Source organism: Neophocaena asiaeorientalis, unplaced genomic scaffold (genome assembly GCF_003031525.2).
Source record: "Neophocaena asiaeorientalis asiaeorientalis breed wild unplaced genomic scaffold, Neophocaena_asiaeorientalis_V1.1 scaffold14, whole genome shotgun sequence".
Classification (NCBI taxonomy): Eukaryota; Metazoa; Chordata; class Mammalia; order Artiodactyla; family Phocoenidae; genus Neophocaena; species Neophocaena asiaeorientalis.
In genome coordinates, this window is record NW_020175192.1 from 13,679,634 (window position 1) to 13,751,722 (window position 72,089).

General features: G+C 43.2%; 1 protein-coding gene across 1 annotated transcript; it reads left to right on the plus strand.

The window, feature by feature from the left end:
- The first annotated feature begins 21,208 nt into the window (after positions 1 to 21,208).
- On the plus strand, positions 21,209 to 42,081 carry TRMT9B (tRNA methyltransferase 9B (putative)). Its single transcript, XM_024765083.1, has 4 exons — positions 21,209 to 21,364; positions 27,901 to 28,055; positions 35,345 to 35,518; positions 41,054 to 42,081. Exons 2-4 carry the CDS (start codon positions 27,902 to 27,904, stop codon positions 42,079 to 42,081), a joined length of 1,356 nt encoding a protein of 451 aa, XP_024620851.1. The 5' UTR covers positions 21,209 to 21,364; position 27,901.
- The last annotated feature ends 30,008 nt before the right edge of the window (positions 42,082 to 72,089 follow it).

A 72,089-nucleotide genomic window follows, 5' to 3' on the forward strand; every position in this document is an offset into this window, starting at 1 on the left:
TCCGCCCTTATATCCTGCAACCATTTCCCTTCGAGCCTTCCTCAGCATCCTGAATCCTTCGCTTGAGCAGCACGTTAGCTGTTTGAGGCCTCTTGGCTGCTGGACGACCAGTGGCTTCAGAAAGACTACATTCTGGTCCACGTGCTAACGGTCAGTCCCAGAGGTGCCGGCAAAATGACCATCCTGTGGAATTCAACTGTAGTGTTTCTCCAGGGTGGTGTGGGCAGGAGAACCCAAGAGACCTTTGTGATAGAGTGTGTCACACGGCAACCAGGCTGCAGTGGGTTGAGAGGAGAATGAAGGACGAGGAAGCCAGGGGGCTCGTGGACCCCTCTTGAAAAGGAAAGAGGAGTGTAAAGCTTGAGGGCAGAAGTAGGGTCTGGGAATGGCATGCTTTGTGTGTGGTTTTCTGTTTCTGTTTAAGCTCTGTGTCTCTGCCGGCTGAGGAGAGGAGGCCACGGGGCCAGAGCCTAACGCTGGGATGGAAAGAAGAGGCTATTGTCCCAGGAAAGATGGGGTCAATGGAGGAGAGGGGCTAGCCTTGACAGGAGTCTGATGATTCAGAAACAAAAGGGATGTACAAGACTGTGGGGTAGTAAGAGGGAAACTGAAGAAATCTACGTTTTCTTAATGCAGTAGGAGCAGAGTCAGCCTGATATGGCACCCTTTTGTCAATATCTCAGGCTTTCTGGGGAAATTGAGTTAGGTTCCCAATGTAAACAATAAAAGTGAAAGCTTTGTTTTTATATCTATTTGCCCATATTGGACTTTAGTTTTCTCATGCATGAGCTGTGCAACTTCTCATTTTCTAACAATTTAGGAGGCCATCAAACAAAGATCTGGTGATCGAAGTATACTATTGACTGGCCTTTCTAAGGAGAAAACTACTTCTAAAAACTCAAGTCAGTATTGTCCTATTTTTGTTATTTAAAAACTATTTATCAAAAACATTGTATTTCATCCTTATTTTTTAATATTTCACATTTCCACATCATTGGAATTGGGGTACATCTTACAGTTGATGACACAGCATCACCCTTCTTGGTAAAATAAGTGCGCCTATCACAAAATAGATGGTGTCTTCGTCAGCATGGGTGCCATGACCAAGTACTGTAGACTGGGTGGCTTAAACAACAGAAATTTGTTTTCTCACAAGTTCTGGAAGCTAGAAGTTCCAGTACAAGGTTTTAGCCTGTCTGGTCTCTGCTGAGAGCCCTCTTCTTCCTGGCTTACAGATGGCCACCTTCTCAATGTGTCCTCACATGACCTTTCCTCTGTGTGCACATGCAGAGAGAGAGCCCTCTGGTGTCTCTTATAAGGACATTAATCCTGTCAGATCAGGACCCTACCCTTATGACTTCATTTAATCTTAATTACCTCCTTATAGGCCCATTTCCAAATATAGCCACACTGAGGGTTAGAGCTTCAACATATGAATTCTGGGGGAGATGCAAACACTCAGTCCATGAAGATGGCTTCCTGGATTCCATTAAGTGTTGTATAATCATCACCAAGAAATATTTCCATCTTGCCATAGGTGCTTTATGTTAAATCTTTTGTCTTATTTAAGTTTTTTTTTGGATTTTATACAGCAGGTTCTTATTAGTTACCTATTTTATGTGTATTAGTATATATATGTCAATCCTAATTGCCTTATTTAATTTTTAATTTAGAATCAAACTGTATTTAACTTTTTTTTAAAGTAGATTATGACGAAACTCTGTGAAGGTTAAAAAATGGTATTTATAGTTTTAAATTAGACATGATAGACTGTATCCTTACAGGCTTATTGCTGAAGAAACAAACAGTGTCATAAAATAGAGTATGAAAACTGAAAAAGTTAAACTTTCCAGAACAGTCTGGTTTATTCTGGGCACAGACTTAATCACTCTTGCTGCTAGGAGGACTACAATTTGCTACCACAGGAAAGCTTAAAATGTCAAACATATTCTTATAAAATACAATGCAAGCTGCCTGCAAATTAGACCACTTCTTTTTTTTTTCACCTGGCATAATTCCTCCTTCTATGCAGCTTTCATAACTGTGGCACTTACTTTGAATTGAAAGCCTCAGGTGTGTGAGGTAAACGTTCAAACCCTGCTACTTGCACTGGTTGGTTTTCGGAGGTGTGGACTGCTACAGACAATGAAGAGAATTACGAGATCTGAGCTATCAGGAAGGAGCTCAGTAGAAATGAAACAGGCTCAGCACTGATGCGAGCACACGGCAGGGAGCTGAGGTCAGGGAGCTCTGCCTGAAAAACCAAAGGCTGACAATCAGAGGGCCAGCACCCGAGGATGTAGCAGGAGGCCACAGGTCCAGTAAGCCTTTTCCAGCCTCCAGATCATGACCCAGAACCAACACAGCCTGAGAGCCATCAGTACAGATGTCACCAAACTGGTTCATCCAAAGCTGACCCCTCTAATGACCCGAATGTCTTTTTCTCCATTTTTTAGGTAGGCTTCCAACAGATTTAGTTGTCTGATCTCTTTTAAGCCCCAAGCCAACGAAGAGCAGCAAATTACAAGGGAGAAGAGAGAGACAGAGTGAAAAGTGACTGCCCACGGCAGGGTAGGGCAGAGAAACAGTCAAGATGCATTCAAAACCTAGTGCCACTTAGCGTAAATGCAGACACTCTGTTAGGCTCTGGAGAGCATCGCTGCTCTATAATACTTTGTCATAATTAACTCCTATGTTATCAATTTTAAAAAATGTGTTACATAGGCTCTTTAGAAAGACATAAGGGAATTCCCTGGCGGTGCAGTGGTTAGGACTCTTTGCTTTCACTGCTGAGGGCGCAGGTTCAATCCCTGGTTGGGAAACTAAAATCCTGCAAGTCGTGAGGTGTGGCCAAAAAAAAAAAAAAAAAGCCACAGTACCTTGGTAATGAAAAGGGTCAACCTCAGCTATTTCTAATGTTCAATTATGTGACCTAGGTTTTTATTAAAATCGGTCTAAATTTTGAGTTCAGTATCTGTCTATTTAGCACAGGGCTTCCCAGACTAGTACAGGAGCTGGATGGCACATGCTAATACCACCCACCCTCCCAGAGTAGGAGCAAGATGCGGCGGGAGACCGGAAAGCACTCTGGCTTCTAGAACAAGCCATCAGTTGGAAATGAGTGGAGCCTGTCTGCCCGGGAGTTGGCCCCTGGGGAGGTGCATGGGGCGGGGGGAGGGTGGGGGAATAACGGCCTCATTCCTCCAGATCAGAGGAGCAAAAAATAGAGGTTACAACATCATCTTGTTTACATTTTTCATTGTCCCTTTCAAGTTTTACATTATGAAATTATAATCCAAAGGCGTTAGCATCATCGTCAGTACAAGCACCAATGGTTAATACTCCTGAGGTAAGGGCAGTATAAGTAACAAAATCCAGGTAGCATGAAAATAAACTTTTTCACAGTACTCAGAAAATTGGATTGAGAAGCAGAAATCTTCTGTAGATTTTGTGTGCAAACACTGCTTAACTGTAGGGCACAAGGTAAATCAACTCCTGTATTTGTTTTCTCTCTGAAATGATCATCTAAAGATACGTACAGGGCCCCGAAATCTTCCACCAGTTAAATTAATCACTAGTGTGTTGGGCAAAAGCACAAGTGAAAAACCATCCAAGGCTTTAGGAACAAGCGTGTTCCATGGGGGGATGGGACAGTGCAGGAGTTTAGGGCTTCAAAGCCATGTTCTTTGCTCCTGTCCCACCCTATCGCTTCCACACAAAGACTGAACCTCAGCAGAACACAGGGAAGTCAGAGGGACGATGACAAGTGTTTGGTTACCTCGGAGGTTTTTCTTGTAGTAGAGCTGACGTTAAAATGACTTTCTCTGTTGGCATTTGACCAACTCAAGCCCAGATCATTTCAATTATTTCTTAAGTTTTTACCCCTAACACACTATACCTAAGTGTATGTATCCTTTCTAATTAAAGCAGCTATTTAAAATTGGTAATTTCTAGGGAAGGCAACTTCTGAATTAAAATTTTTTCTTGTTAAGAATGGAAGCTGTCATTCCCACGGTAGAATAACAATCACTAATCAACTTAGAAAGCCAGACCAGTACTAAATACATTTTTAGAACATTGTCTTTATACTGTGATTATCCATATGAAAGCAATAACTGGGACTAAGCTATTAACAAATTATGAATTTCTTCTGAAGCACTGTTACAAGTTTAGTTTACCACCGTCACTGCACAGGCTGAAAGGACTTTGTGATACGGTTTCTAAAAAGGGACACAACACCATAGATGAATTTCTATTTTATTTATTTTTTTGCGGTACGCAGGCCTCTCACTGTTGTGGCCTCTCCCATTGCGGAGCACAGGCTCCGGACGCGCAGGCTCAGTGGCCATGGCTCACGGGCCCAGCCGCTCCGCGGCATGTGGGATCTTCCCGGACCGGGGCACGAACCCGTGTCCCCTGCACCGGCAGGCGGACTCTCAACCACTGCGCCACCAGGGAAGCCCTGAATTTCTATTTTAAATGAGATGCTACCCAGATCACAAAAGACATACATGCTAAGGGACTATAAAGGTCTGCAGAATTATGTGCCCTTCCTGGGACGTGGCCTGTTCGATAAGGATGAGGTCAGAAAGGGAACAAAGCGGGCAGACCTTCCTGATTTTTGTTCCTTTAATCTAGAAAGCCATGGATTTGCTCTTTGGAATTGCTGGAAAAGAATTTTCCTTTCATAAACAAACATTGATCCTTTAGCAATTTCTGATTTATCTGTCATAAGGAGCTACCATAGCTCTTTTAATTAATTACCAGAGTCTCTTCATGTTCTCTAATCTGAGGTCTGAATGTTTACAGAATGCAGTCAGGGTAAGAGGAATCCTAGTGATGTTGTGAGGTTCAAGCTGGAGTCCACGTGGACTGGGTGTTCAGCTCCCCCCGACCCCACCCCGGGCGGGACGGCCCTCGGGATGAGGTGCACAGGCAGCCCAGGGGCTTCGACTCTGAGTCGCTCACAGGAGGCACCAGCAGGGCACCTCCACCTCTCCCAGTAGGTTTTATGCAATTTAACGTCGGTTAATTACGAGAAGAGCTCAGGCGTGATGAACAGAAAAGATGCCCTGTATTAACTACCCTGGCCTGGCCCGAGCAGCGTCACAGAGAGAAGCAACTGATCTGCAGCCCTTCAGAAGTCGTCATAGAGGCATCTCCTCCTCACACACTTAGGAAAACCAGAGTCCCTCCCTCTCGTGGTTACACCCCGGCTTCCATCCTGGGCTCTGAGACAGAGCTGCCTACTTCTGTGCCCACACAGGCTTGTAAGTCTACTTTCCTGTTTTGTGTCATTTATATATAAACACACACACACACACACACACACACACACATACAGAGAGAGAGAGAGAGAGAGAGAGAAAGAGAGAAAGAGAGAAAGAGAGAAAGAGAGAGAGAGAGAATTCCTTGAGATCCTAGGCTCCCTCGCTGATAGTAAGCATCCCTTTCTAGCCCCTTCCTGGGGCCCCTCCAATACTACTTAGTTTTTTCCAGGTAAGAAAACCATATTTTCTTACTTATATATATTTTGTACACACACATTGTATTTTACCTATGTGAACAAAATTGTATGAAAACAGCAAATTTACTCTGTTCACTTTTGTAGACATGTGCTATCGTTAAACAGACCAGTCTGTTCTTTCACTGTCCTTGAACTTTTGACTCTGTGATGTCTTTTACGTAAGCCTGTTTTTCCTCTGTTCGCACTATTTCTAAAGTAGCACTGGACCGACTTTTATACTATATTGTATTCTCCATCACACAGAATAGTACAGAGAGAATGGTTATAGCAGTTGTACTCCACTTTGCATTGTACCATTATTCCAGTTCCTTCTTTTTTTGTTTCATTGTTTTTATTTTTTTTATTGGAGTATAATTGCTTTACAATGTTGTGTTAGTTTCTGCTGTACAATGAAGTGAATCAGCTATACGTATACATATATCCCCTCCCTCTTGGACCTCCCTCCCCCCTCCCCATTCCACCCATCTAGGCTATCACAGAGCACTGACCTGAGCTCCCTGTGCTATACAGCAGGTCCCCACTAGCTATCTATTTTACACACGGTAGTGTATTTATGTCAAACCTAATCTCCCAGTTCATCCCACCTTCCCTTCCCACCTTGTGTCCACACACGTCCGTTCTTTACATCTGAGTTTCTATTCCTGCCCTGCAAACAGGTTCATCTGTACCATCTCTCTAGATTCCACATATATGTGTTAATATACAATATTTGTTTTTCTCTTTCTGACTTACTTCACTCTGTATGACAGTCTCTTGGTCCATCCACATCTCTACAAATGACCCAATTTCATTCCATTTTATGGCTGAGTAACATTCCATTGTATATATGTACCACATCTTCTTTATCCATTCATCTGTCGATGGACATTTAGGTTGCTTCCATGTCCTGGCTATTGTAAATAGTGCTGCAATGAACATTGGGGTACATGTGACTTTTTGAATTATGGTTTTCTCAGGGTGTATGCCCAGTAGTGGGATTGCTGGGTCATATGGTAGCTCTATTTTTAGTTTTGTAAGGAACCTCCATACTGTTCTCCATAGTGGCTGTATCCATTTACATTCCCACCAACAGTGCAAGAATGTTCCCTTTTCTCCACTCCCTCTCCAGCATTTGTTCTTTGTAGATTTTCTGATGATGCCCATTCTAACTGGTGTGAGGTGATACCTCATTGTAGTTTTGATTTGCATTTTTTCTAATAATATAGTGATGTTGAGCAGCTTTTCATGTGTCTGTTAGCAGTCTGTAAGTCTTCTTTGGTGAAATGTCTATTTAGGTCTTCTGCCCATTTTTTGATTGGGTTGTTTGTTTTTTTTGATACTGAGCTGTATGAGCTGTTTGTATCTTTTGGAGATTAATTCTTCGTCTGTTGCTTCATTTGCAAATATTTTCTCCCATTCTGAGGGTTGTCTTTTTGTTTTGTTTATGGTTTCCTTTGCTGTGCAAAAGCTTTTAAGTTTAATTAGCTTCCATTTGCTTATTTTTGTTTTTATTTTCATCACTCTAGGAGGTGGGTCATAAAAGATCTTGCTGTCATTTATGTTAAAAAGTGTTTTTCCTATGCTTTCCTCTAAGAGTTTTATAGTGTCCACTCTTACATTTAGGTCTTTAATCCATTTTGAGTTTATTTTTGTGTATGGTGTTAGAGAGTGTTTTAATTTCATTCTTTTACATGTAGCTGTCCAGTTTTCCCAGCACCACTTATTGAAGAGGCTGTCTTTTCTCCATTGTATGTTCTTGCCTCCTTTGTCATAGATTAGATGACCATATGTGCGTGGGTTTACCTCTGGGCTTTCTATCCTGTACCATTGATCTATATTTCTGTTTTTGTGACAGTACCATACTGTCTTGATTATGTAGCTTTTTAGTATAGTCTGGAGTTGGGGAGCCTGATTCCTCCAGTCCAGTTCCCTCCATGGACCATTATTCCAGTTCATTCCGTGGACCATTTTACCAGTTCCTTCCGTGGACTATTATTCCAGTTCTTTCTGAGGACTATTATTCCAGTTCATTCTCATGGCTCCGTGGGTGCAGGGCTTTTTGCTGTGAGCCTGTGCTGCATTGGTCAGATCTCGGGCTGATGTCTTCTGGGCTGTCTGACATGTTTAGATGTCAGGGAAAGAGAAGAGTTCACTGCCCTGACCTGGTCTTCTTTGAGCTTTGCAATGTATTCCAATGTGTTAGATGTTTCATGCAGCTGTCAATATTAACACTGCTCCCCAGATTAGGGTCTTAAAAATATCCAGCCAAGTTTAAAAAGTATTAGCTACAGAAAATTATAATTTCATTTGGACCTGGAAATAGGAATTGGCACCAAAGCTTTTTATTTGACTGTCAGTCACTTCACACTTTCCCAGGCTCAGTCTGGGGGGAGTGATAGTTTTGGGGACTGTGATAAAAAGACATTCGAGTCTGGGATAGACTGTCGATGCTTGAAAGTCATCTTGTGCTCTTGGGATGTTAAAGCACATTTCTATTTGAAGAATCAGAGTCTTAAAAGAGGAAGGGCACTTTAGAAATGATCTCTACTTCTTTATATCTAAGTTGAAGTCACATATACCAAGAAAAGCTAAGAGACTTGCCCAAGGTCACATGGCCAGTGACAACCTGGGCCTATGTCATCTCCCAATACAGTATTTTTTCATCACATCAAAATGCCCCGAGTTCTCCTTTTGAAGTTTTATTTGTGAAGCTTAACGTATTGGTGTTTTGATTTTTAAACTGTGTATTTTATTGATTGCATAAATGTAAAGGAAGAACACACTTGTGTTTGTCTTCCCTACTCTCACACTGCTTCACTTCTGGTCCCCAGATGTGGAGGTTTCCCATATGTCTGAGAGTTCTGCCACATCAGCCGAGTGTCCTACAATTTAACTCAATCCTGACATCATCCACCTGGAGATAGACTTGGACACCACAAGTCAAGGGCTCAGTCCCACAAGATTGCTACACACACACACACACACACACACACACACACACACACACACACATCAGATGCCAATGGTAAGTCCAGGTTGTCACCTGTGCTCTGACTGACTGGTTAATAAATCGGGGGTTCCCATGACTCCCTACTCAGATTAGATTAATTTGTTAGAGAAGCTCACAGAACTCAGGAAAATATTTTACTTACTAGGTTACTGGCTTGTTTTTAAAAGGTATAACTCAGGAACAGCCAGATGGAAGAGATGCATAGGGCAAGGTCTGGACCTTTCAAGGCCCCAAGCTTCTGCCCCCTTGGAGTCTGAGGTATGACACCCTGGTGGCACAGTGGTTGAGAGTCCGCCTGCCGATGCAGGGGACACGGGTTCGTGCCCCGGTCCCAGAAGATCCCACATGCCGCGGAGCGGCTGGGCCCGTGAGCCATGGCCGCTGAGCCTGCGCATCCGGAGCCTGTGCTCTGCAGTGGGAGAGGCCACAGCAGTGACAGGCCCTCATACCACAAACATATCCTGACATGTGGATATGTTCTTGTCCACCAACATGGAAGCTCTTCAAATCCTATCCTTTTGGGTTTTTAATGAAGGAATGATTGATTAAATCCTTGGCCCTTGGTGTTTGAACTCTCTGGAGATCTGGGGGATAGGCCTGTAGGTCCAACCCTCCAATCATGTGATTGGTTCCCCTGGCAACCAGCCCCTTCCTCAGGGGCTTTCCAAAGGTCACCTCAACAGAAACTCAGGTGTGGTTGAAAGGGGCTGGTTATTTATTAATAACAGAAGACACTCATTTCGCCTTTATGCTCTTGGAGCTGTTTCAGGAACTGAGAAAAAACTAAATATTATAACAAAAGATGCCCCTGTGGCTCTCATATAGGAAATGATAAGGGTTTTAGGAGCTCTGTGCCAGGAACAGTGGAGGAAGACCAAATATATATTTCTTATTATAAATTGCAATATCACACTGACTGACTACTTATGGATAACATGCCCTAATGAACAAGAAAAATATGAAGAAACCCCCACTGACTAAAATTATTAAACAAGAAAATGGGGGGAAAAGCACAAAATGGATATTGCTAAGAATTTAAGAAAGAGAGCTTTGCAAACTTCAGCTACATATTTTCCCCTTGGATATATTTGCATGTGGTTATAACTTTTATATATTGTAAGCACATTTTCATGACTAGAATTATTTTGGTTTTTTATGTTTAAATTAAATATTTCCTATTCATTTACCCAATTAAGATGATACGGGTGCCTGCTGTACGCCAGGTTGTGTTCACAGTGCTGGGTGTATAGGTCAGTGAACCAAAAACACCTGGTTCCATGGTGTCTACAAACCAGTTAAAACAGACAGGCAATAAACAACTAGAGCAGGTTGTTGAAATGAAACAGTTTCTTGTTTTCATTTCTTGCACGGAAGTGCAGGAATACAGTAGTATTAGTCAACATCCCATCAGGAAAACAGAAACCCCACTAGTTATGTTAACAGAGGGAATTTAATATAAGGAATTGGTTAAACAGGCATTAGAGGACTGAAAGTCATAGAGGGAACAAGTAACATAGGAATTGTCATCCTGTGCTGGGGGATCCAAGAGAAGAGAATGGGCTTTTCAGAACCTAGAAGCTTAGAGGAGGGGCCCCTGGAGCTGGGAACCAGCTCTCAGAAACTCAGAGAGGACCCATGGAGTTAGGACCCAGACTCTGGGAAGGGGGTGCTGGCTAGCTAGTGCTGTTACCTTGAGAGCTCAGACAGGGGGCCCTGAGGGGCTGGGAACAGATCTCTTGGCAAGAGTGCTGCCTGGCTTGGAGGTATCTCTCAGGCGTGGGCAAAGAGCTGGTGCTGGGAGAGTGGAAAAGAACTGGGAACTGATTGCTCCCGGAAGCAAATGGTGCTGTGGGGTGCAGGACTGTTGCCAGGTTACACTGGCAGGAACAGGAAGCAACCAGAAAGGGGCTGGTCCCTCCTCCTTCCTCTCACCTACCGGACTCGCTCTGGTGTGGTGTGCCCTGTGTGCAGAGCCACTTGGCAAGGAAGAAATATTGTCTGCAGAGCCCCATGCCCACAACGCAAGTTGTGGAGAAAGGGGGTGCAGGGACCACACTTCACAACAGGCAGGGTCCCAAAGACGTTAGGGGGCAGTTACTGTCATGGGCTGAAACTACTTGCTACGACACCCAAGCAGGACTTGCAGGAGAAAGGGCAGAAATCTGTTAAAATTTACCATTTTAACCATTTTTAAGTGCACAGAGCAGTGGCATTAAGTACGTTCACATTGTTGAGCAACCAACTTCAAGAATTATTTTCCTCTTCCTAAGCTGAAACTTCGTAAACAGTAACTCCCCCGCTCCTCCCTCAAATTCCCCAGCACCCCCCAACCTTGACCACCACTCCACTCTCTGTTTCTGTGAATTTGACTACTCTAGAAAGCTCACAGAAGTGGACCAGCCAATATTTGTCCTTTTGTGTCTTACATCACTTGACATAATGTCTTCAAGGTTCATCCATGTTGTAGTGCATGTCAGACTTTCATTCCTTTTAAGGCTGGATGATGTGAAATCTGGTTTTGTGACCCTTAGGCCAACATCCATGTTGAAGGACTTGAACACTGGGGAGATGACTGATTTAGAGAGATTGTTTCTGGCGTGCTGTGGATAATCCCTTTCCCTGCTAACACACACACACACACACACACACACACACGCACACACGGCATCTTGGGGGAAGAGAGGGAAATGTTTGTTCCATCCTCGAGTCAAGTGGCAGGGCCCCTAGGAAATGTGACAAGGGATGGTGAAGCACGCTGGGGTAGCAGCTGGGAGCAATATTCACCCCAGGTCTGAAGGGGAAAGGGAAAAAGACTAGTTACTTGGCAAGAACTTTGATCTCTGGAAAGAGCAGCCCAGCAGAAGTTGTGGCCATCAGGAGAGAAACAAGGCCACTGTTAAACCCAGGCCCTTGTGGGAGGGAGCTGGCATAATAAATAAGTTCACCTCTGTCTCCTCCCAAATCCTGCTTCTGCCCTTCATTGGCCCAAACCATATGGAAGCCTGAAGGCAAAGCAGAGCCTCCTGGAGATGGTGCTAGGAGATGGTGTTGCTAACAGAAGCCTGGTAGGCAAAGCAAGAAAATACAAATCCAGATTGAATGTTTACCCCATCTCATTCCCCTCTAGTTGCTCCACCTCCATGATGAAAAGTGGCCCCAGACAATCAACCTGCTATCAGGCAAACAGCTAGTTCCCTTGGAGCTTTGTATCCCATCGTGGGCTCAGGGTTTACGACCTGTGCTGGTCGACTGAGCACTCGGTCACGGGGGCAGCAGGATCAGCCTGGAAAAAGGATCATATTATTGAGCACATATATAGCCTCCATCCTTGTCAACATGGCAGCCCAAGGAGTTCATGCACCCAAAGAGTCAAAGCTCTTGAGGAGTGGAGAAGGAGGTTGTGCTGGCCATCTTATATTCTTTTTTTTTTTTTTTAAGATGTTGGGGGTAGGAGTTTATTTATTTATTTATGGCTGTGTCAGGTCTTCGTTTCTGTGCAAGGGCTTTCTCTAGTTGTGGCAAGTGGGGGCCACTCTTCATCGCGGTGTGCGGGCCTCTCACTATCGCGGCCTCTCTTGTTGCAGAGCACAGGCTCCAGACGTGCAGGCTCAGTAGCTGTGGCTCACGGGCCTAGTTGCTCCGCAGCATGTGGGATCCTCCCAGACCAGGGCTCGAACCTGTGTCGCCTGCATTAGCAGGCAGATTCTCAACCACTGCGCCACCAGGGAAGCCCGGCTATCTTATAGTCTTGAGTTAAAGATTCTCACACGGTGGAGCCATTCTGAGAGGTCCATCCACTCGATTCTTCCCCAAACTGTGTTTCTCTGTTACTAACATGCCAATCCGGCAGCCACTACATGGCGTGAAGCACGTCATCTTGCCAGACCTTAGCGGATCTTTGGCCAAGCAACGTATGGCATCTCAATTCTGGCTGGGCCACCACTGAGTCCAGACTCTGAGGTACCTGATGGGCAAGCTCCTTGGAGCCCCTCCCTTTGGGCAGGTTGGCACAGTGAATCCAGAACCTTTGGTAAGGGTGCCCATATTGGTAAATCTGGTACAATCTAAAATTATATTTCCCTCTTTTTGGCAGCCTCCCTCAGAATCCACACGTGTGGACATTTACCCCAGCTCTTTGTTTTCTACCTTCAACGTCTGTAATTCTCCTGGTGTGTAAGCCTTCGGCGTTTGACTTCGTCTCCCTGGGCCGTGCAGGAAAGTGACTGGGTACAGACCTGGGGACAGTGAGAGGTGGAGGGAATGTAGGTGAGGAGGGGGCCAACCTATGTCCCTCTTACTGGAAACCCTCTCTGGTGGGGGAACTGTAGGGCCTACAAGGAAATAAGGAGGTGCTGGATCCATTAATTCTCAGTCCTGTTTTCAGGGCCCAGTCTATCCCCCCAAGAAATGTCCTAACTTTCTCATAAAATACTTGGTGACTCTGTGAATGCAAGTAATTCGGCAACCCACAAGCTCTAACTTGGAGTTTAATTTTCAGCTGCTTTAGCTTCAAGAGATAAGAGAATCAGGCTTAAGAATGAAGTAATTTGAGTTTGTTTTACGCTTTCTTAAGCTCTCTGAGTGTCTTATCTCCCTTCTGGAATTCCGTATCTTCTTCTGTACTGTTCTCAGGGATGCAGAGTAGGTCCCCATAGCCTTGCCTCTTTAGGCGCCTCATTCCTATGACCACAGGTGACTAACTGATTTAGCCTTTTGCTACTATAAGCCATTAGATGCCCGATTCCCTTTCTGAAACATTAATGGTGGTTTTCAGAATCTTTGTATCTCTCTGAACGGACTGGACTGTAACAACTACTGATATTTTAAAAAAATTAGTCGAGGGCTTCCCTGTTGGCACAGTGGTTAAGAATCCACCTGCCGATGCAGGGGACATGGGTTCGAGCCCTGGTCTGGGAAGATCCCACACGTCACGGAGCAACTAAGCCCGTGCGCCACAACTACTGAGCCTACGCTCTAGAGCCCATGAGTCACAAATACTGAAGCCCGCGTGCCACACTACTGAAGTCCAAGCCCACAACAAAGACAAGCCACCGCAATGAGAAGCCCGTGCACCGCAACGAAGAGTTGCCCCCGCTCGCTGCAACTAAAGAGGGCCCTGCACAGCAACGAAGACCCAATACAGTCAAAAATAAATAAATTAATTTTTAAAAATTAGTTGAAGTTTTTAATTGCAAGCAGCAGAAATTAATCCTAGACGTCTTAAGTAGAGAAGAAAACTTTCTGGAATACACTGGGGACTGCACAAAATCAAGAGAGTCTAGGCTGGAAAATGGGCACAAACCAAGACCATCTGAAAAAGACATTGCCAAGTTCCCACTGGAGCCTCCAGGGGAGGGTCTGTCCTTGCCTCCTCCAGCCTCTGGAGGATCCAGGAGTTCCTTGGCTTGTAAGCATAGCTCCGACTTCTAGCCTCCAGAATTGTGAGAAAGTAGGTTTCTGTTGTTTAAGCCACCCAGTCTGTGGTACTTTGTTATGACAGCCCTGCCAAACTAATACACCATCCCACCAGGTGAGGGAAGCGGGAAAACCTCCCTGCTTCAGTGGCCATGGAGAAAGGCAAGGTCCTGCATCTCACCAGTACTGCACACTAGAGGCTGTCCCTAATCACAAATACAGCTGGATGTGAGGCAGTCCAAAGACACAAGGCAGTGGCCACCAAAATGCTAGTACTGATGTGTTTCTGTATACCACAGAGTAGACACAAGGGAGCACAAGGCAGTGAATCCTAGTTGGGGTCAGGAAATATGACCCAAGCTGAACCTTCAAAAAGAACTGTGTCTGGCAGGTGGGCTAGAGAAGAAAGGTAATTCCAGGCAGAGGGAAGAGATGAGCAAAAAGCACGAAGACCTCAAATGTCTAAACCGTTCAGAGAATCACAAGTCACAAAGGTGACACCAGGTAAGGAGCTCATGCCTGAGTGTGAATCAGCTAAGTTGCTAAGCTGATGGCCTTTTTGGGGACCGGCACTGTAGGGCACAGGGCATGGAGCTGGGGGGTGGGACATCACAAGGGACAGTGCTGGGGGTGGGCTGGGGTCAGACTGTGGAGGGCTTTATGACCTGTTGAGATATTTGGACTTTCTCTTTAAGTCCGAAGAGGGGGAGCAAGACATGACTGTGACAGTGCTGTAGAGGATGAACTTCAGGACACAGAGCTGTGAAGGCAGGGAGATTGGTGGGTTGGGAAACCACTGTATTAATCTGCTCTCCTAAACCCAGTTCTTTTTTTTTTTTTTGGCTGCGCCACACGACTTACAGGATCTTAGTTCCCCAACCAGGGATTGAACCCGTGCCCCGGCAGTGAAAGTGCCGAGTTCTAACCACCGAACTGCCAGGGAATTCCCAGTTGTCTATTCCAGTGTTGGTTTGTGACAGTGTTTTCATCAATCTGTAGTAAAATGATAACTTTTTAAAAGGTAGAGTAAATTTTTCATAAAGCTGAATTTTATTTAATTTTAAAGGACTTCTTCAGTTCAAAATTATGACCTCCCAACATCTGTGGGGATAAACTGTTTATTCATCGATGCAATCATGGTGTCAGTGAATAACAGGTCTTTTAAAAAAATATAGGTGTGTGCCAGCCTTCAAGTGAAGAAGCAGCTGGTCTCTCTGGTTCTCCAAATGTCCCTTTGAGATTTTCCGGGTCCGTGAAATCCACAAGAGTGTGAACTCCTGGATTACTAGGGGAGGGCTTAAGCTCAGGCTGAGGCAGTGGGGAAGGAGACGGGGAGATGCATAAGGGGAATAAGACGGAGGTGGAATCTAAAGGACAACATACTTGACAGTCCAGATTTTACTGTACTTTGCACATAGACTCTCTTCCTGAACGTCAAATATACAATCAGATTTCTTTTCTTTTGGGTCAATTGTATTATAAACATATTTTATAAAATACACCAATACATAATTCACTCTCACATTTCTCCCCTTAATTCCATTCTTAGAATAACCATCACATGATTTATAGTTTTACGGTTGACTACATGGGCTTCCCGCAAAAGCTCCTTCTTTTTTTTTTTTTTTAAAAGCTCCTTCTTGAACAATCATTTGACAAGAAGATTCTAAAATGACCATGAGATCCCTTGTCGTGCCACCTGCCGAAAGCTTCTTCCCTCAGAGGACAGGGGATGGCTATTGTGCTGCGTCTCTTCTGGCTTCGCCTTTCGTGATGTCAGAACCATCTTCTTCCCAGCTCCTGTTCTGGGAGCCTATTGCCCTGACTTTAACACAGACTGAGCTGGTTTCATCAAACTGTCACGAGCAGCAGATGCCCGGGCGGGGGGAGAGCTGGGGGTTATATTCTCATGTGTCTTAAATCTCATATTTGACTTTGTTCTTCTCTGGCATTCTCTAACCTACACAATTAAGATGAACTGTGATAGAGTCACAATGGATACAGCCCAGCCAGTGCCCGCGGAGAAGCAGCCTTGGAATAACAGATCTCATGATCAGGACTGTGCTTCCTCATTTCCTACTTTTTTGTATTCTCCACCCGGAACCACCCCCCGCCCCTCACACAGACACACATTCCTCGCCTAGATGTTACCACCTTCATTTCCTTTATTTAGATTCTGGAGATACTATTCTACCCTGATGTGAAGTCAATTTAGACACACAGTCTTCGAACATTTTCAAGAAAACCAAGTATTCTTTCGGACTATTTGATCTTTCCCCTAAAAGAACCCCCCTCATTTTGTCCACATTCTTTCCACATATATTTACTCCAGGGTAACCTTTCAGTCCCTGTTGGGATTACAGAGAGGGTCCTATTCTCCCAGTGCTACATATTTTGTTATTTGAAAGCCCTGAGTTTGTTCTGCTCATAGGATTTCAATTAGAAATGCCAGCTGCCCTGCTCCTACCATTTCTACTATAATCTCTGGTGTATCATTAAGTGGCTCAGTGTAGCACAGGCAATACTAATTAGAACAGCACCCTGGTTTACATGCCTCGTTATTTAGAGGGAGTAATACTCAGAGTTAAAGGATCACTCCAGATTATATTTATTTTATTTTTATGGCTGTGACTGGTCTTAGCGGCAGCACGCAGGATCTTCATTGAGGCGTGGGGGATCTTTTGTTGCGGCGTGTGGGCTTCTCTCTAGTTGTGGCGTGTGGGTTTTTCTCTCTCTAGTTGAGGTGCACAAGCTCAGTAGTTGTGGCGTGTGAGCTCAGTAGTTGTGGCGTGCAGGCTTAGTTGCCCTGCGGCATGTGGGATCTTAGTTCCCCGACCAGTGATGGAACCCATGTCCCCTGCATCAGAAGGTGGATTCTTTACCACTGGACCATCAGGTAAGTCCCCGCCCCAAATTATAAACGCTGACACTGCTTGCTACCTTTGCTGCTCTATCAATAAATCATATGCTTGCTCCCTATGGTGTCATTCAACCGTTAGTCGGTGTCACTCTCGTATTCACCTGTAGCTTCTGGAGAGAGCACCACCCATCTCTGTTCTCAGAGCTACCAAAAGCAACAGTTGCCTAGTAGTTTCTCAGTCGGTATGTCTTGGATTAAGTCTAATTACTCTAGAACCCTAATAGCACATGGCGAACCTCTCCTCTAACATGTATTGGGGCTGACTATTGGTGACTCATGGTCTCCTAACCTAATTTTTTTTCTTGCTCTGCACAATCTCTTGATTTAATTCACTCCCTTTCTGTGGTGGGCTGGGTTTTAAATTATAAATGATAACTGCCTCCGGGTGAAAAAGAGTTTTTAATAAACACCTTATTACCTCTTCACTGGACCAGCCCAACAACTTTAATTTTTTAATTGTGCAGAGATTTTTCCATGTAAATAGAAATGATCGTTAACTGGTTCCTTGCCTTTGCCTCTTGGGTCCATCCCCTGGACCAGGCTGGTGCTCAGGAGATTCTGTTTTTTAAGCTACTTGAGTCAGACCAAACTGTATTTGGTTGTGTCTGAACACTATATGCCTTCTCTCTTTGGGAATAAATGGTAAAAGTTAAAAAAAAATGTCACTGCCAAGTCCTAGGATAATGATGATTTTTAAATGATTTCTAGTCCAGCCTGCTCCCCTGAGCTTCATATCCATCTTACTTGGTTGTCCTTCAGATACCACAAAAACAATACGTCCAAACCTGAACCCTCCCTCGGATGTATTCCCTCTGACAGTGAACTGTAGCACCATCTAAAGGGCCTTCTTTTTTATTCTTCTCTGCCTTTCTTCACATATTTTTACCACAGACACCGACTGAGTGCTGTGTAAATTGCAATACTCAACAAGGATGCAGTGATCATTAGATCCACTGTCCCTATCTGGAAAATGTTGCCGTCAATTACAGAACATAAGGAATATATACCAACAGCCCGGGCCATACTATAAAATATAATGTGTTACTGATCACTGTGGCAATTCCGTTACAACACCTAGTCCTTCTTATAGCCTCTTTCCTGTAGATGCATACATCTTAAGGAACCTTCTCTGGCTGTATTCACATGCATTCCAAAGGAAGCGTCTGTCACAGTTTATATATGGTCATTACCAAAGTTTCCTTTTGTTTGCCTTTCATTCTCACTCTCTCTCTCCCTTTATTTTAGGATGGAGGTGGTAGATCTTACAGGATCAGCCTTATCAGTATCACTGCTTCCTCTTCAGTGTGTTCTTTGCCTTAACTTTTCACCAAGTCCTATTAATGTGATGCTCTCTCCTTAATATCTCTTGGATTTTCCCCCTCCTAAGCATCCTTGATATCATTCTTTGTCTAAAGTATTTAACTAGGTTCTTTCTCTGTGAACCTGTCCAGGAAATACTAGTCTACACTCTTGCCATAGATTTCTGGAAACCAGATCAGATTTTGTCATTTCTCTCATTGACATAATTCTATGGCTCGCCATTATGTCCAGGATAAAATTTAACTCCTTAGAAAGCTAAACTAGGTCCTATGTGGTCTGACTCCTACATACTCTTACAGCATCACCTGTCCTTCCTCCCTCCCTCCCTTCCTCCCTCCCTCCCTGTCGACTGTCTAGGTAAGAGTGTGAACTCTGGAATCTAACCTTCTGGTTTCAAATCCTGGCTCTGCTATGTGACCTTGGAAAGTCACTTATGTTCTCAGTTTTCTTGTCTATAAAATGGGGACAAGACAGTTCCTGTTTCATGTAGTTATTGGGTAGATTGAATGAGTTAATATATGTTAAATGCTTATAACAGGCCCTGGATGGTAGTAAATAATATATGTTGTGTGTACATGTATGTGTGTCTTGCTATTATTGTTAAGTTACTTGAAGTTCATCAAAGATTATAATTAGTCTCATTTCTTTTTTTTTTGTATATGGTGCTTCCTATGGCTAGAATCATCCACTCCCACTTTACCTGACTTACCCCTACTGTCTTCGGAGCTCCAACTTGGTTGTCAGTCTCTCAAGGGAGCATTCACGTGCGCCCCCCCGCCCCCCGCCAGGCTGGATGAGTTGCCTCTCCTACGTGCTCCTATAGCACCTGTGCACACCTGGATCATAATATTCATCATACCAGATGTGGGCTCTTGGCATTTGTGGTCTTAAATACCTGTGATGGCCCAAAGGTCCATGAGGTAGTAATTTGTAATAGGTTTATTTTATCTGTTAATCTTTCTATCAATCGATCAGTCTATCTATAGATCGATAGACAAAATAAGGCAAGGCATAAGTAGCTTGGGGATTCAGAAGCTCAGAAGCTCTCGGGATGTATCCATACCGATAGTACAGGTTCTACCATATTTTAATTTTCTATTTCTTTGTATGTTTCCCGTATTAAATTTTGGATTCCTAAATTGGGGGACTTAAAAAAACCTTTATCCCTAGTGCCTTATATTTATATAACAGAGGTTTAAATAATATTTACTGAGTGAATGTGTATTTTTAATTTAATAGATTTTTACCCCAAAACTGACTTTGCCCCTGAGCCACAGTTTGAGGTGCTGACCCTCTTCCCAGGAAAATATACACACATGGTTAACCTCAAAATTTCAGAAGGTTTGAGTCACCTTTGCCCTCAAGGACAGTTTCCCATTTATTTAAGGAGAAAGGGAGGAGGAATGCATTTTTTAATACTAAATACTCTAGAGATGTATGGCTGATAAAGTAAAAGGACTCATTTGAATTCAATTTTTTAAAAGATAGATACTACCCTATTTTGTCTTTGCCCAGCAACTTCTTGGAAAAGTTAACATGATTCGTTTTCAAGAGAGGCAAATTTGGATCATAATTTAGAAAACTTATAGAAAGTCAATTATCTTTATAGGTGTTTGGGGGCTATGATTTGGGGATATAGAAGGAAAGTTCCCCACCCCTGCTTTCACCAGAGTAGCTCACACATGCCCGCTGCACTCTGAAATTCTTTTCATTCGCTATACTTTGTGACTAAGGCTTGGAACACTCTGTCCTCAGTGGCATATCTGAGAGGGTGAATGCATTTGGGTACTAATGCCTGAAGGAAAGGTGCTTAGACAGCCAGGGTGGCTGGTGACAAAGCAGCCCCTAGGTCAGGGCAGGAAGGGTGAATCCCAGGGGACAGCCTTTAGCTTTGCCACTAGCATGGAGGCTCAGACGACAACATCATCTTCTTTATGATTAAGGCAGGTTCTAAAATTGCAAAAGGAAAGATGAGATCTTTTGGCTAGTAGCTCTTTCAAGACTCTTCCTAAATGTTCCTCCTAAAAAGCCAAGCTTTGTGGCTCTCAAAGACTGTATACCTGCATATGACTGAGAGATGTCTCACAGGTGTGAGAGATAACACGTTCAAATGTATATGCATATTCTGAAGACCAGACAGAAGCTTTCCAAAGCACACCCAAATCAGTGCTTCTTAAAGAGGGACAAAGAGTGGGGTGGATGGGGAGCTCGGGGGAGTTCGGGGACCATCCTGAGAATCACTGTAATAAAGGGGTACAGTTCGTGGCACTGAGGTGCACACACGAAGGATGTGAAGACTGAGGAAAATGGTTGAGAACTATGATCAAGATTAAAGTCCACGGGCCTCATTTACAGGTAAGGAATCAGGGCCCCAGGTGTTACAGGATGGGCTTTTCCTACCGCACCAGACATCTCTTCAGACCTCATTTTACATCCTAAGACCTCTCCATTACAAAGTGCTTTCTGTCATACAAGGTCCTTTTTTTTTTTTTTTTTAAAAAAAGTAACTCAGAGTCTCTTGATGAGCTTCATGACAGACCTGCTCTATTATGAAAAAAGAAAAAAGTAAATGCGAACAACGAAGAGTAACTAGGAATACTTGTCAAAGGGACGTGGAAATAGCTGATGATATGATCAAATATTGAACAGTTAAATTGTACTGGAATGACTTAATAACATTTAGTCATATCTCTTAAACAGTTACATTTAATTAAACCACTGCATTCAAAGTTGACTCTCAGTGCTTGTAACTTTTGAGGAACAAGATGAAATCATCCAATTTAATTTTGGGAGCAAGTACTGTATGTTCTACAGAAAGCTGAGGAACTGATTCAGAAACCACTCTTATAGTTCTGGCATGTTTCATATATTAACAGTTCTTTCTAATCCCTTCTTCTCTGGGTAATTTATGCATCTGTCGAGGTCAACGTGGGCTGTAGCTGGTTCAATATTTTTATTATGTAAAATGAACTTTCGTATTTGTTTTTTGCCTAATAGATCCTGTATTCCCTTCAAAGGCTCATACAGAGTGGTTTGTCGTGTGGAGGGCCTCGCCGTTTGATTCCACTCCTACTACTTTGCATTTACATTACACATGGAGAAAATTATACAACAACTATCACTCTCTGAGGGTGGAAACTGCCATGAATCACAAAGACAAGAAGTAATTTTCTGTAATCACAAGATGACTCAGGTTAGTAGCTTTCAGCTATCCCAGCAATTCACATCATATGAGCGCATTCGGGAAACCTAATTAGTCCCAATTCCTTTCATTTAAAATGTATGACAATGTGATATAAGGTAAGCTGGAGCTTATTGTGTTTTATTAGAGAACAAAATGTGTTTCTAGGACTTAAGCATATTGTGAAATGATAGTTTCTATCATTCAAAAGGTTGCGGTATGGGCTTCCCTGGTGGCGCAGTGGTTGAGAGTCCGCCTGCCGATGCAGGGGACACGGGTTCGTGCCCCGGTCCGGGAAGATCCCACATGCCGCGAAGCGGCTAGGCCCATGAGCCATGGCCGCCGAGCCTGTGCATCCAGAGCCTGGGCTCCGCAACGGGAGAGGCCACGACAGTGAGAGGCCCGCGTACCGCAAAAAAAAAAAAGGTTGCGGTATAATTTGTACTTGAAAATAATATGTAGGTGTTACATTTGAAGTATCATATATTAAAAGGTTTAAAAAAAACCTATGTGTTTTATAATGAAGGCTTTTTATAATGTAAGTAAAGTCTTTGAACTTTGCAGACCAATTTGTATTTTCACTTTAGAATTATAGTTTGAATCTATCTTTGAGATTTAAAGCAGTTCTATTCTCTTTTTTTAACTATTGTGTCTTCTGTGGCATTTATAACAAGAGAACAGTTTACAGTTATTTATATTTGTTTTTAGTTATAAAAATGTGACTATTGTGTGTCTAGGGTGTATCTCTGAAACAGGCCTCTGCAAGGGAAGGAAATTATGAAACACGAAACACAACCGGGAAAGCTCAGCCTTAGCCCTGCTTCCTGAGTGCCTCTTGACTCCTACCAGGGGATTAATGATTTATGACCGAATATCTGAGGACCAGTTTATCTGGAGGAAAGCACTGTTGTCTTGCATAGGGAGCTAAGGAAACAGCTCACTGATTCATTAGTTCTACAGTTAATTATTGAGTGAAGGCACTATGATATATATAAAAGAAAGATCAAATTTCAGTTCTGCCCTCCAGGAGCTTCTAATCTAGTTGGGAACATATACAAAGTTGAGAGTTCAAGACAGTATCAGGAGAAATGCTCTAAGAGTGATAGTGACCATAAATATGCAGTATATAGAAATACGGAGAGAAATTATTACCTTTATGGATAGCTATCCTTAAAGTCTTTATGGAGGAGAAAGAGGCTGAGCTAGACTTTGAAGGTAAGATTTTGGAAGGGAAGCATTTCAGATGAGAAAGAACAGCCTGCTGGCTTCAGCAAAGACCTGAACGACGAGCTATAAACAAGCCCCACTCAGGGAAAGGTGAGTAGAGGTCTTTGGGTAGAGCTGAGAATTTGAGCTGTGGCAGTTATAGGACATGGCTGGAAAGCTAGACTGGGACCAGGTCATGGAGGTTTTTGAATGCCAGATGGAGGAGTGAAAGCTTCATCTCATAGAGGTCTCCTGAAGGGTCTTCAACAGAGAGGGGAGATTATCAAATGCACATTATAGGAAAATTATCCAGCATCGGCATGAACTAGAGGTTCTGAACTGCTTTTCCTGGGTTCATGGAGGGAAATGACAAGTTACAGCCATCCGGCTAAGAATAGCACATATGCAACGTGGTCTTTGCAGTTGCCTTTTACTATAGGAGTGTATGGTGTCTCCACCAAGTGAATAGTGATTGAAAAGGAGTATTGCAACCTCCCAGCATTATGGATATATTAGAGGTGACGGGTGTGAGAAGTGGGAGGAAGGCAAGGGGGACAGAGAGACCAACTAGAAAGCTGTAAGAACAGCTCAGATACTAGGTTGTGGCAGCACAGAAAAGAAAGACAGACAGGTGGCAAAGACGGCAGCACTATGACAACAGCTCTGATCTTCTCTTAGTCTAGCATTGGTTCCAATAGGACATTGCATCCCACCATGTTCTGTTGCCAGAGGGCTCCAACAAGAATCCTCTCATCTATGTGTGGCAAGTCCTCTTGGGACTCTGGTGGCCACAGTGCATCTCTTCCACTGTGACACCCCCTGACGTCCATGTGGTGATCGTGAAGATGAATTCAAGTCTGAAATAAAGTGCTTTGCCTGCAAACATCAAAACAAGCAAGAGGAGGGATTTGTTGGGAGTATACTAAGTAGCTGATAGAACAGAAGAGCTGCAGACCAAACCTCAGGAAACATAAGACTTAGGAGAAACTGGAGGATATTTCCTTTAGCGATCTGACTTCAACTACCTCTTGTCAGTTTCCCAGGGGAGAGAGAATGATTGTCCTAGATTAGGTCATGTGTCCAACCCTGTCCTACGTGACTGGCAGGCTCCAGCATCACTCGAAGTCCAAAGAGAGGTGCAGTTCCTCAAAGGAAGAGTGGGTAAGCAGAAATTTTTAAAAGTATTTAATCTCTGAAATGTCTGGGATTGTAAATAATGGTCATAAATGCTTGGGCTCAGGCTTGGGGAGAGATTACGTATTCCCTCGAATCTTAGATCTCCAAAATTATTTTTCACTACTACCTTTGACAGATTCTCTTCTTTTTCAAACTAATGTCTTACTGTTAAATACACACACACACACACGTTGACAGAAACCACTTCCAGCAATACCTTGATGCCTTCACGCTTTCAGGTCCACAGATATTAGTGTCCTTTCTCCCTGCCTCTCTCCTTTCCTTCCTTGGCTCACAATATTAAATTAAGTTTTAAAAAGTGGGATATAGAACCGTATTCTGTTTTCTCCCAATTTTGTTCTATCTACAGTAAAAAGTATTAGTATTTATAAAGAAAAGACAGGACAAACTCACATAGTAACAAGTTATCTTCTAACAGAATATGATTGATAGTTTTTACTTTTTCATTATCTAGATAGATAATCAAGATCCTTTATGATGAGCTGTTTGTTCCCTTGTTTTTGGCTTAAAACACGCACACTGTCCATCCATAAAGAGGAGTCACTCAGGGACCTGGGCTGTTGCTTCCAGGATCACAGAGACACACACTGGCTCGTAGAGCTTCTGCCCAGAAGTGATTCACATCTTTTCTGATCACATGTAATGGTCAAAGCAAGTCCCATGGCTTTGCCTGAATCAAGCTGGGTAGACAAGTGTTATCCTAGTTACATGCCCAGAACAGGAAAACCAAACATCTGTGACCTGTTACTGACCACCCTGTTGCTAGAAGCAAGAATGCTGATGTTTCTCTCTTTGCTCCTCTCTCCATGGAAAACACACCAAGCCACTGACCTCTCCTATTAACTTCCTAGCACGTTCTCTCCTCTTTTCTGCTTTCCAAGGAACCACTTTCCATTGCACTTAAAAGAAAGTCCAAAATAGTTCAAGTTTTTGGTGCATTACGTTCTGACTTCTCTGTCCCTTTCAAATTACTTTCTCTTCTTTCGTGACTCACCAACAAGGCATCAGCTCCAAGGCCTGGAATTTGTCAGCACACAGATTAAGAAGCCTGGCTAAACCAAACCCTACCTGCCTAGCTCCAGCTTGAACCCTACGTTACTACTTTAGTACTAGTCTTACTAGCTTAGTCATATTACCGGATTCACAAGGAATTTGCATATGTGTATACTGCAGGAAATTTAAATCCACAGACTGTTGAAAATGTCATATTAGATGGCCCCAATTCTACAAATCAATTTCATGGTCAGCTATATACTCTGCAGAATATAATCTTAAGTGTAAAATAAACAAAATGGATTTATATTATTCACACACTTTATAATAGCTCTTTGAGGCTACCTGTTTATAGTAGAAGGAGGGCAACTTGGGGGGAAGACTTAGAGAAAGGTCTCCGTGGGGTGCTGTTCAGATACTACAGATTCTGAGCTTGTAGTTGGAGCCCGATGGAGGGGAATCGAGTTTATGTTGATTGCCACTTAACACTGGCAAGTGCAACAAAGTATTAAAATTTATTTGTTTTACGGTTCTCAAGACTGTATTGCCTGATTGATTCCTTGAGGGGGGAAAGTTTTAAACAGACTTAGGTCTACTGAGATTTTGATTAAAGAGAAAAGCGCTCAGTGTTTGGGTTTTTCTCATGTGTAGGCAGTTATAGCCAGCCATATGTTTACTTTGTAAATTCTAGTTGAGGATGCAATATAAGCTGTTTCAGTTTGGGTGGAAGTTTTGTCAGACATCACAAATGAGATTTGTACTCCGTCAGGAGTTTGCCAGATTTTTTGCAGGGACTGTGGGCAGGTCCGTAGTAATTAGGGATAACCTACTGCTACTTTGTTTTAAGAGTAAATCCTGAAAAGCTCTTCCTCACAGTTGAGGGAATGATGGAGTTACAATATTATCATTTGGTGATAGTATTACTCAGCCATAAAAAAAGAATGAAATTCTGCCATTTGCAGCAACGTGGATGGACCTAGAGAATATTATGCTTAGTGACATAAGTCAGAAAGAGAAAGACAAACACCATATGATTTCACTTACATGTGGAATCTAAAAACTAAAACGAATGAATGTATGCAACAAAACAGAATCAGACTCACAGATATAGAGAGCAAACTAGTGGTTACCAGTGGGGGGAAGGGGAGGGGCAAAAGAGGGTTATGGAATTAAGAGATATAAGCTACTACGTATAAAATAGACAAGCAACAAGTTTACATTGTACAGCACAGGGAAATACAGTCATTACTTTGTAATAACTTTAAATGGAGTATAATCTATAAAAATATTGAATCACTATGTTGTACACCTGACGCTAACACAATGTTTTAAATCAACTATACTTCAATTGGAAAGAGGCATCAATGGATTGTATGCTAAAAGTGGAGTGAGATGATGAGAAATAGGATATTTACATGGTCTCGAAGTATCTCTCATATTTCTTAAATAGAAAGCCGGGGAGGGGTGGCGGAGGGGCAGGCACTTTACAGTGGAGTAACTAATCAGATGTCATCTTACCCAAGTGCTTCCTACTTCCTAGACTGGCAGTAGTGAGGGGGTGGGCGTATGGAGGGAACACAGAGGCTGTGCAAGGACGATACCTTCTCTTACCATATTCCCATCTACAAGCTTGTGGGTGTAGGGTCCCCTCTCTTCCCACACTCCCCAGGTTACTCTCTTGTACCAAAGCCAATGTTACCCTCTGTACTCAGAGTCCATTCTGGTTGTTTGTTTGCTTGTTTGTTCATTTTCTGAAGATATGCTGTGTGCTAACTACTGAGGATTCAGCGTTAAGATAAGTCCTCGTTACCTAGGATCTTCCAGCCAGTGCTAGAGAAAAATATCTAACAGACTGTTACAGCCCTTGGTAATCTGTAGAGGATGCATGGGATGCAACAGGAGTACAAGGGGCAGGACTGAGCTAGCTGGTATGCACGAGTAGGGTCAAATGGGTTCTTCAGAGATTAAAAATACTTTCATATTGGTTGGTAAAAAGCCACATTCTGAGCCCTTCCCTGGGATACTACTCCTCACTCACATGCCACAATAATTGAAAGATCAAACCCCAAATAAGCAGAGGCCTCTAAGAGCTGCTCTTGTACTTTGCCCACTCCTTTCTGATTGCCCTTATCCTGCATAGAAGTCAGGGAAGTCTTCCTGGAGGAGGCGATGCCTATGCCAAGGATGAACAGGAGTTCACCTGGTAATGCACAGCACCCGTCCAGCCCCTGGATGACACGGGCTGTGTCATGCCTGAGAAGCCACGATCACTGAGTATTACAGGTGCATCTGATGCTGGGGAAGGGCAGTGAGAAATGGCTTCAAGAGGAAAATGGAGGCCAGATCAAAAAGAGCCTTGTATGCCCCCTGAAATACCTGAACTTGATCAGACAAGCTATAAAATGCCTTTGAAGAAGTCTAAGATAGGAAGCAACACAGTAAGACTTATGTTGTAGAAAAACAATTGTGGCATAATTGAAGGAAAGGGATTGAAGGGCAAACAAACAGACAAACAAAACTGTTTACAGCCTGTTGAAGCAATTCAGGCAAGAAATGAGGACCTTTTCTAAAACAGAATCAGTAGGATATAGAGAAATGGCTGGAATCCAAAAAAATTAAAAAGGTAGAATCAATCGGGCTTTGTGATTGGATTGGAGTGCTGAGCGACATGCTATGAAAATTTTAAATCTATTTAGCATCCGATAGAACGATTTTATCCAAAGTGAACCTTTCTCTGAAAGAACTGATCTTTCAGAGAAACATACTATAATTAGCTCATTCCCAAATGACTGTTTTCTGAAGATGTGCAGGTAAGAAGGATGCATTTGCTAGCCTTTTGACAACTCTGGTGAGGTTCCAGTGAAGGCTGTGTTCTTTGCAGCTTATAAGAAAGTATAAAATCAGAGACTTCCCTGGTGGTCCATTGATTAAGGCTCCATGCTTCCAGTGCAGGGGCTGTGGTTCTGATCCCTGGTCAGGGAACTAAGATCCCACATGCCACATGGCATGGCCAGAAAAAAAAAAAAAAAAGTATAAAAGCAACACAATCTTGGCAGTTTTAAGTTCCCAATTTTAGGAAATCTGCATCCCCATCAGCCATCTCTGGTGCCTACTCTGAACTGCATTCCTTGGCGTGGCCCTGTTTTCCCCAGGATGGATCATGCAGCTGCCCAGCTGGAGAAGCAGCACGTGCACGATGTGTATGAGAGCACCGCTCCTTACTTCAGCGACTTGCAGAGCAAAGCCTGGCCTCGTGTCCGCCAGTTCCTCCAGGACCAGAAGCCTGGCAGCCTCATCGCTGACATAGGTAACCCGGGGCGGTGCCACGTAATCTGAAATATATTCCATCATGCCTTTCCTTTTCAGATTCATTTTTCATTTCTGTTCTAACCAGAAGTCTGAAACTGTGTCCTTGGCATGTCAGCACCTGGAATATTCACTTAATAGCAGAAATTCATACAGTCAAGCCAGAAAGTAGAAAAGCCCCTCAAATCTACATATAGACAGTGGCAATTTTTTCAGAGCCTTCGTGCACGTCCTCCCACAAAAATCAACCTGACGTTGCTTGAATAAATCAGGATTGAAATGGCCGCTTGTGAAATTGACCATTTTAAATTCAGAGTGGACTTCCCTGGTGGCGCAGTGGTTAAGAATCCGCCTGCCAGTGCAGGGGACACGGGTTCGAGCCCTGGTCCGGGAAGTCCCACATGCCGCGGAGCAACTAAGCCCGTGCACCACAGCTACTGAGCCTGCGCGCTACAGCTCGCAAGCCACAACTACTGAGCCCACGTGCCACAACTACTGAGCCCACGTGCCACAACTACTGAAGCCCGTGCGCCTAGAGCCCGTGCTCTGCAACAAGAGAAGCCACCGCGATGCGAAGCCCGCGCACCGCAACGAAGAGTAGCCCCTGCTCGTCGCAACTAGAGAAAGCCCTCACGCAGCAACGAAGACCCAACACAGCCAAAAAATAAATTAATTTAAAAAATACTTTAAAAAACACTGAATGATTTAAAAAAATAATAAACTTAGAGACATTCACATTCGTGAATACAGTGTTTTGGCGGCTTACGCTGAGTAGCTCTCACACCTTCTACAGAAGAGCCAGAATTGTGAGATTATAGAAGAGGTCCTGTAACCTCTTATGAATCTCATGGATCCTTTCCCTTAACTATTCCTTAGGGGTCTTATTATTAGAGCATATCTTTAATTAGATCATATCTTCATAATCAAGCAAATAATGATTTGCTTGGAGGACTTTGGCTCAGTATCTTTTGGAATCTAGAAGTGGTAAATCACAGCCCAGGAGATCTAAGATTAAGTTTTAAGACATGGTAGGATTCCTATTTGAAGCATGCCCACTTAAAACTGCTTTCTAGCAATTACATGCATACGGCACCATAAGAATCGTAAGTCTACAGTTACGAGTTCCGTCTAATTTGACATTCACTCTAAATTTTGGTAAGAGAAACAGATGTGCCCAGGGCTTATGGCTTGTTAAAGATGGTGCGAGCAGTGTAGAATTTGGGGAAGGGGTACATGTCACGTAGAAGTGGAGAGTCTTTAAAAACATCTCTATCATGTCAACTTAAAAAAAAAATCTGGTTTCATAAAATGCAGTGAGTTTGGAACTCTTACCACTCATAATATAAGCAAAGTACCAGAATCTTAAATCAGTTGGGAGGAAAAGGTTTGGGGACAACAGAATATATATGCTACTTTCTCATACCTTACACCAAAAATTCCAAATGGAGCAAAGATTTAAGTATAAGAAAATGAATTCATTAAAGGACTAGATGATGACTATATAATTTTTAAAAAAATTCTCAAAAGCAAAAGGCCTCTCAATGTGTGACACAAAAGAAGGGAGAAGTCATAAAATAAAATACAGTTGATTGTCATTATCCACAGTAGTTAGGTTCTATAAAGTTTCCGTGAACCCTGAATTAGTGAATACTGAGTTATTGCCCTAGGGGAAATACTGGATTAGGTTCCTAGGAGCCTGTGGTCACAATATTTTTGTCAACTGATCAATACCTAACCTTGTTTCACGTGTGTTTCTGTTTAAAGCTTTACACGCATGCGCTGCCAGTACAGACTTGGGCCCTGCAAATAAACTTTAGCAGTTAGGTGAAGAGGCAGATACAGAGTCTGTGAGTAATGAGGATTAATTGCATTGGTATTTTTGACAACATAAAATTTAAAAGGTTCTACAAGGCAAATTTCTAAACAAATATATAAATGAAGTAAAAAACCAAAAACAAACTAGGTAAAAATATCTGCAATATATCTGATAGAAAAATAGATAATTTTCTTACTCTGTGGAGCCTTCTTCAAAGTCAGTATGAAAAAGACCAACAACTCCCCTGCAAAATGATGAAACCATATGAACAAACAGTTCAAAAATGGGGGGAATACAAATTGCCTAAAAAAAATTTATTTATTTATTTATTTTTTTGCAGTACACAGTTCTCTCACTGTTGTGGCCTCTCCCATCGTGGAGCACAGGCTCCGGACGCGCAGGCTCAGCGGCCATGGCTCACGGGCCCAGCCGCCCCGCGGCATGTGGGATCTTCCCAGACCGGGGCACGAACCCGTGTCCCCTGCATCGACAGGCGGACTCTCAACCACTGAGCCACCAGGGGAGCCCCTAAAATATTTTTGATAGGTAAACCATTTAAATAGCTTAACAACAAGGTACAAAAAAAATGTACAGTGAAAAATATTCTCTCATCCCAGTCTTCCAGCACCAAGTAACCCACATCAGAGGCACCATGCTCTTAGCTTCTTGTATAACCTTCTTGAGGTATTTCACATAAATATAAGCATATTTGTGCATATAAGTGTGTGCATGGGTGGATTTCCCTTTTTCAATTACACAAATTAGTATGTTATACAAACTGCTATACACCTAGCTCGTTTCTTTTATATTGAGATCACTCCATGTTTGTTCTCATAGAGCTGCTAACTATTAAAAGCTGCATAGCCTTCTATGCTGATAACACCATACCAACAGATATGTATGTTGTTTGCTACATTTTGCTACTACAAATTATGGCACAAATAATATTCTTTAAGTACCGCTGTGCAAATCAATAAATATATCTAGTAAATGTTATTTTACCCATTTGTATCTTTTGATTTTTGTACTATTTACACTTTTTACCACTCAATAAGTAAATAAGAATATTTTGATTATACAGTGAAAGACAAGTTTTAAAATAAAATTGAAATGAAGAAGAAATCAATGAAAAGGAAAGAAAGAAGCCCAAAGGGGTTAGTAGAAAAAAAAGGAAGTAGAACAATATGACTATCTCCAAAAGGAAATATTTTTTCTTTCTAGGTTTTCCACTTAGGTAAAATCATCAACAGTTTAATTTGACTGGTTATTAAATTAGCAATTTATAATTAATGACTAATAAAACTTTGCATAGGTAAAAAACATGCAGAGGTAATCGGGTTCCAGTTGCCCATACAGGAATTATCTAGCTGCTTCGCTATTTTAGTGGTGCGATTTTTTTATTGGCTAAATTTTATTAAGCACATCACCCCACTCCCAGCTGATCTGCTGAGGTGTGTGATAATGGCTCCTGATGTAACCTGACTCTTCAGGGCAGGTATCAGGAATGAAGTGAGCAGGAACTGTAGTTTAAATATGAAGAGCGTTGATGATTCAAAGACAGCAGAAATGCAAAGTACCCTCAGGAAATCCTGTGATCTTTGCAATTAAGGCAATACCTTTTCCTGAAATGGGCTAGTAATTTAAGGCCATTAGAAGATGGTGCATGCCAGGGATAAACTGGGAGTTTGGGACTGACATATACACATTACTATATATAAAATAGATAAATAATAAGACCCTGCTCTATAGCACAGAGAACTCTACTCAATACTCTGTAATGGCCCATAAGGGAAAAGAATCTTAAAAAAAAAGAGTGGATACATGTATATGTATAACTAATTCACTTTGCTGTGCAGCAGAAAGTAACACAACATTGTAAATCAACTATACTCCAAAAACATTTTTTTAAAATAAAATATAAAATAAAAAATAAAACTGAACCACATTTGGTTAACCAAACCATTTTATTATAACCTTATCCCTATATATATAAAACCCATATTTCTCTCAATTCAAGCAAGTATTAAACTAATCAATTATGAATAAAAATGGACTGTAACATTTAAAAAAAGAAGAAGATGATACATGGAAGGTGTTCTGTGATTTGAGGGCTTTACTTGGATTAGTTTAGGAAGCAGAATAAAGACTAGAACTAGATTCTTTTTTGAGCAAGGTGACCTTTTTACGTGACATCAGAGACAACTATCCTAATAGTATTGAAATTTTTATTTTTGTATACATAACTAAAAGTAATTTTTCAAGAACTAAAATTCTTCTTGCCTTTTAACTCTCAATTATTTATTCCCATATTCTATGGTCAGACTTCATTTGCTAAGTTATTCTCTAATTACCATTCCTTCTCTGAGTCAATAAACATTTAGAGCTCCTACTAAATGGCAGGCACCAGGCCTGCAGAATAAAACATATTGCCTCATCTCTGACTTCAAAAGATGTACATAAAAGGAGAAATAAATAGGCTATATTCTTCCTTTTCCCATAGAAAAAGAGAATTCTCTTTCAGATAAGGTCTTAGCAAAAAACTCTTAATTTATAAAATTGTAGTTCTTTCTGCAAACTTCAGAGGGAACATTCAGATTAATTATTTCTAGCAAATACTCGCCCACCATGGGCCAAAATATCTTGTCGAATTGAGGCAGTTATCTGTTTTCTTCCTTAGTTGTAGTGAGGTGCAGAATACAAAACAGAGGGGAACAGAAGCGTGCAGACACTTGCTATTGTATCTCTGCAGTACTACAGAAGGTTATCATTGAGATTTTGTAAAGGAGCATAACTGTTGTGTACAGGAGCTGCAGTATCAAAAATGTTCTGATTTATTTCTTGCATGTTTAAGATAATGAGGGACTAGCCTTGGCAGTATTCTTGATTTCCTCATTAGGATAAAATCTCCCCTCTCTAGCATCTCGGTGTCTGCACTCTGAAAATGGATAATTGCATCATATTCAGGAGTTCCATTACTATCCTTAAAAATGAATGCCATTAGAAATGAATACAGGGGACTTCCCTGGCAGTCCAGTGGTTAGGACTCGGTGCTTTCACTGCCGTGGCCCCGGGTTCAGTCCCTAGTCGGGGAACTAAGATCCCACAAGCCTCGCGGCATGGCTGCAAATAAAAAAAAAGAGAGAGAAACAAATACAGGATATCAAAGGTATCAGGGGCACTGGAAACGTTTCAGGAGATGATGAGATCTGAAAAGACCTCAGTTTCCTCACTGTTACCAGATGCTCTCTGAACATGTCCCTCTAGCTCCAATGTTCTATAAACCTGTTTTTATTAGTATCTTTGAAGTAATTTTCCCTTTCATTTCTCTAAATGTATCCCCTGAGCCAGTTCAAAACAGCAAAAAAATTTACAAGATGATTTTTCTTAAAATATGAGCATCGTTTTTGAAATGTTCGGGATTTCAATTTTAAAATACTATGTGAATTATATCTTCCCCATGATTGCCCTCAAATATTGGATCCTTTTTTGCAAAAGCATTCTTAGGAACAGTGGCTACGAGATCTAAAATATTTCCAAGACCTCAATCATTTACATTGAAATAATGAAGCTGGAAATCTTATTTTTTATTCACAAGCTCTCCACTGTCTCAGCTGGCACCAATGAATCTTAATTATGCTTTTAGTGTCTCATCATTTTGAATAGCACCTATTAAGGAGGAGTTATCAAAGAGTGTTGAGATGTATTTCTAAAGCAGCAAACTAATCATCTTTGAATAGTGGTAGATATTTTTCAGGCAAAAAAATTTAGAGCTAATGCCAGCAGGTAGGGATATCAACTCTAAGGACGTCTTTAAATATTTCTGAAAAAAGAAATAGATATGTCTGTGCTAGAACAAAATACTAGGTACTAGATCACAGAAGGCTTTGTTTCAGGATGATTATTCCTTTACGTTACTACCTTCTTCACCATAATATCTGTGAGATCTGACTGATCTAAATCTTTGGGCTGCGTAAATCTTGAATTACTTGGGTCTCTGCCACCAGAAAGTGAATGTCAAAAATGGTCTATTTAAGGGACTTACCTGGTGGTCCAGTGGTTAAGACTCCGAGCTCCCAATGCAGGGGGCCCGCGTTCAATCCCTGGTCAGGGAACTAGATCCTGCATGCTGCAACTAAAGATCCCGTGTGCCACAACTAAGACCCGGTGCAGCCAAATAAACAAACAAATATATTTTTTTAAAATGGTCTAGGGCTTCCCTGGTGGCGCAGTGGTTGAGAGTCCGCCTGCCGATGCAGGGGACGAGGGTTCGTGCCCCGGTCCAGGAAGCATGCTGCAACTAAAGATCCCGTGTGCCACAACTAAGACCCGGTGCAGCCAAATAAACAAACAAATATATTTTTTAAAAATGGTCTATTTAAGAAAAAATAGTTCTTTGTCAGAGTTGTATTCAGAGTTAATAGAGATCATTTAAAACCTAGCACTGACACCAGATTGGATAAAAAGACGCTGAAATCCTTTTTTCATTCAAATTCAAATTTTAAATTTTTGAAAGGCCTGTTTTATTGTGTAAGTTATTTTATCTATACCCATTGAAAAGTTGTTGACAGTAGTCTGTTTTATATAGCCAGCAAGTGATGAAGGTTTGGCAAGATAACACAAGACTAAATGCCCGGAACATGTAGACCTAAACATAATGAAATATGTGTGTGAAGGTAACTTTTGTAAAGAGACTGGACCTTGTCACTAAGATGCTAGGGAACTATTATTCTCTGCTGGAGGCCAGCTGACATTTCTTGATTGTGCTATCCTGTTAAGAAAGCCCTATGGACATGACCTCATTAAATATTCAATAAATAATATTTCTTTTTCCCATTTTCGTTTCCTCTAATCTCCTATATAAAAACATGTATGTGCTCTCTGAAGGCTTTCCTTTTGTTTTTGTGTGTACCCCCAACCCATGTTGTGTTCTGTCTTGGTTAATACAGGCAGACCTCGTTTTATTGCACTTCCCAGATTCTGTATTGTGTTTTGTACCAACTAAAGGTTTGTGGCAACCCTGCACTGAGCCAGTCTATTGGTGCTATCTTTCCAACACCATTTGCTCACTTCGTGTCTCTGTGTCACATTTTGGTAATTCTCACAGTATTTCAAACCCCCCACCAGCAAAAACATTATGACTTGCTGAAGGCTCAGATGATGGTTAACATTTTTTAGCAATACACTGTTTTAAAATTAAGGTATGTACATTGTTTTCGTACATAATGCCGTTGGACACTGAACAGACCCCAGTATAGTGTAAATGTAACTTTTAAATGCACTGAGAAGCCAAAAGAGTCATGTGACTCGCTTCATTGTGACATTCGCTTTATTGCAATGGTCTGGAATGGAGCCCGCAGCATCTCCGAGGTTTGCCTGTATCAAGTTATTTCTATTCCCTGTGATAAGACAAAGTAACCGACAATGTTCCACTTTCCATTAAGGATAGCGTGTTAACACAGGTTTTTCTCTTACAGGTTGTGGAACTGGAAAGTATCTTAAAGTGAACAGCCAGGTACATACCCTGGGCTGTGACTACTGTGCGCCATTGGTAGAGATTGCCCGGAGTAGAGGATGTGAAGTCATGGTATGTGACAACCTTAATCTCCCCTTTAGGGATCAGGGCTTCGACGCCATCATCTCCATAGGAGGTAAGGCAGCCCCGTCACGCATTCACTCTTCACCATGAGAATAACGTTACCTGGTTGAGGCTGCTCTCACAACTCAACATCCATTCTTTGTAGAAAGATCTATGTAATTCATTTTATCTAATTTTTTAAAATATTGCAACTGAACTATTTAACTAAGTTCAAATGTACTTATGGTGGTACATATGATTGTTTTTACTAGTTCAACCCTCAAACTGTTGTTTTCTTCTTTTTGATGACTCAGTCCAATTTCTTTCACTTATCGAGTAAGAAAGTATTGGAGGAATTGTACTCATTGAAAATAGTACTTTGTTCTATTGAAATGAAGCCAGATTCTTTCAACGTGAAGTAGATCTTTAGAAGTCATATTACCTTTTCCAGGCCACAGGTACGCCCTTTATTAGCAGAATATTGTAGGACTAAGGCACTGAATGTCACTGGAAGGATGTGTCACCAACCTGCCATTCACTGTACAAAAGCCGCTGGGGAAGATGGTCCCACCTGGTCCCAGGTTGCATTGCTTTTATAGTGCCACTCTGCTCTCTTACTGCCAGAGATTGTTCATAAATCTAGGGAATACATTCCTCATATTCTCCCAACAAGTGTGCCCATAAGACATACATGCCAAAAATGAAAAGAAACAGCAAAACCCCATGATTTAAATATACACAGGTAAGGGTCATTTTACTCAATACATATAGTCCTGAAACTTAGTGTGTTAGTCACGTTTAAGTATGCTGGGGAATCATGTTATTTAAGGAAATCTTGTGGCAAATCCTTTCCCAAAGTGAAAAATCTTTTGCAGGGCAAATTATTTCCTCCAACACACTTTAAAAAAATTAATGTATCTGAATATAACAAGCTTTATCAAAGCAAGGTGAATCTATATAAAACTGACTGCAGATAAACATATGGAATAAGACTGTTTGCTCCGTCCTGGACTAGATGAGAAATCGGTATTTCCACCATTAGCTGGGGCCTGTATCTTTGCATAGTGAGGGGATGCCGGCTTGGATGCCATAACCTTGGAACTAGTTAGGACTGGCAGGAGGTGGTTGCCATGGAAACCTGCTCTTTGACAGCCCTACTTCTTTGCTTAACAGTTTGAAACTGTTAAGTCCATTTGGTTTTAAGCACTAAGAGAATGGATTCTTGTTGAACCAAGCAACACTATACAATGCTCTGAATCTTTAGTAGGAAGAATTTTTGGTTTGGTCATGCCACCTAAAGAACCAGAAATTGGAGGGAGGTCAGAGAAGTGTATTTTTTTGCTCTTCTTTTGTTTACTTTAGTTGTAGAGTCTATACAGCTGGCTACCTACAAAGAGGCTGTGCTGTTGAACCCCTGTTGCAGGCGTGGGGTTACTGACCAACTTTCTTACTTTGGGGAAATGCTCCATGTTGTACATGGTTAAGTCTTTCTTTTCTTTCAGTTTAAGTCTCCTGCCCACAGAGGAAATGGAGCACACCTGGTTGCCATCTTCCAATGAAAAATGCTTCCTTAGGTGGAAACCCAGCATGTGTTTTTATGAACTGTAACTATAAATTAACGTGGTGCAGTCAATTTCCAATTAGATTTTACATTTAGAACTATATTATGAGAACTTTCAATAAACCATCTCTCCTATGTCCATATATATTTACTTCGCTATTTAGAATTCTGTATGTTGGCATTTCTTGCTTAACATGAAGAAATATAGTTTTAAATATATAGTTTTCCATGTCACTTAATAATGAGACAGTACGCATCATACCTAATTATACATTCCTTATGTTTTACTCACAGATTACAAAAAGAAACAGTCTTTCTGCTTACCTTTAGAATAGTATGACATGTGTCTGGAGAGCTGATTCACTTTGTTATACAGCAGAAACTAACACACCATTGTAAAGCAATCATACTCCAATAAAGATGTTAAAAAAGTATAGTATGACCAAAATTTTATAAAAATTTGTTCATCTGTTGAAATAGTGTCAACCAACTATTCGTGCCAGTGGTTCGCAACTCGCGGTTACACTGCCCCCCACCCTGAGGCGATGCCTGTCAATGTCTGGAGACGTTTTTGGTTGTCACAACTGGTTATGTGTATGTGCTGCTGTCATCTAGTTGCTGCCTCCCCAGCTCCCACAAGAAAGAATCATCTAGCTTGTTTACAAACGCCAACAATGCTGAGGTTGAAAAATTCTGCTTCATGCTAAGCCCATGGATTCTGAATGCTTCCAGTTAGATGAGACAAACACCCTTGAAAAATGAAATAACAATACATCATAAAATCCCAAGATATAACAGGACTTTAAAGATGATCTTGTGTAATTTCTGATTCTGGAGTCCAGTCATTGAATTCTACCTACCCACTTGTTCAATTCAACACCCTATCCTACAGGATACATATACTGAGTACTACTTTTGCCTTTAAATTGTGATTATGACTTTTAAACAGCAGGGGACATTTTTATCCTTTAAAATTCAACACAGTTTCCTGACATTGATAAAATTCATATAAATATATGTTTAGGTCCCATTTGGGTTACATTTACAATGTTTCTTAATAGAACATGTATGCATAGGCACGTATAATACATTTTATATGTAATGAAAACTTCATTTGTAAATTTTTTCTTTTTCAAAAGCATTTGGCTTAAAAGTTACTTAGTATTATTTGTTAAATATAAAATATAATATGAAAGATTCGGATATTTCCTGGGTGAAATTATGGTATTAAAATGGATTATCGCATAACAAATATTTCAGGAATGAAAAATATAAAGATGTTCTTCCTTAAAAACAAAATTTCTGTGGACTTCCCTGCTGGGCCAGTGGCTAAGACTCCGCGCTCCCACTGCAGGGGCCCCGGGTTTGATCCCTGGTCAGGGAACTATATCCCACATGCCACAACTAAAGATCCTGCATGCTGCGACTAAGACCCGGCACAGCCAAATACATAAATAAATATTTTTTTTTAAAAAACCAACTCTGAAGCCAAGAATCCTGAAATGTTGAAGACCTATAAATCTGATAAAAAGAAATTACTGTATTAAAATCGTCCTGGTTTAATGGCATTTTTTGTTTAATGGCCAAAACACAAGAATACAGTCGATTCTCATTATTCACCGTGGTTATGTTCTGTAATGTCCCATGAACACTGAATTAACAAATACTGAACCATTGCTCCCAGGGGAAATATAGGATTAGGTTCTTGTAAGCCTCTGGTCACAATACTTTTGTCAACTAATCAACACGTCATCTTGTTTTATGTGTGTTTCTGTTTAAAGATGACTTATTTAATTTTGAACTCATGCCAGCAGCAGTATAACACCCAAAAGGAGCTCCTCTAACTCACATATTTTCTCTGTAAGACACATTGCAGCCTTACGGCTTACAACCCCTAGACAGCACTTCCACCCTGTGCTGGGGCAGGGCTGTGAGGGATCGTCAACAGAGAGACCACCAACAAAACACCAAAATGTGAAAACACACAGCACGAAACAGACTGTGAAAAGGACACTTGTTGACAGCACCAGAGCTGAGACAGGAAGGCAAAGCATCTCCTCGCTGGACCCCAGCTGGGAACGTGTGCCTTGGGAGACTCAACTTTTTGGCTGTTCTATGCATGTCAAGGAATGACTACGAAAATTGTGAGCGTACTGATTTCTGAAGTCACAAGACAATTTTAGCAAGTAGGCAAATTTGCAGATACAGAATCCACAGATGACGAGGATCACCTGCATTTAGAAAACACACCCATGGAAGTTCCAGAGTGAATGAGGTGCAAGTTATGGGGGACACTAACGGCCAGGAGTAGTCATAGATGTGAACTTAGGTACTGTCCTAAGCCTTACTCAGTCCTGATTTCTCTGCCCCCTTGTAGCTCACTGACCACGACACTACTTCGAGAAGTGTAGGCTTTCAAACTGACCATTATAAAGGGCCCTTTCTTTGGGGATGGGGATTGGGGAGAACAGCCTGACACCTAGTGAAGTAAAGTAATTGGTCAGAGATCACAAGGCTGGTCACTGGTAGATCTAGGACAAAATACACTGGTGTCCTGTTCTTTAAATGCATTTGAACCTAATACCTCTCGCACTGCTGCATGGTACAGTAAGAGAAACAAGGGTTTGTGCGCTGCTGATAGGAAAGCAAACCTGATTGGGAACAATACAAAGTGTGCCTCTTGTATAATCTTCCTTTGACACCTTTAGCCATATAATCATCTCATTTTAGGCATTTACTATCTCTCTGTGGCAAGTAAACTAAATAGATTTATTTGCCTGAAACCATTACTAACGTCTGGATTATGCTGAGGTTACAGGAGCTGTTTAATCTCTGTTCCCTCACTACTCATATCTGAGCAGTAGTGTCCAGACTTTCCTGAGAGCTAATTTCCTACCTAAGATAAGTGACAGGCGTATGTGTGGAAAAATAATTTGATGTTTTCTCTTGACACAGTGTGATTAAACTCTAGAAGCTAACAGACCAGCGCTTCCTATATACTGTTTGATAAAAATATGCCTAATAACCCACCTAAGACTAGATACAGGCAGTCCTGCTTGACTCTCACTTTAACTTTGCAGAGACTGCAAGTAAAATGATGACCTATAGGCTGCTTTCTCTTAAGTATACACAATTTCATATTATATTAACATTATTAAAAACTATAAGCAATCATTACTACATGTCAAAATTGCATCATACTAAGTGAAGTCAGTCAAAGACAAACATGTGATATCACTTATGTGTAGAATTTTTTTTAAAAATGATACAAATGAACTTATTTACAAAACAGAAACAGACTCACAGATTTAGAGAATGTACTTCAGGTTACCGGGGCGGGGAAGGGTGGGGAGAAGGAATAGTTAGGGAGTTCGGGATTGACATGTACACGCTGCCATGTTTTAAGATAGATGACCGGCAAGGACCTATTGTACAGCACAGGGAACGCTGCTCAACATTCTGTAATAGATAACCTAGATGGGAAAAGAATTTGAGAAAGAATAGATACATGTATATGTATAATCACTTTGCTGTACACCTGAAACGAACACAATATTGTTGATCAACTATACTCCAATATAAAATTCTTTTTTTGAACTTTATTTATTTTTTTACATCTTTATTGGAGTATAATTGCTTTACAATGGTGTGTTAGTTTCTGCTTTATAACAAAGTGAATCAGTTACACATATACATATATCCCCATATCTCTTCCCTCTTGCGTCTCCCTCCCTCCCACCCTCCCTCTCCCACCCCTCCAGGTGGTCACAAAGCACCGAGCTGATCTCCCTGTGCTATGCGGCTGCTTCCCACTAGCTATCTACCTTACGTTTGGTAGTGTATATATGTCCAATATAAAATTTTAAAAAAGAAAGCATACCTCTCTCTTTACCATTCTTTCACCCAGAAAACAGTTGTGATATAATTCTAATAAAAGTCTTTATTTAGGAAAAAAGATGCATCATTTTTATATGGAAAATACTAGCCTATAAACGTGTAGGTTTACGTGTGTATATACACACTGAGATCTAGCTTCTTCTTTTTCAGTCATACATCATTTTTCTACAAAACAAAGAAGAATCAGAGCAATAAAGGAAATGGCCAGGGTCTTAGTTCCTGGAGGCCAGCTGATGATTTATGTTTGGGCCATGGAACAAAAGAACCGGCACTTTGAGAAGCAAGACGTGCTTGTTCCATGGAACAAAGCCTTGTGCTCCCAGCCCCTCTCGGAATCCAGCCAGCCTGGGAGAAAGAAGCAGTGCGGGCATCCAGAAAGAAGCCATCCCTACCCCCCTCCCTGCTCTGCGTGTCGCTGTCCCGTTTGTTTTAAGGGGCACTGTGATTCGAGGCGGTCCCGCAGCGTGGACCGTGACTCTGCTCTAGCTGGCACCTGCTGTGCAAATATTTCCAAGGAAGGCGAGGAAGAAAACGGATTCTATAACACGCTGGGGAAATCTTTTCGCTCCTGGTTTTCCTCTAGATCTTTGGATGAATCAACTCTGAGGAAGCAAATTGAAAAAATGAGACCCTTGAAAAACACAGAAAGTTGGGCCAATAGCACGATATCCACCCAGCCTTCAAGACACTCAAGTTTCGATTTAGATCATCCAGAGCCATTTTCAACAGGAGAGCAACATTTAGATGAGGAAGTGTTTGTGGAGACTTCTCAAAAACAGCTGGAATGGCTGAGAGCGCCCGCCACACACAAACACCTAAATGGAGACCATCCAAGAGGCGTGAGGAGAAATGGAGATGGGAATTTTCTGGGTAGCACCAATACCAGGGAGAATTGTACGGATGCAGGTAACTTAGAAGAGGGTACCCCTTCTGCTAGTAAAATATGGAGGAGGATTTCTGCAGCTGATTCCAAAGATTCCAACCCAGGTGACACCATTTCTGTCGAAGAACAACAGCCCGACATTTTGGAATCTGGTGCCTTTATGCGCTATTACCACGTGTTTCGAGAAGGCGAGCTCTATGGCCTGCTGAAGGACAGTGTGTCGGAGCTCCATATTCTGAGCTCTGGGAATGATCATGGCAACTGGTGTATCATTGCAGAGAAGAAGGAAAGTTGATCGGATCATTTCAGACATCTCCTCCAAAAGATGAACCCCATTCTTCTCACTGGGTTTGTGATATGGTCCCCTGAATGGGCATCCAATTTCGTCATTTGGTCTGTATTGAATCCATTTCTATTTTGGTCTATACAGACTATGGATTCATCATCTTTTTAGTCTATAGGCAAGCACAGTGCTTGGCATCTGACAAAGAGTATTTGTGGTTAAACGTTAATATAAGAGATCTGAAGAAGCAATATACATGAACTTCAACACAGCTGAATCACTAACAGTACATGTATACTGTTTTTCAGTATTATATAGTGATTTCAAAAGATTCTGCTTTTAAGTAGACCTTTTAAAAACATCATTTGTATATAGGAAGGGGGTAATTCCTACTTCTCTGGTTATAATTTAGATCTGTGTGCAAGGTAATAGGTAAACTCGGACCAGGGCACCAATGTAATTTGAACCATGTGATAAATTATTTCGTTGCCAAGGCCTTGCTTCTATTTGAAGTCTTCAGAAAGGTGAGAGACGGTGGAGAGAGACAAGAAGGGTTCTGAGAACTTTTCTAGATGATAAGCGAACTTGCTTCAAGATAAGTAAATAATAAGGTTTTTGATGTTGCTCAGAGGCTTTAAAGGCACTGTCAGCATGTAGAGAGTGGAGTATGTGGGCACCGGGAAGTTGTTGCAAGTTACCCAGGTGGTATTCTTCCAACCTTATTAGAAGCAGGAATATCCAGTTACGGCAAGACCAAGATTGACTAATGAGTTTTCATCTGGAATGATGCTTTACTTATGCATTGAAGGGATACTTAGGAAATGAGAATCTGGTTGAAACAGTGCTTTTTATTGGTTCTCAAAACAAACAGATCATTAAGGTACACGATATTTGGACTTCGTGGAGGACTGATTGTTGGATCTTTAAAAATAATATCTGGGCATTTATCTTATTGAAAGGGACTACATTTTAATAGTTATATTAGGGATTTAGGAAGAATCAAGTCCTATTAATTAAAGGTTCAATTTCTGCCACTTTACAGACAAACGAATAGCTGGGCACTGTCTGGTCACCACATCTGTTTACATTTAACCATGGGTCTGTTTAAATCTATGTCGTGGATCCTGAGACACAGATATAATTAGGAGAAGCAAAAGTAAGTTGACCCAAGAATACAGTTTCAGGCAGTTCCTTAATGAGGAGAGAATCAACACTTGACAAAAGGCTTTTTACTGTATGGGCCACTGTAAACCCAGAGGAAACCCAATTCTTGTTTTGTTTTCCACTGAAATTACTAAAATAGTATAAGATTTCATTTGTGTTGGGTTTATTTTTCCCTTCGGTAATTGTGCTCTAACTTAAAATAATGATGCTACTTTCAAAGAAATTTAAAGGATTTAAAAAAATTTTATTTATTTTCGGCTGCATTGGATCTTCGTTGCTGCACATGGGCTTTCTCTAGTTGCAGCGAGCAGGGGCTACTCTTCATTGTGGTGTGCGGGCTTCTCATTGAGGTGGCTTCTCTTGTTGTGGAGCACGGGCTGTAGGCTCGTGGGCTTCAGTAGTTGTAGCACGCGGGCTCAGTAGTTGTGGTTCGCAGGCTCTAGAGCACAGGCTCAGTACTTGTGGCGCACGGGCTTAGTTGCTCTGCGGCATGTGGGATCTTCCCGGACCAGGGCTCGAACCCATACATACATACTTTGAAAACTTAGACTCCGTTACTAATACTGGATCAAAGAGTGCCTTTCCTGTTCATTCCCCTTTACTTGTTGGCATCACTGCAGAGTCCCACTATCTGAAGTGGAGGGGAGCATGTGCGGGGGATTCTTGGAAGGGCCTTAAAAACCTCTGCTGGCTTATTGATGCCTCACTGGCCTACTTGAGGAATTCCATAAACAGTCAAACGATTTGGGGGAAAGTGCGTTAACATGGACAAAGGATGCAACCAGGTGAATGGCCCATTCAAACTATTATTTTTAAAATTGTCACCAAAGTGATTAAATGACACCAGCAAGTCATGGTAACTAACAAACCATCTAACACATGTCTTGGATTATCAATTTCGTTTGTTCTTCCCTTCTCACCACACATCCCTATATACAAGATGGTGTGTGATTTCTGTTTTTAGTTTGCCTTTCTGTGTCCTTCCAAATTCTAGATGTCAGTACTTCCTCTGGGTTTTAACTGACCATCAGTTGAACTGGCAAAAATTGGCAGTAATCCAGAGAGAAAATAATCCAGATTTAAATCAGCTAGGAATGTTAACGTACTTGTATATTAATGGCCGTCAAAAGAATAAGCACTGGTGGAGTTTTTAAAAATAAAAGTAAATGGGGGGCTTCCCTGGTGGCGCAGTGGTTGAGAGTCCGCCTGCCGATGCAGGGGACGCGGGTTCATGCCCCGGTCCGGGAGGATCCCACGTGCCGCAGAGCCGCTAGGCCTGTGGGCCATGGCCGCTGGGCCTGCGCGTCTGGAGCCTGTGCTCCGCAACGGGAGAGGCCGCGGCAGTGAGAGGCCCGCGTACCTCAGAAAAAAAAAAAAAGTAAATGGGTTTGGATGAGGATAGAGGGTCTAACCCAATAGTTGTTGATCTTGGTAGGGGAGGATATTCCTTAAAAATGAGTTGTGAGCACTCAGTTTGGGAGGGAGGGGGAAATGGGGTATAACCACTGGCCGGGCAGCTGCAGTCTGGGAAGAACAAATTAGGGCAAAAGCCTGAGCATGTCTCTCGTATTGTGCAGGAAACATGAAATAATAACAGCAGCTAACTTCTTAAATATCTAACATGTATTATTTTATCTGTAATCCTCACCATTGCTAAGTATACTCATTGCTCCCACTTTGCAGATTAGGAAAACTGAGTCAGAAAGAAATCAATTAAATTGCCCAATGCCACATTCATCTAGTAAAGGGCAGGGCTGAGTTTCAAACCAGGCAGCTGCCTCCCAGCCTGTGTTCTTACCCACAACACTGTAAACCCCCCGTCATGGTGCAAGACAGATTATGAGAACATTTCAAGGGAAGTGTGATCAGCTCCTTTCCAAATAAGCTTTAGTAAGGTTAAGCAAAGATTTCAGTTAGACAGGAATCCCTTATATATTTTTCCCTATCTTTTATATTAACTTTTTTCATTTGTAATTCTCTTTCCATTTGATTTTAATTTAAAAAAATAGTAACAAAATGCTCTGATCACTTTTATCCAACTCTTTGATCCTCTAAAAATTGGTATTATTGTTTTCCCATTTTATAGGTGAGAAAATAGAGGGCTATTCAGATATTTCCTTCCTTCCGTTTGTTCACTGAACCCTGTTATGTGCCAAATACATAGGATAATACGGCAAAGAGTATCAGGTGTATCAAGGATACACAGAATATTAGAATTAACTGAGCAGAAAGTGGCAAACTGGAGCAGTTTTTTCATATTCCTTGTGCACCTACTACCACATTCTATCGGTTTGCTTGAGAAAAGCAATTTACAAAAACCCCCCTTAGAGAATCTCAACGCATATGAGCATATGTAAGGCCTCCCCTAAAGTAAACTGGGATTTGATTTAACTGAGCTTGCCCGCAACATGGTAACATCCTCTAGCACAAGCATTCTGTGGAATACATTTCAGAAAATAACACACCCAGCAGAGTAAAACGCAGACGCTTTAGGATGGCCTGCACACCCCCCGCTTCATAAACTCTCTCAAGTATTTTTCAGGCTCATCTCTTGCAATTGCAAACATTTTTTTCCTGTTTTGCAATCTGCTGTTTTAAACAACACTTTCATTAGGATTTACATAATGACAAGTAATTATCACATCCCCTGGATATAAACTTGAATTTTAAATGCCAACTGTAATCCTTCTCCAAAGAAAAATGCATGAAACAGACTTCATTCTGTCAATTCAAAGGGCATCTGAGATAAGTGTCATCACACACCCATCCGACAGATGGAAGAACCATGGAAGTGGAAGGGAATTACAGAAGCATCAGCAGACCTCAAACCAGAACACTCAACTCCCCTCATCCCAATCTTAACTCAAATTTATGATTATTGGTTTGATATTATAGACTCCATATCTGCAACCTCGAATATCTACAAAACTGGAGTGGGAATATTTTAAAAGAACTCTTACCAACTAAGGATTGAAATGATAATGCAAATAGAAAGCATTTGGCATGGTATGGGGAATGCAATCACGGAAGCCTAAGAGAGCTCATCAAAGAGCTCACTGTGATCTGCCCTACTTTTTATTCACCATGGTCCTCTAGTATGTGATGCATTCGTAGGAATGTGAATCATTTCAGTTATAATCCACATTCTGTTCCCCTCTAGAAGCAGGTCTTTCCCAATTGATTATGCCTTGTCATCACTCTACCTGGGTGGGAGCAGAGCTATAATGTAATCTATATGGCCAATCTGACGGACCGCTTGTGAGAGCTGATTGTCAAATTGGATCTCTCATGGGGCAAATCAATATATATTTTGTCTCTCCTTCAACTAGAACTGGCAAAAATATAATTTACCCAACCCAACTGATTATTAATTAATCTACATGTAAAAATATATTTTCTCCACACAAAACATTTATTCTTCTCTGGATATTACCTCCATAAAGAAAAGACAGAGGGTCACTGTCATTAATCTGTAGCCAGTGTAACTGAATGTTGAATTCCATGAAAAATTTACATTTATATTTATGCTTGCCCAGAAGGGAATTTGGCTGAATGACAGGCATTTCTCTAATGCAATCATACCACTTCCATTAGATTTTCTATTAATGTATGTAGACGGACACCATTAGTAAAGGTTTGCTTTTCTATTCTACTTATTTACACAGAACCCTGGCAATACTTAAGGCTCACTAATGTGGACCCCAGTGGAATTTGTCAGATACTTTGAATATGTATGTAAAAACTGCCCCATTTTCTTTAGATGTTCTCTTAAATATGTATTATGTAAATATATATGTATGTATATTCCTAGACATCTAGTGTTTGCTGTCACTAGTGACCTTCTTATGCACTTGTAAAAACGTTAAATTAGCAATTACACGGGAAATGTATTTCATTGAATACATTTTGTTTTGGGGGAAATATGAAGAGAATTGTCATATATTATTGTGCCTCCTCTGGTGTTGACGTGTATTTGTATCAAAAGTGCAAAAATCCTTTTCTTCTACAATATAGTTAGTTACTTTAGCTTTTCCCAGATGAAGCTAGCAATAGTTCTAAAAGGACAAGTTGATGTAAAATATCGTTGACGGTTGTACTAAGTTGGAGGTATTTTATTTGCATTAACCAATAATGTTTAGGATCTTCTGTAGTAAGTATTATTAAAAATAGTGTAATTTGTATGCCTATGAAATGTATAAGATAGTTTAAGTTATGTCTAAATGTACTTTCAAAAATGTTACTAGATGAACAAAATTCTGCCTTTCATCTCCACTCTTGAGTGTGACAGGACAGGTATTACCCTCTTTCCATTCACACAGGCACCTCTCCTTAGACTCAACAGAACTGGGCGAATCTGTATTTGGATTCTGTTAGCTTTGTCTAAAAGAAACGAAGCTAGCCATTTAATAACAGAGTGTCATTAAGGGGTTAATAAAGGGATATTATTGACTAAAGCAAAAAGACATCTTTTAAGATGAAGAAAGATGTATTAGACTATCTGAAAGTGGGCATGTGTGAAAATACAGTACTAATATTGAAAGAGCATCATTTTTTATGCTATTGGAATGCAAGCACTTTTATTCTTTTTCCTGACCTGCTCCATCTGCAGGCTGTCAGCTCATTATCAGAGTTGGGGGTGTGACGTAAAAGGGGATTGAGGCCGGCACTGCTGTGGCTCCCACGCAGCCCAGCGGGACCGCGTTCGAGCAGCAGATGGTGCCCTGGCATGTGCAGCCCTGACCACCTCCCATCCCTGCAGCATCTCCCCGAGCAATGGAAGAAGCTACCGCATCTCCCCAAGCCTCCGAGTGCTGACGAAAACTGATGATGTGGGCTTGGTCCTTGGAGTTCACTGATCAAGGGTTAGAATGAAAACCACCAGTGACCAATTATCTAGCCATCAGTTACTAGCCCGAGCATGGCTGCTTGGGAGACAAAAATGAAAAGTACCGACGACAAATGAAATACACCCTGTGCCCATCTTTTGGCAAGAATCAACAAAGCCACCATCATGCACTATGCACTCTTTGGCAGAAATCTCTCAGTTTAAAAACATCACTAGTTCTTGTCTTTAGAAACCATCACTTCTTCCATCTTTGTGCTCATCTTGCATTTTTGAAACATCTAAGTGTAAATTCAGCTTTAAAAGCTCTATGCGTAACGGGTTTGTTAGCAGTTTTTAGAGTTTTCTCGACGGTTGGAATCAGAAAGAAATTACCAGCTTCAGTGCCTGCTTTTTACTGTATGCGTCACTCCCCGCCCAGTCCTCAGGGTCAGGGCACAGAAGACGGTCCCCATGACGAGGGTGTACCTGTAAGCAGTCTCAGGGGTTGCGAAACTGACAGATGCTTGAGCTGCCAGGGACCTAAGTAAGCTGTCACTGACTCCAAGAAGGAGGGACTTGCCCCAGCCAAGAACCAGACCTGCCCTTCCCACCACACCACACTGTATTCCCTCGGGAGGTTTCGGCCCTTTGCATCCATCCAGGTCTTTGTCACACTGCAGCCCCCAGCTCAGGTCCCATCTTCAGGGAAATCACCCCGATCCCACTGCTACACGTTGATTTCATCCTCACCATCTTACAGCCCTGTGCATTTAGGATAATTGACAGCACTACTTTTCCATATTCACCTTTAGCAATGAAAAAGCCTTCCTGCATCATCCATGGTTTTGTCCCTTATGTCTCTCCAATTAAAAACAAAAAATGGCAAGTTGACTAACACCTTTCCAGCTCCAGTCACTTTTCCACCTGGTGTCTTTCTTCTCCGTGTCACCCCCAACCCTGACCTCCAGAAACCAACCCTCATTTGCCATTTTAAATGGCCCGCCTAAATGGACATAATAACAGAGCTCTCCCACCCACCGACGACTCCAAGCCTGGCTTCTGAACACGAGAAAGGAAGAGTCCAGCTCTGGCTGCTGGAATTCCACTCCTGGGATCAGCTGCCTATGGAGGGCTGTGTCTCAACTTCACTGACTCCCCGCATTTTGAGTCTCCTCCCAAGATAAATTCTCCTCATAGATCCCGTACTTCTAAGTCCTCTCATCTTTCTCTAAGACTCCCAGGTGGGAAGAGTTAAGTGTTCACTTATCTGTGAGATTTTTATTTGAGGACTGATGATAACTGATGCTGTGGGCTTGGTCCTCGGAGTTCACTGATCAAGGGTTACAACCACCAGTGACCAATATTTAACCGTCAGTTACTGGTTTTTTCTTTCTCTTGAAGAGAAAGAGGCCACAGTATTTGGCTAAGTATACAATGAAGGGCATGAGAGTTCGAGATACAAAGGGAAATCCCTTCCTTCCCACAAGTCACTCCTGAAAACTCAGGGCAGCCAGACCTTCGTGTTCAGGGCTCCCTTGCTCCAGAGGAGAACAGGACCATGAACTTAACCCGATCCATGCCTTTGAGAGGCTGGGGCCCCCAAAGGGTTGATCAATGGAGATGCCCCATTAAGAGGAAGGCTGGAGCAGCCCCACTAGCAGGGAGCCAGTTGGGGCCCCCAATGCTGCCCCAGGGGTAGAAGGAACCTGCCGGGGGGGAGCCCCACACGTACCATGAGCCTGAGCACTGGCCCCATGTTTGGGAACCGTGGCAAAGATTCCTGTGCCCAGGCTTCGGGCTTGGCATAAAGTGGGTGGAGCTGCGACTTTCAAGGGGCACAGTGCGGCCATTTCCACAGGCCTTGTTCTTGCCCTGCAATGAGAGACCACCATCCCCGTGCCCCGGACAAGGCAGTGGGCTGCTTGTGCGCGTCCTCATCAGAGGCACCTGAAAGTTTCTCATCAAAAGAAATGCAGTTGGGGCTTCCCTGGTGGCGCAGTGGCTGAGAGTCCACCTGCCGATGCAGGGGACACGGGTTCGTGCCCCGGTCCGGGAAGATCCCACATGCCGCGGAGCGGCTGGGCCCGTGAGCCATGGCCGCTGAGCCTGCGCGTCCGGAGTCTGTGCTCCGCAACGGGAGAGGCCACAACAGTGAGAGGCCCGCGTACCGCAAAAAAAAAAGAAATGCAGTTGGATCCCCAAAGTTCCATGAAACGAGTTGAAGTCCATGTGAAGTTGATCGTTAGGGTGTCCTCATCCACTCCCACACCCCACTGTTTTACTAACGGGGGACCTCAGTGTGTGAGCTGCAGTGACCTGCACACCCCATGCAGGAAGCGCTCCCTGCTCTGGGGGGAGGCACGGCACAGCCGTCCTGAAGAAAGTGGCCCATTTCACCTTGTGAGGCCTCAGCCCTCAGAAGTGGGTGTCTATGGAGAACCTGCCTGGTTGTCACTACCGTGATTCGTCGGTACAGGCAGACCTCGTTTGGTTGCGCTTCACAGATGTTGCATTTTTCACAAATTGAAGGCCTGCGGCAACCCTGCGTTTGTATCTGTGTCACATTTTGATAATTCTCGCAGTATTTCAAACTTTTTCATTATTACTGTGTTTGCTGTGATGATCTGTGATCAGTGATCTTTGATGTCACTGTTTTTTTTTTGTTTTTTTTTTTTTGCGGTACACAGGCCTCTCACTGTTGTGGCCTCTCCCGTTGCGGAGCACAGACTCCGGACGCGCAGGCTCAGCGGGCCCATGAGCCCAGCTGCTCTGCGGCATGCGGGATCCTCCCGGAACAGGGCACGAACCCGTGTCCCCTGCATCGGCAGGCGGACCCTCAACCACTGCGCCACCAGGGAAGCCCTGATGTTACTGTTGTAAAAATATTATGATTCACTGAAGGCTCAGAGGGTGGTTAGCATTTTTTAGAAATAAAGTATTTTTAAATTAAATTATGTACAATTTTTTAGACATAATACTATTGCACACTTAATAGACTACAATATACTGTAAACGTAACTTTTATATGCACTGGGAAACCAAAACATCTGTGTGACTTCTTTTATTGTGATATTCACTTTATTACCATGGTCTGGAACGGAACCCACAATATCTCCGAGGTCTGCCTGTAACGGATTCAAAGTGAGTGGAGTAACCACCCCAAGAAGGTCACTGAAAACATAGCAACAGAGAGTGCTATTTTCTCCATCATTTTAAAGACGGTGCTTTTAAAACTCTACATTTCTTTATATTTTGTGTTGGACAATTTTTAAACAATTCCTTTTGGCAAGGAGCTATCTAGGGACTGTTGGAGATCTTATGGGGATAAGAGACAGTCCCTGGTCCCAGAGAACTGAAAACTAGCAGGAGAGATAAGATGTGAACAGTTCTCTCTTTCTGGAATATTCTTCCACCCCCCCACTTGGCCTGACTTAACTGCACGTCCACCTCAACTTAAATGTGCCTTTCTGAGGTCGGCCCATGCTAACCCAGACCAGATACTAAGTCATGTTCCTGCTCTACGTTCCCAGAGCCGTGTGCAGCCTTCCTCTTGAAACTGGTCACACACATTACTTCCTTAGCATGTTCTTTCTCTAGCAGAGTATCCGTGCGGCGAGGGCGGGGACTCTGTCTCCCCTTCCACTGCAGAAACTTACAGGCCTGGCAGAGTGCTGGCCCCAACAGGAGTGCCCAGGAAGACGGCTCATTGTTGCCAGGCTCAGGGCAGGAGGGGCTCCCAGAGGAAGATGCAGAGAACCACGGGGCCCCGGGGTAGAGGAGGGTTGTCTAAGGGAGGTGATACAAGGCTGGACCTTAGAGGGTGGCACATCGACAGGTGAGAAGGGTAGAGATTTGGACAATGGCGAAGAGGGTGAAAACTGACGAAGTAAACTGACAAAGATGATGATAACAGCGATGGTGCCCTTTATCACCCGGACACTTTGCGCCAAGAGTTTCATTAACTGTCACACCGACCTGTGGGGAGGCGTTGCTGGGCCCCATGAGTAGAGGTGGGCACTGGGGCCTAAGAGGTCGGGCCACCTGCCAGAGTCAGGGTCCTCCACTTTGCACTTGGGCTTGTCTGTGCAAACGCCCTGGTTCTACCCACTCGGCGGGGAGACAGCTCCTGCCAGAGGGAGAAAGGCAGAGAAGACGACAGAGCAGGTGGCAGCTTTGATTCTCATAAGCCTTGAACACCTCACTAGGGGGCTGGGCTTCAACCTAGAATGCTAGCGAGGCTGGAGATTTTCGAGCAGACGCTTGGCCAGAATACTGTGGAGCAGCGCGCAGGTGTGGAGGGAGGGGCTGAGGTGGAGGGTCCGCGCGGGGCAGAGGTGCGGGGCAGAGGTGCAGGGCGGCGCTGGGCCAGTAGGTCTGGAAATGAAAATAAGACACGTGTGGAGCTCAGGGAGAATGAGTGAGAATCTGATTAGAGAGCCAGGGAGAAGAAAAGGAGGAAATGGCTCCCATATCCCCCCTGGCTGCCCAGGAGGCTGGGAACAGAGAGCCCTGCCAGGAGCTGGGAGGAGAGGCCCTGCAGCGAAGGTGGAGCTAGGGCGCCCTCTTCTGGACAGTAAAAGCCGGCTGTGCACCGTGCTGTCAGCCCCGGCCCAGCACCACCTAGAGGTCTTTCCAGAACCGGATGATGCTGAGTCATCACTAACTGCCAAACACTCGGTAACTAAGAAGCTGGTAACCAGGTAGCAATTCAGACAAGTCTGTGCAGAGACGAGAGGCTGTCAAGCTAGCTACCGCATCTTCTAATGCATACTACCTCACACTTAGAAGCTGTTCAGTGATACCAAAGAATCACACTCGACAGAAAGTAGAAGAGAACATACTCTGTGGAAGAAAAATAAAGGCAGGTCTCCCGGGGAATGTTAAAATACGTGCAGAGTTGATAGAGGACTGAAATCGCGACCATTAGCTGCTTAGGCGACACTGGAATACTTAAGGCTGTCAACCGCTGAAATGTGGAAGGTGTGAACAACTTAAGAACACTGCACTTAAGAATTTGCAATTTGGCAAAGAAAACGGGAGGAGAAGGAGACTGGGCTGCACGGGTGGGAGGCGACTCAGTGGGAGTCCTCTGGGGCTTCCTTGCTAGACACGCCTCAGCACCCAGCTCCCTAATTTCCACATCCATCCCGTGACAGACATGTGTCCTGGGCCACTGACAACGCCAGTGAAATGGCTGCTCTGGCCTGAGAGTCATGAGAAGAAAACTGTCAGCGACCTTCCAGCACCTACTGCTCGGACCCCACTTCCCTCCAGTCTCACCTCTTACTCTGCTCCCCTGTGTCCGCAGCTCTGGCCTTACTGCCTCCTTGCTATTCCTCAAACATTTCAGGACTCAGGGACTCCGCACTTGCTGCTCCCTCTACCGGGTCCCTGAAGTGAAAGTAATGTTCCCCTCACTTCTTTCCAGCTTTGTCTCGGATATCAGGTTCTCAAAGTGGTCTTCTCAATCAACCCATTTAAAATTCTACACACATACACACTCCCTATTCCCCCTCCATGCTTCTTTTTCTCCCCAAAGCCCTCACCATCTTTAAATATTACATTTTACTTGTATATGTTATCTGCTCCCCACTCCCCAAGATGCAGGGCTCCAAGAGGACAGGGGTTTTGTTCTGTGGTTTTGTTTTTTGTCCGCTGCTCTATCTCCCACTACAAGAACAGTGCTGGGCACAAGGCAATCACTCGATAACTATTTGATGGGTTCCAATGAATCAGGTCTTGGCTCGGCAATACCCAGCGTTCACCCCCATGGAGACTACGTGACTGACCTTGGGCCAGCTGGGCTGGAGTGGGGGGTACACCTGGCGGGGGCTTCTCTGCAGCCTTTAATTACCTACATCTGACTGCTCCTGCTTTCTCCTTTCCCAGGCTGGGGGAGGTCTGTGTGGAAGCGAGAAAAAAAAACACACTTTGCCTTTCACCTACGCAGGAGTTTAGAGTTGGAAAACTGAGAATTGGGTGCCTCGATTTTTGGATTTTGAAGGGATGCTCTTTGTCAACAGCTGAGGGTGATCACCGCCGGCTGGCTGCCTGGGAGATGGTGTTCAGGACACAAGTGGAAAACTATAGTGAGCACGGCGAGCTTGGACCAGGGGGAGATAAGAGAGCAAATGGCTTCCTTTCTCTGAGGTGTTAAGCCTCCCCTCCCAGGTTCTATCTCTCGCTGCTGTTAAGACCGGTGGGCTTAACCAAATGGCTTGACCCATCCTGAGCCTCAATTTTCTCACCTGTACTTTCTTCACCTATAAACTCAGGTTAATGGTAACAGTCCTGGGCAAACTGAATAAGATACAACCTGTGTTTGCGTTTCAAAGCATCAGGAAAGGGAATAGCTGTCAAGGAAGGCTGCGAGCACAGGGTCAAATGTAACATCCTCTCCAAATGGGTGCCCCAAACATCTTGTTTTAAAGGACAAACAGGACAAGAATAACTGGTGAGTAATGATGCTGAGACATCTGTCCTGTTCCTTCTAGTTGTAAAAAGAAAAACATTAGAGTTTTGTATTGAATAGGAAAAAAAGAAACGAAATTGAAAGAAATAGAGGAAGCAAGCATTTGTAGCATCAACAGATCAAACTCCAAACTTCTAGTTTATACAAGGGCGTTTTCCCAGTAACATATCCAACTAGAAATTGCCCGATGGTGTCAGGGCCAGGTCAGGGCCAGGCTTAGGCAAACCTGGGCAGCGTCCCCACTGGTTTTCACTGTCCCCCCACCCCCAGCACTCTGTGCCCACTCTGGTTCCTCCGTGCCCCCAGCAGGCATTGGTGGTCCCATGCCATTCCCAGGAGCCCAGGGACTCCAAGTGTCCTACAGGTCATACATCCCTGGGAAACGTCTCAAGCCCAGAGCAGTCAATTTCCAGAACTCGGCTCTCTCCTCTCCAACCAGCGATCTCATTCGCGCGCCCAGCTTTCTAATCCACATTCATTCAACGGCTAAACGAAACTCCCAAAGCTCCCCTCTCCGGGGAACTCGGGCCTCCTGCTCTACTGCTTCACCCACTGCAGCTCCACGCGGCCGTCAGAGTCGCCCAAGATGAACACCTGCTTTAAAAACCTTTCCCGGGCTCTCCTTTGCTTACAGAAGTGGTTCTCAGCCTGGGTGCAGATGAAAAGCACACATGCCAGTGAACACAATCCACTCCAAACCCACTAATTCAGACCCTCTGTTTCTAACTCAACTCGGATGTGCAGTCGCAGTTGGGAACCTGGCTCCTTAAGTCCCAGCTCCTCTTCCGGCCACAAGCCATCCTAAGCCGGGACCTCTCTCCTGCCTCCTTGCTCACCGTCATCTGCACGAACAGCCCGGGGATGCTCCCCAAATACACCTGACCACTTCATGCCCAGGCGGTTTTGCATATCCCTCTGTGGGTCTAGGACCTCATGACTCAAAGTGCGATCCCCAGACCAGCAGCAGCATCCACCTCACCCGGGAAGCCAGAGCCGCAGCATAAGGAATCTGCATTTTAGCAACATCCCCAGGTGATCTGTAGGAACATTAAAGTCTGAGAGACACCCTGGATCCTTTCCCAGCTCGCATCTCTGCAGAATTCACATCATGCTTCCATCTCTCACTCGAGTAACTCTTCTGCGAAGCCTCTCCACCCTCATCCTCTTCCCTCCCAGCCCTCTCCCCCAAGGAACTAACCCTCCCCACTTCATGATACCACGTCTGTAGCACCCAAGCACCCAAACCAACGTACTTCCCTGTGCCCGTGTTAAGTAATGTTAGGACCAAACAAAATAATCTAGCTGTTCGCTTCGGGAAATACATGCTCCTAGAAGAAAACAATGAACCAGCTAGACAGCTGACTTACCAAGACTCATAGCTTGTGCATCAAGAGTGGCCCCAGGTCCTCACTTCACGGTGCCCGCCGATCCAGAGAAAGCTAGGAAGGCGGAACTCGGCCCAATCCTGACCCCACCGTGCAAGACGCACCTGAAACTCACCCAGCCCAGGCCCTGGAACCATACAAACACCCTGACCTCATCTCCGTTTTCGAGACACTACCAAGACGATCCAGGTTATGTTCTCCCTCGTCGTGGTAGATCTAATAAACGCAGCTCTGCTGAAGCAACAGGTTTGTCCAGTGGCCTTTCAGACAGTTGACAGGCAACGCACCAATCACAGAGTATAGCAGCTGTTTATTTGTATGGTGGCTATGACCCCGTTCCCGCGGCGCTGCCCCTTCCTGGGTTCTCTCTCTCTCTCTCTCTCTCTCTCTCACACACACACACACACACACACCCCACAGACTCGCACACGGAACATCAAAACAACACAACCAGATGACTGAAAAGCTGAGCTGGAAACAAGAAGAGAGAGGAAAGCAGAGTGAAAGGAAGGATGGGTCAAGGAGCAGCTGAGAAGAGAGACGGGGCCAAAGAGGGGAAGTTTCCCATCAGGCAGGAAATAACCGGTCCTGGGCTGAGCCTAGCAGGACTCCTGCTCACCCCTCCTCCCCGGAGGAGCTCAGGACAACTGAATTGAATACGGCAGAGGAGCCAGTTTCAAATCCGGACAGCCCAGTGGAATTTTAGGACGGAATATACAACTTGAACCTGAAACTAAAGACTCTTCTGTATCTTCTGTACATTCTAAGAGATTTATTATATGTACGGAGTTGTGTGTACTGAGTACTGAATACATGTATAATATGTACTTGATCACTCAATTGCATGTGTGTGTATACAGATATATAGAAATATACATATATATACATTTACTGTATATATATACACACATTTACTATATATACATCTACACACATACACACACAGTTACTCTATGTATGTATATACAGTAAATGTGGTACACATATATCAGCTTGGGTACCTTTGTGTAAGAATGTTTCTATTCCTTCAGTGTTATGTGACCTCTCTCTCTCTTTCCCTCTCTGTCTGTAGTTCTTTGAGAGCTATCAAGACAGAGAAAACATAGGTTAAAATTAAATAATAGAGACAAAAGAATCTTTTGAGCTTATGTTGAAAGGATAGGAGCAAGAATAATTACAAAGTCATGACCTTAGTAGGAAAAAACGTACTTGGATTTATCCAGAACTTTCTAATCCAAATATGAAAATATTAGCAGGTAATTTTTCAGCACTGATGAATTAATTATCTATTGCTACATAACAAATTACCCCCAAATTCAGTAACTTAAGACAACAAACATTTATTTTTTCACTCAGCTGAGTGACACAGCTGAGTGGTTCTGAGCTAGTGGCTCTGGGTCTCTTACAAGGTTGTGGTCAAGATGCTGGCAGGGTCTGCAGTCATCCAAAGGCTTGACTGGGGCTGGGAAGCCGCTTCCCATGAGCTTCACTCAAAGGGCTGCTGGTAGAACATCTCAGTGTCACGTGGACCTCTACAAGACCCCTCACAGTTTTCCCCAGAGGGAAGAGCAAGCAGGAAGAGCCCATGACTTTATGAGCTGGTCTCTGAAGCCTCACACTGTCACCTCCTCTTGAGTCAGTCATATACACACTACTGTATATAAAACAGACAACTAATAAGGACCTATTGTGGAGCACACGGAACTCCACTCAGTACTCTGTAACGGCCTACATGGGAAAAGAATCTAAAAGAGTGGATATGTGTATACATATAAATGATTCACTCTGCTGTGTCCCTGAAACTAACACATTGTAAATCAACTAAACTCCAATTAAAAAAAGAGAAGGGAGTAAGTCCAGCCCACACTGAACTACACGGTAATGAGGCTCCCCCTTTTGAAAGGAATGTTAAATAATTTGTGGACATTATTTATTTGTTTATTTTATTTATTTATTTATTTAGCAGTACACGGGCCTCTCTCACTGTTGTGGCCTCTCCCGTTGCAGAGCACAGGCTCTGGACGTGCAGGCTCAGTGGCCATGGCTCACGAGTCCAGTCGCTCCGCGGCAATGTGGGACCTTCCTGGACCGGAGCACGAACCCGTGTCCCCTGCAGCGGCAGGTGGACTCTCAACCACTGCGCCACCAGGGAAGCCCTATTTGTTTATTTATTTATTTTTGGCTGTGTTGGGTCTTCATTGCTGAGCGTGGGCTTTCTCTAGTTGCAGCGAGTGGAGGCTACTCTTCTTTGCAGAGTGCGGGCTTCTCACTGCGGTGGCTTCTCTTGTTGCAGAGCACAGGCTCTAGCTAGGCGGGCAGGCTTCAGTAGTTGTGACTCGTGGCCCTAGAGCGCAGGCTCAGTAGTTGTGGTGCACGGGCTTAGTTGCTTTGTGTACATAGTTTAAACCATCACATTCCTCCCACACGCAAAATACTCTCATCCCTCCCAACACCTCCCAAAAGTCTCAACCCTGTATAACATCAGCTTAAAGTCCCGGATGTCACCATTTCTTTATTTATTTATTAAAATATATACTTTACTACTTAAGTCAACAATTGTTTACTTTTTTTAAGATTTTTTTTAATGTGGACCATTTTTAAAGTCTTTATTGAATTTGTTACAATATTGCTTCTGTTTTCTGTTTTGGTTTTTTGGCCCTGAGGCATGTGGGATCTTAGCTCCCCTACCAGGAATCGAACCTGCACCCCCTGCACTGGAAGGCGAAGTCCCAGCCACTGGACCGCCAGGGAAGTCCCCAGGATGTCATCATTTAAACCAGGTCTCAGGACAGGTGAGTCTCCTTAGGTGAAGTCTTTAAGTACGGATCTTCAAGTAGAGTTCAGACTTTAGTTATGAACTAAAGATATTATCTGAAGCATCTATTAGTTATCTGTCACTCTGAGACAAGGTACCCCAAAGCTTATTGGTTTAAAGCAACATTTATCATCTCCGTTTCTGTGGCTCAGGAATTCAGAGAGAGTTTTGCTGGTAGGTCTGACTCAGTGTCTCTCAGGAGGCTTCAGTCAAGGTATCAGCTGGGGCTGTGTCATCTGGAGGCTTGATGAGGCTGGAGGACTTGCTTCTAAGATCAGTCACTGACGTGGCTGTTGGCCGGAGGCCTCAGTTTCTCACCATGTGGACCTTTCCACAGACCACTTAAATGTCCTCATGACATGAGAGTTAGCTTTCCCCAGAGTAAGTGATCCAAGAGCAAGCAAGCAAGATGGAAGCCAGGATGTCTTTTATGACCTAGTCTCTGAGTTGACGAATCACCACTTCTGCTGGGTTCTTTTGGTCACACAGAACAACCCTGATATGATATGGAAGTGGACTGCACACGCGGACTACACTTATGAATCCAGGAGGCAAGGCTCATTAGGGGCCATCCTGGAGACAGGCCAGCATGCAGGCTAATGAATTAGTGTTAGAAGCTGGACCCAGGAGCAATGTCAGAGGCCACAGAGTCTTGTAATGTTTCTGCCACTCTTCATATGATCTTCATACGGCAACAAAACTTATGGGTACCATGAATATGGGGGTCTTATACAATAACTGTTTCTACCAGATGAATGATTATTGAACGGTGATGACTGACCAAGAGGAGTTGTGTGAAGACAGCCCACAGACACAGGTGTTGCAGACACGTGTTTATCTGCAAAGAGCGCACTTTAAAGTCACAAGAACCTGGCAATTGTGGTCTTGGGAAAAAATCACTGGCTTTCTCTCTTCCTTGGTTTGTCTTCTCAGCTCCAAAAAGAGCAAACAATAGCTTCTTCGATGACATTTTATAGGAATTCAAAATTACATGTGTAAGGCAAACAGCAATTATTAAATTAAATCAAAAAATAACTATTGTAAAGATTACTTCATATTTCATGATATTGTATGGTAACCATGTGAGTTGATCGATGTCTTTCAGTTTTTGGAAAGAAATCTATAAATTCATAAAACATAAATCTCTCCCATTTTATATCTCATATAACCACATTTCAGAAAACTAATAAAGAAAAAAATCATCCATTACCCTGCAACTCTCACACAACCTCATCACCATGTTTCCTTCCAGCCTCCTTTTCTATGCACTTTTCCCGTAATTGAAGTCAAGGGTGTACATAGGGGCGTCCCTGGTAGCACAGTGGTTAAGAATCCACCTGCGAATGCAGGGGCCATGGGTTCGAGCCCTGGTCCAGGAAGATCCCACATGCCGTGGAGCAACTAAGCTCGTGAGCCACAACTACTGAAGCCCGCGTGCCAACAGCCCGTGCTCCGCAACAAGAGAAGCCACCTCAATGAGAAGACTGCGCACCACGACGAAGAGCAGCCCCCACTTGCCGCATCCAGAGAAAAGGCCCGCACGTAGCAACGAAGACCCAACACAGCCAAAAATAAATTAATTAAATAAATTTTAAAAAACTGTACTTAAAAGTCTGCTTTTTGTTTCTTTCACTTTATGTCAATACAGAAACTTCATGTAGAGTTTGACAAAGAAGCTATTCAAATTGTGTCACACTCGGAGCAGTGAGCTGAGGGTGGGAGTGGGAGGTGAAAGCTGGGGGAAGGAGGGAGGCATCACGGGTCAGTAAATGCTCAAGAAGGCTGTGTCACGATCAGCTGAGGCTCCGAGAAGCAGAAGTCTTGGAGGTTCTAAGAGGCCAACGAGGGGAAATAGTAGGAGGTGCTGAGAGATTCTGGAAGTTGTGGTCTAGAGGTGAAATTAGTTACCTAACCAATCTTTGGTCCAATTTCTCTTCTATAAATCACAGATGTTACGTGCACCTACCTTTATAGGGTTGCTGGTGGGGTGTTAGTCAAATTCATATATGTAAAGGGCCCAGAATATAGGAAAGATGTTATTACTAAAATGATAAGATTCCATGAATCAGGATCTAGGGTTTCCCAAAAACTGTTTAGCGGCCTAAGAATCCTTAACAGACCTCTTGGCCATACAATTTAGGCCCTAAAATAAGCTAACTCATGACTAATTTCTATTGTTTAATATAGGACAGTCCGTCTGGACATCAGGTCAGTGTAGGACTGATCGTTACTCAAAACCATTGATAACAAATGCCAATGATGACAGGAACCAGGAGGGCAACCCAAGGACAGGATGCTGGGAGGAGCATGAAACCTGGAGGGTGGAAGCCCACCTCCAGGGGGCAGCAGCTACTGGCCTCATTGCACTGTGGGAGTGTAGACTAGGTTGCCAGGTGACAGCAAGAGAACATTTTCATCATTCATCAGAATTAATGTGCTATCCCACAAAGCAAGGTGATGCTACAAGGATGTTTTTGGAAAGTTACACACACAAACCAACAGTGGTTAGGTAACAGGGTTTCCAGCACAGGGAGAAGAGCTACACTTTCTGTCTTATCCCCAACTGTTGGGGGTTATTTGATTTGTATGTTAAAATACAGTTAATTTATAATTTTTTTATAAAGCACACAGACTTACAAAATGTTTCAAGCAGTCCTACACTTAGAGCCAAGAAACCCATTAACTTTATTCAGCCCAGCAGTTCTCATACCGTTTGACCTGGAAGCTTTGCGTGCCTCATAAAATGTATTAACACCCTAGAAAGCACACTTTGGGAAAGGCTGCTCAGCTTTCAAAAAGAAGACCCAAGCAAACCAATCAACAAAAACACATAGGATGTTGTTACGGTGCCATATGTCCGGAGCACCCCAGAGCCGTTCCTCCAATGGTGCTGGCAGACCTCTGCCACCTGCCATCCTTGTATCATCAGCTGGGACACAGCAGTTACTCCTGAGGGCCTGACCCTCTATCCCTTCTCACTGGTCAGCTCACAGCGAACAGGTCTGAGCATCACATTAGCACTTAAAAATGTGAGTTTCCCCCTGAATCCTTGGAAAAGTTTTTTTTTTCTTTTACTATTTCTCTAACAATCACCTTACTACAGAGGCTTTATGAGCATGTGAAAGATAGAGAACTAGCTCCTCCGATGAGGCTTGAATACACTTGGTACTGTTGGAACCCTGCCAATGGTGTTACGATAAGTTATAATGACAACAGCGTATTTCTCACTGGCTTCTCTTTTATCTTCTTTATCAGCTTGTGAACATGGAGAGCAGGCTGTGGTAGCCTTGGATGCCTTGTCTGTAAAATGAGCATAATAATATTCATCTTACAGAGTTTTGTCAGCAAGAATTTTTTAAAGATCAAATAAAAAGGCAAACGTGTGTAAAACAATACCGGAGATGTAGCAGTAGCCAATCACTGACAACTACTGATATTCTTTCTATACTTCCTCTTGGAGGATGGAAGGAACCATGGATCTGACATGTGTACATTCACTAGAGTAAGTCACAGAATTGTAGTGCTTGCAGTTGGTTGAAATTTTTTAATAGGTTGGAAGGATTTTAGAAATGATCTTTTACAGATGATAAAGAGAGAAACTGAGGCTGAGAAAAATCAAGCAACTTGACCATGTTTTTCACATGCGTGTAAATTACCACCACCCCCAACACTTGGATCTCACACTAAGAACACAAAACCTCACTGAAAAGTTCAAAACAACATTCATCTGAGGTGAAGATGCCCATAAATCTTCACTTCACATGGTCCCAGGGATTCTGTAATTTACAGACATTTGAATGGTTAATAACACACTAGAACTTTCTGTATATCAATACTAAGTGACCTGCGGCAGTTCCCAGTATGTTACTTAGGTCCCTGTTTGCCTGTATTTCACAGTGCACAGGTTCTCTTAGGCAGGCATTGCAGGAATTAGGCAGCAAAACATCAGCCCATGCCATCACTAGATGGCGCTGCACCCACTCGCGGCGGATCTGGGGAAGCCGGCAGAGGGAGGGACAGCCCAAGCTTGAGGAGAAAACAAGAGAAGTTTAACGTCCGGGTTCTATTTTAAATGTTCATACTGGGCCAGGACAGCAGATGAGTTAAGTCTGCCATTATCCTGCATACTTCAATCTAATTAAATTTAATAAAAATAGAGCACAGCTGGAGAAGTGGCTGCCAGCCCAGCCTCTCTGGGCTCTATTGTGGGCAGAGGGAGGATCCTGACAGAAACCAATCTCCAAACTCTAGATCCGCCCCCAACTGAACAGGAAGTGAACGCACTCTGGACCTTCTTTCTAAGAAAACGGTGACCATCTGTAATGTTATTTTAGAGGCAATGGGAACTGAATGATAAGAGCTAGTGAAAGAGAACTGTTTTGAAAGAAGTTAAATACAAGAGCACTTAATGTTGGCATAATAAAGGGACATGGAAGAGGACAAACAGCACATAGAAAATAAAATCAGAAAGAAGAAAAATGAATGTTTCAGAGCAGCAAAGTGTGGTGACTTGCAAAGTGAGGCTTTTATAAGAACTCCGAGTTGCAACATTTCAGAGCTGGAAGGAGCCTTATAAGGAAGCAGAATTGGGCCGGAGAACTAAATAATTTGCCCCGAACTACGTAGATAATTCGTAGCCGACAACCACTGGACCCACATTTGCGCTAACCCAGAGCTCTTTCCACAGAAACACGTGGCCCTCTCTGCACGTCTAACTGAAAACCTTTCACAAAATCCAAGGAAAACCACGTAGAAACACCCTCCCTTCTGTCTCCACGGGCGGTGTGCACACACATCCACCATTCCTACAATACAGGAAATTGATGGAAGCCATCCGAAACTTCAACGGCGGGCACAGCTGCCGCAGATAACATATCACACGAAAGGCTGGAAATCCGTGCCGTGCACATTCACACAGGAAGCCCAACTCAAGCTGTTTTGACCCTATTTAGTAATCAGTTACATGCTCACAAAAGAATGCCAGAGCAAAAACAGAAGGGAAAGAAAAACCACACACACACACACACACACACACACCTTTTTCTTACGAAGAAGAATCAGTCTAAGAAATTTAAAGAGAGGCCCAGCTGGTTTATAGTTTTGCAGGAAATCTGGTAACTATTCTGTGATGCCATTGTCTCCGCCAGCCCAGGGTGATGGCACAGCAAGGCAGGCGCTGGGGTCATTCAAATACGTCAAAGCTGTATTTTACCTCAATCACACTTACATTTCAAGTGAAACTATTCTGGACACTTACATTTACATTTCAAGTAAATCACACTTACATTTCAAGTGAAAGTATTTTGGACCTAAACATTTCTGATAATTTTCAGATGTACTGGGGTTTGACAGGAAGTGTTGGGCAGACCTGTGGTTCTGCCACCCACTTCAGGGCTGTGTGATCTTGGGCAAGGAACCTAACTACTCTGAGCCTTTCTTCTACCAAAATGGGACTGAATACCTATGACCTCACAGGATAGGTCTGAGGAAGAAGTGAGAGCCGACTTCCTACAGCACAAAGGAGCAACCGTAGATATTCACCTCCTTCCTTCAGTACTTTTTTCTAATTCACTTCATTGGTGTGGACTTGGCCTCAATTAAAGAGAAACGTGAGAAGAAAATGGTTCATTATTTGGAGGCACTGCTGAGTTCTTTTAACCCTAATGTAGGCCAGGGGTTCTCCAAACATTTTGGCCTCAGAATCCCCTAAACTTTTTTTTTTTTTTTAACACTTACACTCACAAAAGGGGATTCTGAGGAGCTTTTTTAAAAATGTAGGTTATCAGTATTTACCGTATTAGACATTAATACTGAGAAATTTTTAAAATATTTATCAAAAAAATAATAATGCATTACATACTAACAAAAATTATGACGGTTTTCCCAAACAAAAAGTTTAGTGAGAAGGGTGATGTCATTTACAAATCTCTTTAATGTCTGGCTTATAGAAAACAGCTGGATTCTCATATCTGCTCTGCTTCTACATTCAGTCTGTTGTAATGTCTTGTTCTAGTTGAGGTTTATGAAGAAAAATCAGCCCCCGTGTGTGAGAGGAGTTTAATAGGGTTTTTTTTTTTAAAAAGATAATTGTACAGATTCTTTGATACTGCAACTAAATTGCTCATTTCTTTAAAGTTAATTTTCAGTGTGGAATCTGCAACCTTGTCAATGAACTTTTAAAAGTCTTATATGAAATCCATTCATCTATTTTGCTCTTTGTACAGTTCATTTTCTCATGCATGATTCTGTAACATTTGGAAAATTATGACTCACTGAACTATATAGATCATTCCAAATGTTGACCTATTTTATCATACAACATCAAAAAATCCCACTATTCATATATCACCACCAATCTCAACAGAAATGTCTCTATAAGGAAGCTCTCAAGCTTCCTGTGATGGATACAAGTTTTCCATAATTCTAATTTTCTCTTGAAAGTTAAAATTTTATTGCTGGCAACTGATAGTGTCTTTGTTTCACTGGACAAGCTCACTTTACTCATTTTTGGCAGAATATGTGTGAAATGCCCAAGTCTAAATAACTATAGTTTGTCTTTCATTCTCTAAAGTAAAAATGATGTTCCACGACAAAAAAAAAAAAAGAGCCAATTTAGCTCACGATTCAATTGCCAAGTGTTTTTCCTCAAGGAAACCAACATATTTCACTATTCAGCAGAAATGTTCTATGTGTATTTCCCATTTCACACAGAATATGAAATAGACACGAGGTCGAGATTTCATAAAATGAATAGCTTTTACTGATTTATTGAGGACATTCTTCAATGAAACTGGAATCTGTTTTGCTGTGAGTGTGTGGTGACAGTTTGGTGCCTCTGCTTTGGTTCATGCCCTACCCTCTTTTGCTTCTGTGCCATCAGTGGAAATGTCACCACAGTGGAAAAGTCAACATCTTAATAAGGTTATGAAAATAGTTTTGATGTTACAGACTCTCTGAAAGGCTCTCAGAAACCCCTGCCCCCGGGGCTCCGCAGACCACACCTTGAGAACCTCTGCGCTAGCCTCCTTCCCACACCTTGGCGTTCGTCCTTCCTCGGCTCTCCAGCGCTCCTACCTTCAGTGAGCTCTGGCTGCTCTGAGTTCCCCCCGGCAGCGCTCAGTGGGATGTCCTATTTCCCCAAGTTCTCTGGTTTACAACTGACTATATCCTCTCTCTTCTTCAACAACAGCAACAAAAACGACTGCATACCTGTTAACGTGCCAAACACTGTTCTCAGAACTGAAAACACAGTCATCAAGAAGACAAGCAAAGTCCTTGCCCTCATTATCCTTATATTTTCGAGGGAGAAGAAGAGACAATAAACTTGCAAATAAATTACATACAAGATAGTTTCCAAGTCCTGCGATAACCACGGACTGATGCTGACGGAGAGAGACAGGTGAGGCCGAGTGAGATGGCCCCAGAACGAGAGGTGTCACGTTTGTGCACCCAGTGTGACTAATGGTAATTAATGGGTACAAACGGGGATGCGTGACGTTTCCAGTAAACTAGCTGGCGTAGAGCTGGAATACCTCATGGGAAGCTGGGAAGAGGAGGAGGGGAGAAGGCATGGTTCTTCGTGTTTCAGAGGAGGGCTACCGTGGCCCTTGCTGGGGCAGGGGGGATGGCAGCAACCAGTCCTCCAGGGGGAACGCAAGGCACTGGGGGGAAATGAGCTAAAAAGAGTGGCTGGGACTTGGACAAGAAGGCACTCTGCCCTCCGAGGGCCGATGTGGGGCTGCTGAAGTATTGTACTAGGTGCCACCTGGTCTGCCTGGAGGCTGGTGGGAGGGGACCAGGAGGGAACGGAATTACCTGTAATACGCTACTACGACCTTCCAATACCCTGGTTGCCACACCCAACTTACACTGACATCCAGAAGCTGGCTGTCACTTCTGCTCCCAAGTACTACAGAGCCACTTCTAGGATACACTAACATTTCCATCCAAACAGTACACGCCTAAATTGGGGCAAGAATAACCAAATAAAAATAAAAAAACAAAGAAATCACACCTAACTCGAAAGAATGACTTGGAGGTTCCACTAAGAGAAGCACTTTGCCGGGGAGGAAATCATGCCACGCCCTTGAGAAGGTCTCTCTAGAATTAATTCTTGCCTGGCTTTCCTCTTGCCTTTACCCCAGCAAGACCATGCCATGGTTCAGGCTGAAGGACCGTGTCCTCTGCGGGGTGTTGGGGTGGGGTGCAGCTCTCCGGAAGTTTCCGGTGTTTTCTCTCATTGACGCTTTTCTGCTTAGTCCTGGGAGTGGTCTCTTCTCTGGAGCTCAGCTTTTCACGCCTCCTTCCCCTGCGATCCCCCTCCTTTGACTTCATGTTCCTCCCTCCAAGACCCACAATTTTGTTTCACAAGTTTCGCACTTTTCCCATGAATTACTGTAACCGCAACAAAAGTATATTTTTATCTTTCCCTGGTCACGTCTCTTTAGCCACTTCCTGTTTTTCAGAAGGGACACACTGGAGAGGTCGCGGGTCTCTCCGCAGGACACCACACTTCAGGCAGATGGTGTATAAGCGAATGGCAACGTGAAAAGCCTCCCTGCTCTAGAAATGCTCATTCAAGGGCATCCATGCAAACCCGTCTACCCATTAAATCACCAACGATTCCCTCTCCTAATGAAATCATAAAATTCTGGAGGGTGGGGACCTTTATATCGCTATAGCCCCAGGCCTTGCGGATTGCTGAGGCTTTTACGAGAAGAATGTCAGAAAACACGCTCCACTCTACTACTCAGCCTTCTTCATGCTGTTCCCAGAGGCAGCTGGTGTGGGTGGCAGTGAGCAGGGCAGTGGGAGGGCGGGTCTTTCTCTAATCTCTGTTCCAAGAACAACAGTACTTCTGCTGTAACCGCCCCTTCCCTGATCACGTCGCTTGTCATATGCTCCCCTTTTGCGTTGCCTCTAAAATGTTTAAAGGCAAATTTATACAGGGCCACATTTAGCAGCCCTCCAGGACCTTATCACCAGCATCTTAAGAATCAGATCCATGCAAGGCAAAGGACCACAGCTTCATCATTTCTGCCCCATCTTCCTTTCTGAACTCTGACCTGTGTCTTGGCTACAGTTTGTCTTCCGAAAATAGACCCTTGTATAAACGTTAACAAGCTGGTCCTGCATCTCCATCGCAGGGACATTTTTCACTTTTCAAAATCCCATGAATCACAGTGAGCTTTCACTTGGGGCCCTGGGGAACATGGCAGGGAAACAGCACATTTTAACAACGTTAAGGCAAGTCAGCGTCGCAAGGGAGCCAGCAGGTTCCCACAGCTGCCTAACCTAGTCTGGTACCACCGGCGCGCACTCTAAGTAACACGTGGGTCATCAGCGGTGGCTGCCTGTTGCCTAGGATGGGGGTAGGTGGAAGCCATGAGTGGGTGGGCGGTGGCCAAGGGCCAGGGAAGCCAGCAGGAGATCACAGAGAAAATAAGCAAAGCTAGAGATGAGCTGTCCACTTTTCCTTTGTCCATTCTTCTGAGAACTCTATACTTTATAGTAAATTCACATCCTGCAAAGTACATCCTAGCTGGTCCCTTTATCCCTCTCCATCCCAGATTTTTAGCTTTATATCCATCTTCAATCCATACCTCCAGCTCTTCGGTTTCTGCAAAACAGCTGATTCACCTCTTAGCTTCTTGAAATGGAGCTTGCTTTCTGTCTCATTGAGTCTGCTCAATCCCTTGCTTTGAGTGTCTCTTTACAGCCTTTGAGGACCCTAAGAAACCACTGGCTCCATCGCCCCTGGCTGAACCAGTAACCATTGGTAGGCCTGGGAGAGACTGCACTCAAAGATCTGATCAAAAACATGTTTCTGCTTAAAATCAGTATTAAAAACTAAACACAGAGTTACCATATGATCCAGCAATCCCACTCCTGGGCATATATCCGGAAAAGACAAAAACTCTAATTAGAAAAGATACATGCACCCCAATGTTCACAGAAGCACTATTCACAATAGCCAAGACATGGAAGCAACCTAAGTGTCCACTGACAGATGAATGGATAAAGAAGATGTGGTACGTATATACAATGGAATATTACTCAGCCATAAAAGAACGAAATAATGCCATTTGCAGCAACATGGAGGCAACTAGAGATGATCATACTAACTGAAGTAAGTCAGACAGAGAAAGACAAATATTATATAACATGTGTGGAATCTAAAAAAAATAATACAAATGAACTTATTTACGAAAGAGAAGCAGATTCACAGATTTCGAAAACAAACTTATGGTTACCAAAGGGGCAAGTGGGAGGAGGGATAAATTAGGAGTTTGGGATTAACATATACACACTACTATATATAAAATAAACAACAAGGATTTACTGTATAGCACAGGGAACTATATTCAATATCTTGTAATAACCTATAATGGAAAAGAATCCAAAAAGGAATATATATATATATATAAAACTGAACCACTCTGCTGTACACCTGAAACTAATACAACATTGTAAATCAACTATACCTCAATAAAAATTTTTTTAATCAATATTAAGTAAATAAAATGAAAGTTGTGGTTCTTGCCCAAATCTTAACTCTCCAAATATCTTCCTTCAACTTTTTCACTTAATTTTTTCAGTATAATTAAGCTCATGGAGACGTGAAATAAAAGGAGCTGAAATCCTAACCCAGGTAGAATTTCTATTGTGTAATATCTGCTCATTTATTTTTAGACGAAAATTTATCCTGTTTTGTAACCTTCCACCCAAGGCCTCCACGGAAGGTAGTAAGCATCGATAATGTTGAGTTTTAAGAAGCTGAGATTCCACAGCTGTTATTTTTCTTCAGCTCCGCACAGCCGAAGAACAAAGACTGCACACAGCCTCCCTGCGAGCACTCCGGCTGCATCTACACCATTTCCTAAAGCGAGCGCACTCTGGCGGTTTCTGTTAAGGAAGAGGAAACTTTCCTCAGCTTCACTCCCAGAATACAGGGCTTGAGTGTGTGGGAGGAATCAAGTGGACTTGACAAACACGTGACACTCACACCGGGGGGACAACAGATGGACGGCTTCCGCCTTACCTGCCTAGGTTTGGTGAGGATATTTCCTATAGAAGAGGACCACTGTGGCCCAATGGAAAGAACAGTACATTCACAGGTACTTTGACGGATTTAATTTTGGTTTTGGTTCATCGCTCCAAAAACTGAATGTGTGAGGAAAAGCACTCATTCCCCAACAATGTTATGAATTACATGGCTATGAGCAGAACAACTGTTCTGGTTTATATCCTGGTAGGTGGCCACCAAGGCAGAGCCAAGGAACCCAAAACCCAGGTATTAATCCCCTGTTCATTCCTCACCATGCCCGTTCTATACTGTACTAGTTGGGGTTCTCCAGAGAAACAGAATCAGTAAGATGTATCAAGAGATTTATTTGGGGGCTTCCCTGGTGGCACAGTGGTTGAGAGTCTGCCTGCCGATGCAGGGGACACGGGTTCGTGCCCCGGTCCGGGAAGATCCCACATGCCGCGGAGCGGCTGGGCCCGTGAGCCATGGCCGCTGGGCCTGTGCGTCCGGAGCCTGTACTCTGCAGCGGGAGAGGCCACAACAGTGAGAGGCCTGCGTACCACAAAAAAAAAAAAAAGATTTATTTTGAATTATCTTCTCACACAACTGTGGGAGCTGGCAAGTTCAAAACCTGTAGGGCAGGCCAGGAAGCTGGAAATTCCAGTAGGAACTGATGCTGTGATCCAGAGTCAGAATTCCTTCCTCATCAGGGAAACTCAGTCTTTTCTCTTAAGGCCTTCAATTTATTAGATGAGGCCCAACTCACATTGTGGAGGATAATCTGCTTTACTTCAAATCTACTAATTTAAATGTTATCACATCAAAAAAATATTCTTAGAGCAACATCTAGACGAATGTTTAACCAAACAATTGGGCACCACAGTCTAGCCAAACTGACACAGAAAATTAAGCATCACACCCAGTAACTGCTCAACAAATTGATTTGATTGGATAGGAAACCCCAGACAAAACATGTTCCTGAGCCACTATTTCTTCAGCTGAACAACGTAAGGTTTAGACCTCATTCCTCCAATCCTGGTCGTCCAAGAGCAAACATTTAAGTCTTGAGAATATGGAAAATCTATGGCCTCTGGTCTCCTTGGATGAGTTGATGACTTTTAAAGAGATGATAACACGGTCACCACACGGTTACCCCCAGTGTCCACAACAACAGAACAAATACTATATAAAGTTCTGCAATGCAAAGAGCCACCTTCCTGCTGTTCTGATTTTCTCTGGCCTAATCACACAGAGGGGCAGGCCTCAAGTTGCTTATGGTGTCCAAATCCCCAGATCTCCATGGGACAAGGGCTCCGACTCTGCCCTGGAATTTAGAACCTAGGAGTAAAGGAAACGCCTCTTAAATTGAAGGGAGTTCACAGAGAAGCTTCCAGAAAGGCTCCAGTTCCATCCTTTACTCCTGGTTCTTGGTTGTTTTTTTAACCGGTCCAGGAAGGAAATAACATCCAGTGTCTTTGGCAGATTATCAGAAGAGGGCCACCGAGGAGGAAGGAAAGTCAAAACACAGTCATACCTTTTTCCTCATCTTGGTGCCCCGATCTGCTATTGAATTCTTTTCACCAGAGTTTGTTGTATTAGTTTGCTTGGTAGTTCACAACAAACTCCCACAAACGGGGTGGTTTCAACAACAGAAATGTATTGTCTCAGAGTTTTAGAGGCTAGAAGTCTGAAGCCAAGGTGTGAGCAGGGCTGGTTCCTTCTGAGGGCTGTGAGGGAAGGATCTGTTCCAGGTCTCTCTCCTTGGCTTGTAGACGGCCGTCTTCATGTTCACATGGTCTTCCCTTTACAGGTGTCTGTCTCCAAATTTCCTCTTTTCGTAAGGACATCAATCATATTACCTCTGTAAAGATCCTATACAGGTCACATCCAAATAGTCACATTCTGAGGTACTGAGGCTAGGACTTCAACATATGAACTTGTGGGGACACAATTCAACCCATAACACTTGTTCTCTGCCTATGGCTGCTAGTTTCCCTTCACTGTAGATGCAATAAAACAGTATCATAGGAAACTGGTATTTCTGTAGTGCTTTGTGTTTTTCAAGGGAGATGATAATCTCCTGGATGGAAGGAACCTCATCTATTTACCTTGAATACCCTAGAGCAGGAGTCCCCAACCCCCGGCCACAGACTGGTACCAGTCCACGGCCTGTTAGGAACCGGGCCACACATGAGTGGCGGGTGAGTGAGTGAAGCTGCGTCTGCTGCCGCCCATCGCTCCCCATCTCTCGCATTACCGCCTGACCATCCCCCCACATCTGTGGAAAAACTGTCTTCCACGAAACCGCTCCCTGGTGCCAAAAAGGTTGGGGA

What these genes read in the sequence shown, in the direction of transcription:
- TRMT9B (XM_024765083.1), top strand. Translation starts at nt 27,902, where the DNA reads ATGGATCATGCAGCTGCCCAGCTGGAGAAGCAGCACGTGCACGATGTG. An exon ending in CAGCCTCATCGCTGACATAG is followed by an intron (nt 28,056 to 35,344) that starts GTAACCCGGGGC and finishes TTTCTCTTACAG; the next exon opens with GTTGTGGAACTGGAAAGTAT. An exon ending in CGCCATCATCTCCATAGGAG is followed by an intron (nt 35,519 to 41,053) that starts GTAAGGCAGCCC and finishes CTTCTTTTTCAG; the next exon opens with TCATACATCATTTTTCTACA.